The 71,180-nt window shown below is 53.7% G+C and overlaps 2 long non-coding RNA genes, 1 other non-coding gene and 1 pseudogene across 6 annotated transcripts in view; 2 read left to right on the top strand and 2 right to left on the bottom strand.

Annotated features, from left to right (window-relative positions):
* Window positions 1–1,325: 1,325 nt before the first annotated feature.
* Window positions 1,326–1,432, bottom strand: LOC138837070 (U6 spliceosomal RNA). Its single transcript, XR_011375166.1, has one exon. It is a non-coding gene; the product is annotated as a U6 spliceosomal RNA (small nuclear RNA).
* A 15,310-nt stretch (window positions 1,433–16,742) lies between these two features.
* On the top strand, window positions 16,743–21,359 carry LOC138837065 (uncharacterized). Of its 3 annotated transcripts, XR_011375160.1 has the most exons (8): window positions 16,743–17,143; window positions 18,245–18,285; window positions 18,487–18,510; window positions 19,404–19,433; window positions 19,793–19,833; window positions 19,939–20,051; window positions 21,001–21,144; window positions 21,252–21,359. It is a non-coding gene; the product is annotated as an uncharacterized lncRNA (long non-coding RNA). The 3 variants fall into 3 exon arrangements; XR_011375159.1 differs by having other exon boundaries at window positions 19,793–20,051; XR_011375161.1 differs by lacking the exon at window positions 21,001–21,144 and having other exon boundaries at window positions 19,793–20,051.
* A 1,769-nt stretch (window positions 21,360–23,128) lies between these two features.
* On the bottom strand, window positions 23,129–32,897 carry LOC138837061 (arylsulfatase L-like; annotated as a pseudogene).
* Window positions 32,898–65,280: 32,383 nt separating this feature from the next.
* LOC138837064 (uncharacterized) overlaps window positions 65,281–71,180 on the top strand; it is a 6,123-nt gene continuing 223 nt past the window's right edge. The window contains exons 1-3 of one of the 2 annotated variants that reach the window (XR_011375158.1): window positions 65,281–65,379; window positions 69,310–69,545; window positions 71,100–71,180. The exon at window positions 71,100–71,180 is cut by the window's right edge and continues 223 nt beyond it. This is a non-coding gene — a long non-coding RNA (uncharacterized lncRNA). The other variant, XR_011375157.1, reaches the window with a different exon arrangement.

Here is a 71,180-nt window from a genome sequence, read left to right as displayed (position 1 = left end):
AAATATTGCCCATGGTGATTGTTTTCTGTCACATTTTGTCTTCAACACAGACTGTGTTGGTGACAGTGGGTTATCATGCACAGAGCTGAGCTTCTAAATTGAGGTCCAAAGAGAGGCAAATTTCTTCTGTCCCACAGTTCCAGTTTTTTTAAAAAGTACCAAAACTTTTAAATATCACTTACTCTCTTTTAAGAATCCAAAAATGAAATAAATTCACATTTAATCAATGCAAAATACTTTAAAAGTAGGAGACAATAAAACAGGCCCCCATGAAGTAAATTTTCTTCTACTTTTAAAATTATTCTGAAAGCCTTGTATTGGTTAGTCACACTTATAATCCTATCTACTTGGGATATCTACTCAGGAGCCTGAGATCTGTGGATAACCATTGGAAGCCAATCAGGGCTTCCAAAACAAACAAAAAAATTCATGAAATTATTTTTCAAAATTTTTAATGAACTAGCAAAGACCCAGGAAAGAAAATGTAGTTCATATAGTACCTCACCAACCTAGAGAGGAACGACCTAGCATGGCCTTTAAGCCCTGATTTCAAACTCTGAGCACGCCAACACACATGCATGCACATGCGTTTGCACGCATGCATCTTTTCCCTTCCCCTCCCCAAATTAGAGAAGCGTAAATACAAGAGGCACATGCACCAACTTCAAATACAGTGAAAACAAGGGTTATAGCATGGGGGAGGAACATACAAAGAAACAAAAATTCACATCGCACATTATAAGTACGTTAGAAACAATAGCAAGAAACAAACAAAAAAAATACTTGTTTCCCTATCTTGGAGTTCAATTCCCTTAACATCATCATATCTGTTCATATGAACATAGTTTTTGACATTGTCTGCTTGCCCTAGACATATATTCGTTATTGAAAATAAGGGAAACCATGGGACCTGTTTCTTTGGACTTGGCTTACTTCACATAATAAATTTTTTCCCAAGTCTTTCCATTTCCTAACAAATTGGGTGATGTCATTCTTTCTGATGGAGGCATAGAATTCCCTTGTGTATATACACCACATTTTCTTGATCCATTCATGTAGTGGGGATAGCTGGGTTGGTTCCATATCTTAGCTATGGTAAATAATGCTGCAATAAACATAGTTGAGCTGGTAGTTTTAGTATGGTCTTTTTGTGATCATTTAGTAAATCCCCAAAAGTGGGGTTGCTGGGTCAAAGGGGAGCTTTATGTGGAATCGTTTGAGGAACCTCCATAATGCTTTACAAAGTGGTTGAACAAGTTTACACTCCCACCAAGAATGCTGTATGGTTCCCTTGTGGCCACATCCCCTCCAGCATCTGTTGTTGTAAAAATATGGAACGCTCCACGAATTTGCATGTCGTCCTTGCACAGGTGCCATGCTAATCTTCTCTGTATCGTTCCAATGTTAGTGTATGTGATTCTGAATTGAGCACAAAATATTTTTATATCAAAAGTGCAATTGGATTTTATTAAACTAGACGATTCAACAAAAAGGAAGTTCAAAAGAATTGTCATGAAATTTTACAACCATATATTTCTTACATAAGCACACATTTAAGAATAAAGTCAAGATTGACATGTCAAAAACAAAATAATTCCAGATATTTGTTGTTCAAGAAATGTGTAGGAGGAGGAATTCAATTATTCTATACAAGGCACCTGTCATAATGAACACTGCAGCAAGTGTTAAGGTTCGTTCAAAGTTTTAATGTTTTAAATATATTCAATTTTGGGAATTGTTTCAATTTTGGGAACACAAGCCTCAACAATATGTCAATACTATCCTCTTATTTATCTCTAAAGGTTTATGCTTCTGGTCTTTTAATATTAAAACTTCAAAAAAAATTATCTTTAGCAAGTTGTGCAAAGGGGTTTTGCTTCATCATGTCAGTGTTGAATAGAGTGTACGTGCATTTCAATGTTCAGTGCATCTGGATCATTGTCAAATTTTCCTTTTTTCTTCCTTCCCTTACCCCAACCCCACCTATCCCTTCAAGTTTCCTACTTATATTCTCACATATGTACATTGAGTGTTATGACTGTATTAGTCCACCATTTCCCTCTCCATCCTTCTGCCCTATTTCCTCTAAGCCTAGCTCCCCTTTTAAGACTTGTTTCAAATTTATGGTGTTTTGTTAAATATCTCTACCTTTGGCATTTGGCTATGGGCTTGCCACATCCTCTCTTCCATGTTTGACCACATAAATGAATATATTTCTCCACATTTCTAATCTCTGAATGGCTGAGATAGGTCTATTTTACTATTCACCTTCTGTCCTAAATTTAGAATTGCACCTTCAGGACCATCCTATAGAGCTTTTTTCTTCTCTACACACTGAAGATGGAAAGGAAATAATTTCCATGCTCTCAGCATTATGCTATCCATCATGAATTTCCATCGCTTATCACTTCAGCAGTCTATGTTTAGGGACAATCTTCAATTTCTGATGATAGGAGCACGAGTCAGTTTTACCTATGCAGATTCCACTATGTAGTGAGCCCTGTAGTCTTAAATTTTCAATAAGTTTCGAGTAACTTTTTATTAATAATTTAAAAAGTTTTATTTCAGTATTTGAAATACTGCCCCAATTATTTTAAAAGTTTCACAATAAGTTAGACTGAACTTTTCCCCCCATTTTCCCCATTAGTTCAGGTTAAGTCTCCATTGGCTTTATTGTTTGAGAGGCCAAGGGATGAGGTTAAACAGAGAGATGATCATTACTCAGATATCTCCTTCCTCTTCTGGTTTTGCTATTCTTGTTGAGAGGAAGACTGTAGCAGGGAAAAGAGTGATGCTTGACTTCACCATACAAGGGAACATTCTTAGTATGTCAATTATTGTTTCTCAGAATAACTTAAACTGCTTACTCTTGCCTTATCTGTAACAGTAACCTAACTGTGGCTTCCTTGGTGCAGGAGGAAGCACACTAACAGGTTACTACCTGTAAATTGGTATTTTATATATCAACTTACTACCAAAAATATAAAGCTTTGGCTACATAAATGCAACGGCATTGATTGTCCAACAATACCTTAGTGAGCAGTAGACAATTCTACCCAGCTACCCTCTCCTCTCATATCCTCCCTTTCACTCCCCTCCACTCATTTACCCTCCCATCCCTTCTTTCTTTGTGTCTCTCTCCTCCATATTAATCTCTATCTTCTCTCTTTTTCTTTTCCAGTAGCAAGTGATTTGGCTTATCAGTCAACACATACATAATTGAACAAATATTTATTGCACCTCTTTTTGTGATTATTTATTCTTAAGAAGTGAGTTCTAGCACAGCACCAGTGGCTTACACCTAGATACTCAGTAGGTTCAAATTTGACAATTGCAACTCCAAGCTATTTTAAGTAGATAAACCTAAGAGATTCTTTTCTGCACTTGTGGTAAAAGGAAGAAGTGAAGGTGTGGCTCAGGTGGTATAGAGCAAACATTGAGAATTAAAGCCCAGATAGAGCTCAAGGCCAGGAGTTCAAACCCCAGTACCAGCACAATATAAAAAAAAAAAACTGAGTCCTTTGTCTTAGAAGGGATATTTCTCCAAAAATTCATACCCAGGGCAATTTTCAAGGTCCAAGACTCTTTGTAAGGTTCTTTCACATCTTAAATTGATTCCTCTGCTTGATTCACATTATGGAAAATAGGAGTCACACTTCACATTAAAAAGTATGCACATTGCTGTACAGTTCTTACCATTTTTAAAGTAAAGGAAGCATGACAGAGGAATTCACCTCACTTGGGTGAGTTAGGTTTGACTCACTGACAGACTTTTGCAAGTAAATGAGGGTCTGTTTACATGTAAAGAAGTCTATGCAGATGGGTTTCTAGGAGAGAGAACAAGGTAGCTGTTGTCCAAGTTTGAATCAGAGTAAGTTTATTCCTATGATATGGTAAAGAGAAGCTCATCTCATAGAACACTATGCAGACAGTAATTTCAAGGATTAAAAACTCATGTCTATATAGTGAACAGCTAAGTTTTCACAAACAAAAAACAGTTTCCTAAGCCATGAAAATATAAGTTAGAGCAAAAGGAACTATGTTAAATATAGTTAATGGCTGAGTGACATGTATAAAAGAGTTCTATAATCACAATTAAACTATAAATTTTTCATCATGTCCCTAACAAGAATCTCTAAGATAGGCCTGGCTAAATCTGTCATAGAGGACTGGGTTCATGCAATTGTCAGTTTTGTTTAGGGTGCAATATCTTCTACAGTCGCTTGGGTTGCAAAGAGCTCACACCACATGCAGTGTCTGGAAAAACGTGCTGTCTTGTTAGGCACCTAAGGGATTTTTGTGCCACTGTGAATATTTATCGTTTTTCTTCTTATAATTATACCTGTAAGTGTGAAGTCATTTTGTGATAAGAATAATAGTTTCTGTACCCTTTATTCCACTAACAAATCTCGGATGTAAATATAGCCCGGAGGTCTTGGCTCATGCCTATAATCCTAGCTACTCAGGAGGCTGAGATCTGAGGGTCACAGTTCAATGCCAGCCCAGGCAGGAAATTCCAAAGATTCTTATCTCCAATAAACCACCAGAAAACTGTAACTGGCAAAATGTCTCAAGTGGTAGAGCTCTTGCCTTGAGCTGAAGAGCACAGGGACAGCACTCAAGCCCAGAGTTCAAGACCCACAACTGACCAAAAAAAAAAGTATGCATATATATATATATATATATATATATATATATGTATAAATGATGAGATAAATTACATTTAAATATAAGTCAATATTTATGGTACACATTTAAAATATAACTATATATGATATATTTATAATATATACATATATTTATGTATAAGATCATATTATATCAATGTTTATAAATACATTTGTAATTAATATCCAAAGAGTACATCTGAAGATTTGGGGGAAAATGTAGAGTGTCTAAAGGCTTACTATTGACCCATCATACTTTCAATCATTTTTTCCACTTATGACAATGTCTGGAATACTAAGACAATGATTATTTTATTCCTTAAGATTTGGGGTTCGAAACATCTACTTACTTGGTAAGAAATCTACCAAAATGTAATCTTGAAATCACACACCACAAACTGGACATATACATCAATTTAGCAACTTACAGGTCTCAAACTTTTATTTGAATCCTGTATCTCACATACATTGTTTCCTTTGAGTCAGCTACGTATACAAACATTCCTAGATTTTCATCTTCACATACATCCCCATACTCACATGACATAGTAAACATAACATTATAATAAAAATATTATAGGTACTGAAAAAAACATCTTTGCAAAAGTAGATAAATTTTATTCTTTTAATTCAATTCACTATTAAAATACTGATGAAAGAGTAGCTGAGAGGATGTTTCAAATATGAGAGTGCCTGCTTAAAGAGAATGTTTCTCATTCCAAGCATCATTATATGCATCCTTCCTTCTCTCACATAAAAAAATAAGTAACTACAGAATCAACCTACATTTTCCCTAATCACTCATTGAAGAAAGAAATTGTAATACATATATGCATATACACAATGATATACTATTTAGCCACACATAATTATGAAATAATATCATCTTCAAGAAAATAGATAGAACTTTGGAAAGTAGTATGGAAGTTCCTCAAAAGACTCCACATAGAGCTCCCCTATGACACAGCAATCCCACTTTTGGGTATTTACCCAAATGTTTACCAATAAGACCACATTAAAGCTACCAGCACGATTATATTTATTGCAGCATTAATTACTATAGCTAAGATATGGAACTAACCCAGGTGCCCCTCAGTAGATGAATGCATCAAGAAAATGTGGTATATATACACAATGAAATTCTATGCATCCATCAGAAAGAATGACATTGCCCCATTTGTTAGGAAATGGAAAGTCTTGGAAAAAATTATATTAAGTGAAGTAAGCCAGGCCCAAAGAAACATAGGTCCCATGCAATATCTAGTATATGTCTGAGTCAAGCAGAAAAGGTCAGATAAGGTGATGTTAGGGAAATGAACCCTAAGATATGTATTCAAATGTTTTTTTTCTTTCATGCGATTGTTTCTTACACATTTATAAGATTATTTCTTTGTTGCTTTGTATGTCCCTCCCCCACAGTATAACCCCTGCTTTCACTGTATCTGATGTCGGTATAATTTGTGGAGGGGAAGGGGAAAAACAAATCGTTTAAATAGGGATACAGGGGGACCCATTGCAACAATGAGATGTACAAGTCGTTATGTCGAAAACGAACTTTACAACTTTCGTGCGGGAAAGGGGGGCGGGGAGGATTGGGTGGGGGGGTGGGGGAAGGATGGGAAGGGATGGGAAGGGGAAACAAAGGAGGAGGGTACAATGCTTGATAAGAAATATACTCATTATCTTGTCCATGTAAATTTAACCCCTCTGTACAGTATTTTCAAAATAAAAAAATAGAACTGGAAACATTCATATTAAAGAAATTATCCATACTGTAAAAAACAAATACTAGATTTCTCATATGAAAATATGAATAACCCAGAAAATAAAATGAATAACCCAGGTGTAAAAGATAGAGCTGATTTAATTTGGAAAAAAGTAAGAGAGGAGATGAAGAGAAATACTGTGCAGTAAATATGTTCAAATATTCAATATGTTGGTATGACATAATAAAACATAAGTATAAAAATAGGCTAATGAAATTAATAAAAGGAATAAAATTTAGCAAGCTACATTATATGGACATATGTGTATAACACAATAAAATACTGTGTAAAGTTAATGTTTGCTAATAAAAAGGCAAAAATTCATTCCAGTTGTTATAGAGTCATATGTTTATTTCCATTTTTTGCTCAGATATTTCCCTGATAAAGTAAAAGGAGAAATAGGTTTTGTTTATTTAGAAAGACAAACGTCCAATTAGCATTAAATTATTCTAGTTAATTACTGTCAATGTGAAATTGCTCAACTTAATTATTATATTTAGAATATTTCCAATGCACTCTTCAAAATATTACCCTATAGGCATATACTTTTTGCTGGGGCCAGCTGCTCCATGTCCCGGTGGAAGACGTTGGGAGGGTTGCTGATAACCGGGCCCAGGGGTGCCCATGGCAGAAGGAGTATCCAGCTCCCCTCTGTCAAAGGAGACACAAAGCATGGATGGATCTACTGAGAGCTTCAGGGCATAGCCATCCAAATGTCACAAAGGTCCCTGGGAGAACTGTTTTATGGTGACAGCCCTAGGGCCTGACATCAGGGCCCCAGCGCTGTCCCCGACTTTCTTTGTCTCTAGGGGAGCACTCTTTCACCTGAGCCATGGTGCCACTTCCACCTTTTTCTGTGTATGCAGGACCTAGGAATCCAACCCATGCTTTCTTGCATGCTAGGTGAGCCCTCTACCTCTAAGACACAATCTCAGCCCTGGATAGCTGTTCTTCTATGACCCCTCAGGCTGTCTCAGGACAGTCTCCAACATCTATACCAAGTCACACATCTATACCGAGTCTCTCAACAGCAGCCCTGGCTAGAAATGAACATACTCTGCTGTGTTGCCCATCATATTCAGCACCTTTGTACTCTGTGCTTCCTGTCAGATACTCCTTGTTAAGCAAGACCCCCTTTTCAAGTGCTGCCTCCAAGAAGACCATTCCGATCACCTTGGCAGAGCAGGAGCCTCTCCACTCTGCAGGCTGCCGGCTTGTCAGGCTCTGCATTCCAGCCAGTGTGGGTTGAGAGTGCATGAAGCGAAAGGCCTGGATTCCACCACCAGATCTCTGGAGGCCCTGATACACCACCCAGGGACAGGTGTTGTATCACACCCCATGAGAGGGGGCTTGAGGCCCTGGCAATGTGTGGGCAACAAGATGGGGCCATTTCTTTGTGTGGGCTTGAACTGAGGATCTGGGAGCTGCTCTCTGAGTTTTATTGCTCAAGGCTGGTGCTCTACCACTTGAGCCACAGCTCCACTTCTAGCTTTTTGGTGGTTCCATGGAGAGTAGTCTCCTTACGGGCTGTCCAGCTTATAGCTGGCTTCAAACTGTGATCCTCAGATCTCAGCATCTGGAGTAGCCAGTATGACAGGCATGAGCCTGAGCACCAGGTGATGGGCACCAAAGGTTGTTTTTTTTTTTTTTTTTTGCTCCTGTTTATCTCCTGTCATCTAGCAAGCCCAAGTTAAAATAATCAATTACAGGGGATCAAAATTCTCTCTTAAGTCAGTTAATCCAAGGAGATAAAGTGTCTTTGGAAAAGGCTAGTCTGAGTTGGCTTAGGGGTATTTGTGTTTGTGTGTGTGTGTGTGTGTGTGTGTGTGTGTGTGTGTGTGTGTGTGTGTGAGAGAGAGAGAGAGAGAGAGAGAGAGAGAGTGTTGGGGATACCTACCCTCATCTCTGCAGTGCCTCATCCTCCCAGCAGGGAGTGTATCCAGGATCCTGACCCCAAGGAAGGTGTTTGGGGGAGGGTAGCTAAGGTCACATCCAGGGGGATGATCCGAATTCTGTCCTGCAACCTAAGCCTGGACAGATAAAGGAGAGGAGAGGTTTAGGGGAACATCAAGGGGAGCCCCTTACCTTTGGCTACAAGTACAGAAGAAAACTGTATCCATCTTTCTTGGTAGTCAGATAAAAGTTGTACACTGTTCATTTATTTTATGATTGTGTTAGTCTTAGGACTTGGATTCAGGGTCTGGGTGTTATCCCTGAGATTCTTTTTTCAAGGCTGTGGCTCTACCACTTGAGCCACAGCACATCTGGCTTGTGTGTGGGTTTGGGGAGGGAGGTAGTTTATGGGAGATAAGAATCTCCTGGACTTTCCTGCCCGGCCTGGCTCTGAGTCATGACCATCAAACCTCAGCCTCCCGAACAGCCAGGATGATGGGTGGGAGCCATGAGCTTCTGACCACCACCATGCGGCTTCCTCCTTATCCATAGCAATGACTTGGCTCTGTCACAAGAACAAATGTCCTCCGGGAGGTGTCAGGTCTGGGCACTTTCCTCTGCACCCCACCCCCCTAACCAAAACTACACTCGCCAGCAAAGGGTAGTAGACAAGGAGTGTTTTCATTGTCTTATAGCCAGGCCCTGACCAGATAGGTGGGGGTATGGGTCAGAGTCCCGGGATCATGCTGGGCAGGGGGACAAGGCAACATCTCCTCATCCACTTTCCTTCAACGGTGTAGCAGAGGGATGTGAGGAAGGAATCAAGGGATGGACAATGAATAGCCATCAAAGTCTAGCCAGGGTACAGAGGGGCTTACCTCATGAAGCTAGTTCAACAGGCTGAGCAAAACAGCTCCTGACCCTCAGCCCACCTCCAGAATGAGAGGGACACCTTGGGTTCCAGCCACATGGGGATGCTGGGCCACCTCCTCCAGCACCTATTCAACCAGTTCCTGAAAGAGAAAGAGAGAGGGATAGAGAGAGAGGGAAAGAGTGGGGAGAGAAAAAGAGAGGGAGAGAGGAGAGGGGGAGGAGGGGGTGAGAGAGAAAGAAAGAGGAAGAGAGGGCCAGAATTACACTTAAGCCAGGTGCTGGTGGCTCAGACCTATAATCGTAACTACACAGGAGGCTGAGATATGAAGATCATGGTTCACAGCTAGCCCAGACCGGAATGTCTGTGAGACTCTTATACTCAAAGAACCAACAGAAAACCGGAAGTGATGCTGTGGCTCATGTGGTAGAGCGCTAGCCTTGATCTAAGGAGCTCAGGCACAGCATCCAGGCCTCAAATTCAAGCCTCAAAAATGAAAAAGTGGAAGTCCCACCACAAGAAGTGGACTGAATAACACCCACTGTCCTAGGAAGTATGGCAGAGAAGTCAGGCTTAGCTTCCTGTCAGCTGGAAGTCAAGAGTAGGTCACTTGGCTTCTCAATGCCTCATTTTCCCCAGCTGCAAGACTGAATACAGTGAAGGATCCCCTTCCTCATGGGGATAGGTTAATGATGAAAGAAAGCCATGTTTTGTTTCATAATCCTACACTTGTTGCACGATTTCTTCATGTGCTGTGGAACCAGCACTGGAACCTTTCATCGTGTATGACCCCCTCCTCTTCCCCCACCAAGACCTGGCACACACTGTAACGGTTTGTTGGATAAACGAATGAGCATCTGTCTATGACAATACTACAGAAAAGTCCCATCCAATTCAGGTAAGCATCCTGGGTGAGGGCAAAGCCTGATGTAGCTGTCCAACAGTTCTACCTCCTCCCTCTTCGCACCCTCCTGGTGCCACCGCACTTAACTGTTTTGGTTCCAAGGATGTGAGCCATGATGTACTCACTGTATTTTGGGGCCTCTGGGATGCCTATCTTCTCAAAGATCTCTGTCCGGCCACTGACCAGCTGTGTGGCACTCAATTCCCCACTCAGCTGTGAACAAGGTTGCCCTGAGGTGAAAGCCTGGCTCAAGGGGCCTCCTCTCCACTCCCTGGGGCCAGACAGGATGGTCCACCATATCTGGCCCCCAAGTTTCATGTTCCAGAGATAGGACCCCTGAGGCATCCCAGGTCTCTGAATCTCCCAGAGTCCAGTACAGTTCCTGGGAATTGTCTCTACTCACAGCTAGTAGGCTGCAGATAACAAGGTCACAATCTCTGCTCCCCATGACATCCTCGACTGTAGTGATCACCCTAGAGAGAGGTTGAGAAGTATCGGCAGCTGTCAGAGAAAGGCAGTCAAGGCACGACGTTCATAGCAGGAGACCATCTGGCTTGGGAACTCTGCTTGTGCTGCTTTGAACGTCATTGTTTGGTGGCTGAAATGGTCCATCTAATTTGACCCAGAATCCCAAGCATTAGTAGAAATTGCCAGCTTCAAGGAAAAACCCTGGAAAACCTGGCATTTCACATGTCCCAATCAAACTTAAAGGTTTCCAAAGTCAGTGGTCCCCTTTTCCTTCCAGACAGCCTACAGCAGGTTATAGAAAATGGCATTCAGAGAGCCTCAGGTAACTGCCATGTCCTGATCCCAAGTAGGCTCCAGCAGAGGGAACACACTTGCCTACCATTGCGCAGCTGGAAACAGCCCAGGAGGGACACAGATTGGAGTCTGCAGAACTCCAGGGAGGACTGCCCACCAGTGCACTGCCCCTGGAGGGAATCCATGCCACCATTGGGGGCCTGGAGCCCCCTGCCAAGATGTACACCGCCAATACCCTGGGTAAGATTCCCCTCTCATCCTTGGTCGTGGTGAACCATCTGCCATGTCACACCGATCGTCACTTCCCAGACCCTCCTAGATTCACAGCCCCTGCCCTACTACCCCCATCTCGTTCCCTATTTATGTTTGGCAGACTCATTCCCAACCTTGAATTAGCTCCAACTATACACACCAGAGCAGACTGTCTGGCTGGATGAGTGCGGCTGTGGTCACAGTAGCCTCATGAGCCTTCTGGCTAAAGACAGAAGAGCAGGTGTCCACACTGGTCTGTGGTTCACACAGGCCTCCTAGGGGAGACCCATTCAGGCCCAGGAGTTACTGTGGGCTGCAGGAAAGGGGAAGAAAGAGGTGGAAAGGAACATCTACTGAAACCTTCCCTAAAGGAGCCATGAAACGGTGAAAGAGAAAACAAAAATTGTGGCTGGTCTCCTAATGGGCATTAATGAAAAAAGAACAACAAATAAAATGCTTTTGCTCTTTCTAGACCCAGTGACTTAAATATATTTTCATTGTTCTCATCCTCCCTGCTCTCCCAACAAACACACACACACACACACACACACACACACACACACACACACACACACACTCACACACACACACACACACAGAAACACAAACACAAATCTAAATCAGTGACAGAAGACTCATCTCTCTCTCTTACACACACACACACACACACACACACACACACACACACACACACACACACACACACAAACACATAAACACAGACTCAGAGCAGTGCCTTTCTGGAGTTTGTTACTTTCTCATCTGAGCAATGTACCAGCTTGAGCAGAGGGGTTCCCTTGTCAGAACCAGGGGCAACCACCCAAGGGGAACAATGCTCTAATTATGCAGAACCATCCTGCCTCCCCCTTTCTCCATTGCCAGACCCTTCCTCTTGGGAACATCCAGCTTTGACTCCTCATTCACCAAAACCCTAGGCCAGGACGCTGGGTGAAGGAGTCCCGAGACACATGGCTCCTCAGAGCCTGGACAGAATACAAAGCAGGGGGTCATGGTGCCTCCAGAGTGGTGTATGACCTGGGGTGGGGGCGTTGTTGGGGACTTTGATGGGGTCCTAAAGTCTATATACATGGATAGAGTCCCTACTTTCAGCCTACATACTTTGGGGCGACTTGGCAGATTCTTGGGGAGGACAAGGAGACCAGATGGACTGGGAGCACTACCAGAAGCTGGCAGAGCTGGGAAATGTGATCACCCAGTCAGAACTGTTGACAGCTGGGGTTGGGGGTACAGGCTGGTGTATGTCTCTCAGAGGGGGTGTGTGTTTCTCCCAAATATCCACTTTCTATCTGACCCCAGTGCCCTCACCTCTCTAGTGGGCTCTTCTGGGAATGTCCTCAGGTGAAAGGGTGACTGAGCACAGAAAACAAGGGCTCACACAGCAAGGGGGCCTATCTTCTGTATCCAACACCCCCCTCCCCAGCAAAAAGGAAAAGATCTAAGAAGGCAGGTGTGGAGGTGCTACTCCCCATCTCTGACTAAAGGCAGCAGGTTCCCACCAGGGAGAGGAAGGGTGCAGATGCATGGCTGTGTGGCTCCCACTGCTCCAGACCAGGGGCTCTGTGGTGCCCCTGGATGGGTGCTCCTCACCCATCCCTGCAGCTCCCATTTTCCTGGGACACTGGATGCTAGGGATGGGGTTGGGATCCCCAGGTCAACACCCAGCTCCAACCCCCACCCCTGGGGTGCATTTGTGGCAGAGCCAGGGCGGACTGTGGGGTGCTGGGGAGATGCAGGTAGGACAGGAGAGGGGAGGCGAGAGGTAAGGTTCAGGGTCCGCGGGGGTGGGGTGGAAGGGGTAGAGTGGTGGAGTCACAAGGTGCAGGGGTCACGCCAGGTGCTTGCCTGCAGGGCGGCCACTCACGTGAGCTGCTGGGAGAAGCTGTAGGCTGCGACTCTGGGTGCGCGACCTGAGTCTGAGGACCCGGGGCGGGGACCAAGTCAAGGCCACAAGCCCCACAGGGGTGCGCCATCTCCACCAGGTGACTGCAAGAGGCTCCACCAGTCCGAGCCTGCAGCACCATGTTTGAAAGGCAGCGCTGTTGGGAAGGAGCGGGGGTGTCCGCTGGTGCATGGCCGGGCAGCGCTCAGCCTCTTCTCCTTCTCCTCAGCCGCTGTCGCCCCCTCAATGGCCTCCTCCCCTGTGGCCGCCGTCTCTGCCTCAGCAGCTGCTCACTCTCCCGTGCTCCCCTAACCGGGACCTCAGACTCAAGGCCGCCATGGCTGCTATGTCTCCGAGGGGCTACACGCGGCCATAGCCTGCCATGCAGGCTCTGCACGCTCTATGCAACCAGCCAGGACCCACGCTATGATCGGAGCAGCCGCCAGCCACTGAAGCCGTTTCCACTGGTGCTTGTGCTCATGCTCGCTCTTCTCTCAGCTCTGTTTCTGCCCCACACTCCTCTCCTGGGCCAACCCGCCCCTACTGCGCACACACCCCTACCCCCTTGGGCCCCTGGCCATTGCTGCCACCAAAGTGTGCCCCTGGGCCCTGCCCCTCCTCCCCTGGGCCCAGCCCCCCAGCCCTGGCCACAAGTGCAGCCCTGACTGGGCCCTGAGGCTTCCAGACCATGGCAATTGCAGCCTTACCTCAGCTCAGCACTACACCCCACCCCCAGTACTGGTCCGGGAGATCGAATCTCCCCTCAGCCCCACCCCTGGAGGAGACTCTCCTCCATCCCCCTCCACTCCACACACCAAGCAGGTGCATAGTGAAACTTGTGTGTGTATGTGTGTTTGTGTGTGTGTGTGTGAGTGTTGGGGATAACTACCTCTCAAGGACTCAGAACATAGCACCCTTTGGGATGACTCAACACACAGCACACTTCCAAAAACAGCACAAAGCACCCTGTGTAAAGGACTCAGCACACAGCTCCCTTTGAGGACTCAGCATGTAGTATGCTGGGTAGAGTACTCGGCAAACAGCACCCTTTGAAGGGCTGAGTATAAAGCACCCTGTGTAAAACATCCAGTGCACAGCACCCTTCGAAAAAATCAGCACATAGAACAATTTTGAAGGGCTCAGCACATACCATACTGTGGAAGCAATCAGCAAACAGCACCATTTGAAGTACAGTACACAGCCCTCTGTGTAAAGGACTCGGCGCACAGCACTCAAAAAACTCACCTCATCCCTCTCTTCGCAAGGGCTCAGCACATAGCAGGACCCTTTGGGATGCAGTAGCTCACCACACCTTTTGAGGGACTCAGCATACAGTACGTTGTGTAATGGACTCAGCACACAGCACCCTTTGAAAAACCCAGGATGGCCCACTCTTCTCAGGGACTCAGCACATAGCACCCTTTGGGATGACTCACCAAACAGCACCTTTTTGAGGACTCCGCACAAAACCCCCATGTGGGAAGGACCCAGCAAATAGTGCCCTGTGAAGGACTCAGCACATAGCTGTATGTCACAAGTTCAGCTGTCATTAGAATTAGGGTGCTTTCTTCAGTATCACCATTCTTCAGAAATACTGCACAAATCATACTAATTCACATTTAGACAACCTGTGTTTTATGGGGGAAGGTCAGCTGGGGTCTTGAACTCAAAGCTTGGGGGCCCTGTCCCTGAGCTCTTTGGTTCAATGCTAGAGCTCTACCACTTGGAGGCACAGCTCCAATTTTGTTTTTTTTGGGTTGTTCTTTGGCAGGTCTTATGGTGATAAGTAAGGCCAAGTTGGGGTATCCATGGGCAAAGGCTCTTAGCTCAGCCTGGAGCTGACCTCTCCCTTTTTTGTGCCCGTGGTAAGCCAGGCTTCCAGGAGCTCTCTTGGCCTAGGGTGGAACAGACCTGCTCTGGCATCAGCAATCAGGGTGAGCAAAAGTCAGCTTGGCTCTGGTCACTTCCCCAAATTGAACTCTAGAGGATGATGGCACAGGGCCGCATGTTTCACATCTGGCCCCCAGGGTGCAGGAGTAGCCCACCATAGGGATAGTACTTGAGAGTTGTGTTTACTCTTGCTTCCTTGGGGCCCCCATCATGATTCAAAGCCACCCTGGACAGGAAAGCCCTTGAGACTCTTACCTGTAGGTAACCATCCAAAAGCAAGTGGGGCTGTGGTTCAAGTGGTAGAGCACTAGCCTTGAGCAAGAAAACTCTGGGATAGAGCCTATGCCCTGAGTTCACACACACACACACACACACACACACACACACACACAGACACCACGTGCATGCAAAATCAGAGATTTCTACACTACAATCTTTTCCCACTAAGCCTGATGGCTGCTGGCCTAGGTATTTGATGCATACACCACCACCTACTTCCTATTTATCTGAGGAATGGCCATATGGGTTTGGGAGGGGGGAGAATCATCCTAGCTGAGAATGTGGCTCAGTGGTAGAGTGGTCACCTAGCATGCCTGAAGCCCTGGGTTCTATTCCACACAGAAAAGGCTGGAAAGGGAGGTGGGGCTCAACTGGTAGAGTGCCAGTCTTGATCAAAAAGAGCTCAGGACAATGGCCAAGCCCTGAGTTCAAGCCCCAGGACTGGAAGAACAAATCTTTGTTGGAGGCTTTTTATTTTGCTTTGAAAACAATTTATTCTTTGTGATAAGCATAACATGGGCCTCTTTCCTGGCCACCAATGGGCCATTAGATAACCCTTGAGTTTGGGCCACCTCCTGGCAGCCTCTGCCCTACCCGACCCCCAGTTTAACCTTCCCATCACCCGGCTGATGGAGGCCTGAGAGAAAGCCACCTGGCCACCTACTTCTGGTGGCTGCCAAGGCTTATGAGAGTCAGTATGTCACATAGAGAGTCATCATCCACATCAGATTACAGGAGAAAGTGGGGGAGCACTCCTTCTCTGAGCCTGGGAGCTGTGGGCAGATCTGGATGTGGGGCATCTGGGGCAGGACATACTCCTTGGGGGAGTCCACTATGGGGTTGGGAACCCTGACCTCTCCTCTGGCAGTTTCCATGCTGTCTTCAAGTTGCAATTCTTCAAAACCTTTCTGCTCCTCCCTCATTTCACCTACCACAGGCCCTGAGGCATCTGAAGCAGTGCTGGTGGTGGGGAGCTCAGCCTGTGCTGGCATCTGGAGACTGCTGTCTGTGCCTTCCCCTGTGAGGAGCAACAGCAGCTCCCACAGCACTGTCCTCTTCTCCATCTTCTCCTGGGACAGCCAGTGCATGCACTGGGCTTTCTCCCAACACAGCTCACTCAAGACCAACCTCTACTCTTTACACACCATGAGGGACTCCTCGATGGTTCGGATGTGTGCCGAAAGCTGGCTGCATCAATGGTGGAGCTCACCTGTTGGACTCTGGAAGTCCACCTCATCAGGTAGGTCATGGAGGAAGCAGATTTTCTTTTCAGATGCCCATGTGTCCCTCTTCCCATCCCCATGCATGCTGTGGTGGCAGCTCATGGGGCAGAGGGCCTGTGGCTCCAGCTCAGTCTGTCACTGAGCTGCCTGGTGGCCCGGGTGCCTGCAGCGGGCCCATGCTCCTGTGGCAGGATTTTCCCCCTGTGGATCTCAGCCTCCGAGTGTTCTAATAGAGCCTAGTCCATCTACCAGGCAGCATGGAATGTGGGCATGACCACTATTCTTGTATCCCATTGGTCAAAAAGAACCATGAAATAATGGGGGTGTGGCCGGAATCCTGTGATGCATGCAGAATGGGCAGAGTCAAGATGACAGTGGCTCCCCCAGCCCCTTTCCCAGGGAACTCTGTCCAATTCAGTTGGGGACAAGAGGGTGACGTGCTTTAGCTGGATGGCTGCACAGATTGTTGTGTATGTCTGTTTGTTGGCAGTCCCAGACCTTGAACTCAGGATCTGGGCACAGTCCATGAACTGCTTTTCTCAAGGCTAGCCTCAACTAGTGAAGCCACACGGCTCTACTTCTAGCTTTGTTGGCACTGAATTTGGACAGGGGTTTCAAGGACTTTCCTGCTTAGGGTGACTTTGACCATAGCCTTGTAAGTTTCAAGGAGGACCTGTGCTGCTGCTGCTGCTGCTGCTGGCCGCCCTGCTCTGCGGCCTGGGCCCAGGAGGCCGGGGTGAGGCCTTGGTGGTTTCTAGTTCCCCCACTCTCTTTGGTGGTTTCTTGTTCTCCCCCCTTGGTGGTTTCTAGTTCTTCCCTTGGTGATTTCTAGTTCTCTCCTTTTTGGTGGTTTCTAGTTCCCCCACCTTGGTGGTTTCTAGTTCCCTCCCCAGTTTGGTGGTTTCCAGTTGTCCCTCTTTGGTGGTTTCTAGTTTCCCCCCCTCTCCTGGTGGTTTCGGGTCCCCCCCCTCAGGGCGTGGGGCTGGGCTGGGGTTGTGGGGTGGGGAGGTGGCAGTGGATTTTCAGGTCGGGCCAGGTTGTTGGAGGCCAGGGCCTGGTCCTGTTGGCCTGTCTGTCTCTGTGTCTGTTTGTCTGTCTGTCTGTCCATCTGTGTCTCAGTCTGTCTGTCTGTGTCTCTGTCCATCTGCTTCTGTCAGTCTGTCCATCTCCTCTCGGTCTGTCTGGCTGTCTGTCTCCTCGCAGTCTGTCTGTCTGCCTCTTGGTCTTTCTGTCCACCTGGCTGCCCATCTGCTTCTCCTGTCTGTCTGTCCGTCCATCTATTCGTTCTGTCTTGGTCATCCATCCCTTCTCTGTCTGTCTGTCTGTCTGTCTGTCTGTCCCTCGGTCTCTGCATCTGTCTGTCTCCGTCTGTCTGCAGGTCCATCTGTGTCTGGGCCCCTATCTGTCCATGTGTCTGTCCGTCTCCTCTCTGTCTGTCTCATTGTCTGTCTGTCTGTCCATCTGCCTCTGGCTCTGTCTGTCTGTCTGTCCATGTGTCATCCTCTTGGTCTGTCTGTCTGTCCATCTCTGTGTCTGTCTGTCTGTCTGTCTGCCTGCCTCTCAGTCTCTCTGTCTGGGTCTATCTGTCCTGTGTCTGTCTGTCTGTCTCCTCTCTGTCCATGTCTTCCTCTCTGTCTGTCTGCCTCTTGTTCTGTCCACCTGGCTGTCCATCTGCTTCTTCTGTCTGTCATCTGTCTGTCCTGTCTTGATCATCTGTCCATCCCTTGTCTGTCTGTCCGTGTGTCATCCTCTCGGTCTGTCTGTCTGTTCGTCTCTGTGTCTGTCTGTCTCCCCATCCGTCCATCCGTCCCCAGCACCCATCCTCTTCCCCCCTCAGGCCAGGCTGACTTTGACCTCGCCGACGCCCTGGATGACCCAGTGAGTCCTGACCTCTCACCTTTCCCCCCCCATGGCTTCACCCTGGCCGCTAGGCCTCATGTGGGGCCTTGATCCAGGTGTGGGCCTGAATCCCATGTGACCTTTTGCCACCCACTGAGGCCTTGGGTTCAGGGGTCAGGGGGGGTCAGGGAGGGGTCAGGGGAGGTCACGGGTCACCACCCTCTCTCTCTTTGCCCGCAGATCCCACCCCGAAGCCCAGCTCAGGTGAGTGGGGTCCTCCCCCCTTCCCCACACCAGGCCCACTCAGGGTGGGGAAGCTGAGGCATGGCCCACTCCTGGCACACAGGGCTGTACCCGCAGCTGCTCAACCCGCCCAGGTCGCGACCCCCAGGAGGAGTCAGGGGAGTCAGGGATCAGGGGAAGGAAGGGGGTAAGGGGGGGAGGCCGGCCTCCATCTTCCCTTGCTCTCTCCCCGCAGACGTCACCTCCCACCCCGATGCCGGCCTCCACCCAAGCCCCGACCCCCGCCAGGCGCAGGAGATGAGGACATGGAAGGGGGGGAGGCCCGGATGTGGAGGCTGGGGATGGAGCGGCCCGGATGTAGAGGCCCAGATTTAGGGACCCCAGTGTGGAGGCCCGGATTTAGGGACCCGGATGTAGGGACCCAGACATGGAAACCCAGATGTAGGGACCCGGATATGAAAGCCTGGATGTAGAGACCCCAGTGTGGAGACCCAGATGTAGAGGCCCGGATGTAGGGACCCCAGTGTGGAGACCCGGATGTAGAGACCCTAGTATGGAGACCCGGATGTGCAGACTCCAGTGTAGAGACGCGGATGTAGAGACCCCAGTGAGGAGGCCCAGATGTAGAGATCCGGATGTAGGGACCCGGATGTGGAAGCCTGGATGTAGAGACCCGGATGTAGGGACCCCAGTGTGGAGACCTGGATGAGGAGACCCGGATGTGGAGACCCCAGTGTGGAGACCCGGATGTAGAGACCCGGATGTGGAGACCCCAGTGTGGAGACCCGGATGTAGAGGCCCAGATGTAGGGACCCAGACATGGGATCACGGATGTAGGGACCGGGATGTGAGTACCCCGATGTAAGGACCCAGATGTAGGGAACCCGGGCTGACCCCGCCCCCTCTGTTCACAGGTGGCGGTGGAGGCTATGGAGGCTCACACGGTAAGACGGGGAAACCAAGGCAGGGGGAGGAGACCCGGATGTAGAAGATGCGAATGAGGAGGAAGGGATGTAGGGACCTGGATGTAGGGACTTGGATGTAGGGAACCTGGATGTAAGGACCCGGATGTAGGGACCCAGAAGTAGGGACCCGGATGTAAGGAACCCGGATGTAGGGACCTGGATGTAGAGACCGGATGTAAGGACCCAGATGTAAGGACCTGCATGGAGGGACCCGGATGTAGGAATTCAGATGTGGGGACCCGGATGTAGGGAACCTGGATGTAGGGAACCCGGATGTAGGGACCCAGATGTGGAGGCCGAGCTCCCAGGGCCGCGTCTCTCCTCCCCCTCTCCCCCAGGTGCTGGCAATGAACATGTGATCCACGGAGACCCCCCCAAGGTAAGTCCCGCCCCCTCGACCGCCCCACTTCCGTTCCCTCGTGATCTGGGCCCGGGTGTGACCCACAGCCTTCCGGACCGCTGCCGCCTCCACTTCCGGTCTCAGTGCGAACTTCCGGTCCGGAGAGAAAAGGAACTTCCGGTCTCTGAGTTCCTGGGGACTTCCAGTACAGATTGTCTTGGGACTTCCAGCCTGCATGAGAACTTCCACTCCTGACAGTATGTGAACTTCCGGTCCAGAGTATTGGAACCTCCAGTCCTGATTGGGAACTTCCGGTCCCTAGTATATAACAACTTCCAGTTCCGACTAGGGACTTCTAGTCCCTAGTGTATAGGAACTTGCGGTCCTGATTGGAAAGGCACTTCCGGTCCCTAGTATATACGAACTTCCGGTCTTGACTGGGCACTTCTGGTCCCTAGTATATAGGAACTTCCGGTCCTGACTATGGGCACTTCCGGCCCTGACGATGGGGAGTTCCAGTCCCTAGTGTATAAGAACTTCCAGTCTTCACTGTGGAGACTTCCGGTCCCTAGTATATAACAACTTCTGGTCTTGACTATGGGGACTTCTGGTCCAAGTGTACAGGAACTTCCAGTCCTGATTGGAAGGGCACTTCCGGTCCCTAGTGTATAGGAACTTCTGGTCCTGATTGGAAGGGCACTTCCAGTCCCTAGTGTAGAGGAACTTCCGGTCCCTAGTGTATAAGAACTTCTGGTATTGACTATGGGAACTTCTGGTCCCTAGTGTATAGGAACTTCCGGCTTAGACTGTGGAGATTTCCAGTCCCTAGTACATAGGAACTTCCCATCCTGACTGGTGATTTCCGGTCCCTAGTGTATAGAAACTTCCGGTCCTGATGGGAAAGGCACTTCCGGTCCTGATTGGAAGGGCACTTCCAGTCCCTAGTGTGTAGGAACTTCCGGTCTTGACTGTGGAGAATTCCGGTCCCTAGTATATAACAACTTATGGTCTTGACTATGGGCACTTCCGGTCCCTGTTCATGGACACTTCCAGTCAAGGCTGTGATAGCACTTCCGGTCAGGCACCCTTGTCCCCCCCCTTCACCTTGGCTCGCTTCCTGTTTCTGGGCACTTCCCGACCGGAAGTTGCAGGGAGACGCCCCACCGCCCTTCCCGGGTGTGTTCACCCCCGCACTTCCGGATCCAGTCCCGCCCCCTCCAGGCAGCGCACTGGCCCATGTCGTGTCCCCCATCGTGTCCGTGGTGGTCGTGGCCCTGGTGGGTGCTGCCATCACCTACTTCTAGTCTGGAGGTCGCAGATGCTGCTTCCGGGGCGCGGGCCAGGATGCAGGTGGGAACCGCCCCCTCCCAGGGTGCTCGGATGAGGAGAGGCGCGGGGCGGGGCCTCACATGATCCCCCGCGGGTGGCTGCAGCTTGTGCCTCCCCTTCCCCACCAGGCCCCTCCCCGGTGTGAGGCTGGATTCGAACCTGGGGCCTCAAGCAGCAGGTGGAATCAGAAGTGGACGAAGGAGCCTGGAGGGGGAAGGACGAATAAAATCAACATAAAGTGTGCATGCGCGCTGTCAGGCCTGTCTGCCCAACCCATCTTTCCATTGTGCATGCGTAGGCTCCGCCCCTTTGGAGCCACTCCCTGCACATGCGCGGTGCGCACGCCCAGGCAGCGTTTCCTTCCCCTCTGGCGTCTGTGCAGTGTGGAGACAGGCGCTGGGTGGGACAGGATTGTGATGGACAGCTAGAGCGTCCCGTCAGTCACTTGTGGGCGGGGCCTCGGCTTGACATGACGTAAGATGGCGTAGGAGGCGTGGCCTGGAGGTGAATGACAGCCCGTGTGGCCATCTAATTGCAAGGGGGCGTGGCCTGAAGGTTACAGACAGGACAAATGTCCACACAACAACCAGAGGGTGGGACCTGGAGGAGACAAACAGCCCCTGTGGTCTTTCAACAGCCAGGGGGCGGGGCCTGGAGGTGACAGACAGCCCCTATGGCCTTCCAACAGCCAGAGGCAGGACCTGGAAGAGACAGACAGCCCCTGTGGCCTTCCAACAGCCAGGAGGCGGGACCTGGAAGTGAAGGACAGCCCCTACGCCCATACATTCACTAGTGGGCGGGACCTCTGGGTGATGGGCATAAACAGAGTCCACAGAACTAGCCACGAAGGGGCGTGGCTTCACACAGATCGAGTCTCCAGCTATTGGCTTGGCAGGGGATGGGGCCCAGAGATGATGGACAGCACCCCCTGCCTTTTAACCTCACCCAAGGAAGAGGCCGAACTGGACCCGCAGCTTCCCTGGGTGGGAGACAGGCGTGTCAGCCAATCAGAGCAGGGGGTGCGGCTGGAGGAGTCCCCGGGGAAGCCAATGGGGCCCTCCCTCCAGAGAAGACCTGGATATCATGCAGGTGCAATGCATCCTAGGCCTAGGGAGACACAGACCTCCGACCTCGACTTATCCTACTGCAATAAGGAGCTATAGGCCCACCTGGGTCAATCCCTGGAGAGGTCATTGGGGTCCCCTGGGACAGGCACAGAAGGGGAAGAGTTTGCAGGCCTGGTCATCCACCCATCCATCCACCCAACCACCCCCCCCAGAGTGGTCCAACATCCAGGTACCCCACATCTCCAATCCCGCTGGGCCAATCTGAATCCGAGTTCACGTAGTTAGGAGCAGGACTGTGGTGTGAGGTCCAATCAGCAGCGAGTTGGATTTGTGGGGGGGCTAAGGGGTGTGTCTTACAGCTGGATCAATGACAAGGGAATTAGGAAAGTGAGGGAGGGCCTTTCATGGAATAAGCCAATCAGGTGTGAATCTAGGTGGTGGGACGTCCTGGAGGAGGGCGGGACCAAGCTTGTATCCTAGCAACCCACCGGAAATGGCCTGAAATGGAAGGCAGGACTAGTTCTATACCCTAGCAACCACCAGAAATGATCTGAAATGGAAGGTGGGACTAGTCCTATACCCTAGCAACGACTGGAAGTGACCTGAAATGGAAGGTGGGTCTAGTCCTATACCCTAGCAATGACCGGAAGTGGCCTGAAATGGAAGGTGGGAGCAGTCCTATACCCTAGCAACGACCGGAAATGACCTGAAATGGAAGGTGGGACTAGTCCTATACCCTAGCAACGACTGGAAGTGGCCTGAAATGGAAGGCGGGACCAGTCCTATACCATAGCAATGACCGGAAATGGCCTCAAATGGAAGGCAGGACCAGCCCTGTATGCTAGCAACAACTGGAAATGACCTGAAATGGAAGGTAGGACCAGTGCCCGGCCTCTGACCCCCGTGACCGCTGACCCTGCCGTGCGGTACGGTGCTCATGAGGTTTTATTGTGTGGGAAGCTAGAGGAGAGAGGCCCGGATGTGACAGGGCTCCGGATGGGAGGTTGGGGAAAGGCCCTGGATGGGAGGCCCGAGGTGGAGTTCAAGGATGAGAGGCTCAGGATGTGAGAGTCCCAGGATATGTGAAGCCCTGGGTCTGAGAATCCCATGATGTGAGACTCTCTGAATGTGAAAATCCCCGGATGTGGGAATCCCCAGATGTAGGAGTTCCCAGATGTGAGAGTCCCCACATGTGAGAGTCTCTGGATGTAAAAGTCCCCGGATGTGACAATCCCGGGATGTAGGAATCTCTAGTTGTGGGAATCCCTGGATGTGAGAATCCCTGGCTGTGGGAATCCCCGGATGTGAGAATCCCTGGATCTGAGAATTCCCGGATGTGAAAATCCAAAAATGTGAGAATCCCCGGATGTGAGAGTCCCTGGATGTGAGATTTCCCCAGATGTGGGAATTCCCTGGTCTGAGCATCCCTGGAAGTGGGAATCCCCGGATATGAGAATCCCCGGATGTGGAAATCTCTGGATGTGAGAATCTCTGGATGTGAGAATCTCCGGATGTGAGAATCACCGTATGTGAGAGTCTGTATGTGGGAATCCCCGGATGTGAGAGTCTCTGGATGTGAGACTCTCCGGGTGTAAAAGTCCCCGGATGTAGGATTCTCCGGATGTGTGAATACATCCCCGGGAATCCCCGGATGTGAGTCCCCAGAAGTGAGAATCCCCGGATGTGAGAATCCCCAGATGTAGGAATCCCCGGATGTGGAGAGTCTGTATGTGGGAATCCCCGGATGTGGGAATCTCTGTATTTGAGTATACCCGGATGTTTAATACTCGGATGTGAGTCCCTGGATGTGAGAGGCGCAGGCCAGGATCTGCCATAGCCCCGGGCAGTTGGGGGTTGGGGGTCGGGTCGGGGTCAGAGGTCGGGGATCAGGTGGTGGCAGGCGCAGAGCGGTCCGGGCACGCAGCAGGGCTGCAGGCGCAGGCTCCAGGTGTTGTGTGCAGGGGCGAGGGGCGGGGCCGCGCGGGGGTGGCGCGTGCGCAGCATCCAGGCCACTGCGGCCTCCACGCGCCTGCGCGTCGCCATCGGGCCCCGCAGCGGGCGGGTCTCCCCCGGGTCCGCCGTCAGGTCAAAGAGCAGTGGCCGCCGGTGGCGGGTCATGCGCCGCCCGGAGCAGGCGCAGGCAGGGAAACCGAGGCAGGCGCCCGAGCCCGGCGGGTCGAAGCACGGAGTGGCGAAGTGCAGCTTCCACACCGTGCAGCCTGCGGGGGGTGGGGAGAAAGGAGTAACATCCGGGGCCTCACATCCGGGATTCCCATCCGGGAATTCACATCCAGGACATCACATCCGGGGATTCACATCAGGGCATTCACACGCAAGACCTTACATCCGGGATTCCCATCCAGGACCTCACATCTGGGTATTCACATCCGGGGATTCCCATCTAGGACCTCACATCCAGGGATTCACATCCAGGCCCTCACATCCGGGGATTCACATGTGGTACTTCACATCCGGGGATTCACATGCGGGGCCTCACATCCGGGACCTCACAGCCAGGGATTCCCATCTGGGACCTCACATCCGGGGCCTCACATCTGGGGATTCCCATCCGAGGCCTCACATCCGGGATCTCACATCCGGGGCCTCACATCCAGGGCTTCTCATCCACTACCTCACATCTGGAGCCTCACATCTGGGAATTCCCATCGGGGACTTCACATCCGGGACCTTACATCCGGGGATTCCCATCTCATGCCTTCCATCCAGGTCCTCACATCCCGGGATTCCCACATCCGAGGATTCCCACATCCAGGTCTCCCACCCCAGGCCTTGCATCCGGGTCCCTGCGCGCTCGCATGCAGCCCCCTCCCCCGCCCTGGGGCCCGGCGGAGGTTGAGGCACTCACTTGGGCGGTTGAACCAGCGCACGGCGTGCAGCCGGGCCTCGCAGTAGTGCAGCAGGAAGTTGTGGCCTGCGGCCTGCGCTGTTCTCAGCAGCGCGGGCATCAGGTCCTGGCCGTCCACCTCCCTGCGGGACCCGGATGTGCAGGCTTCTGAGCGCTCAGAGACTCGGATGTGCAGGCCAGAGCCCCCAGAGACCCGGATGTCAAGGCTTGAGCCTGTAGAGACCCAGATGTGCAGGTCTAAGACCCAGGCCTCTGGTCTTAGAGACCTGGATGTGTAGGCCTGAGGCCTCAGAGAGCCGAATATCCAACCTTCTGAGCGCTCAGAGACCCGGATGTCCATGCTTCTGAGCCCCCAGAGACCCGGATGTGCAGGCCTGAGATCCCAGAGACCCGGATGTGCAGGCTTCTGAGCCCTCAGAGACCCAGATGTGCAGTCCTGAGCCCTCAGAGACCCGGATGTCCAGGACTGAGACCTGGGCCTAGGTACTCAGAAACCTGGATGTGCAGCCCTGATGCCTTAGAGACCCCGATATGAAGGCCTGAGTCCTCAGAGACCCAGATGTCCAGGCTTCTGAGTGCTCAGAGGCCCGGATTTGCAGGCCTGAGCCCTTAGTTACCCGGATGTAAAGGCTTCTGAGCCCCCAGAGACCCGGATGTCCATGCCTGAGCCCCGGGTCTTGGGTCTTAGAGACCCGGATGTGCAGGCTCCTGAGCCCCCAGAGACCCGGATGTGCAGGTCTGAGCCCTCAGAGACCCGGATGTGTAGGCTTCTGAGCCCCCAGAGACCCGGATGTGCAGGCCTCAGCCTCCCCCCCTCAGGATCCCTGAGGCCCCGGATAACCCCCCTTCCCCCCCACCCCGTGGGGACCCAGGCCGGCGAACGACTACCTGTCCGATGGAACCCAGCCCCCGGCCAGGCGCACCACGGTGGGGAACAGGTCCATGAGGCTGGTGGGCTCAGGCACCAGGCGCCCTGCAGGCAGCGTCCCAGGCCAGCACGCCAGCCCGGGAACCCGGATGCCACCCTCCCAGCCACCCATGCCTTTGCCACCTGCAAGGGGGGAGCGAAGGGCAAAGGTCAATGGCGGGGTCGGGCCGCGTGGGAGGCCCCGCCCATCCTGCCTCAGTTTCCCCCTCGCCTTGGTGCACGCCGTTGGAACCCCCGAGGCGGGCGCCCCAGGCCCGGGCCTCCAGCGAGGCACCGTGATCCGACGTGAAGTAGACAAGGGTGCGGCGCCCCAGCCCTGCACCGTCCAGCGCCGCCAGCAGTCGCCCTGTGGGGGGGGCAATGGATCCGTGCCTCAGTTTACCCCCAGCGTCCACCGTGCCTCGGTTTACCCCCAACATGCACCATGCCTCAGTTTACCCAACATGCATCGTGACTCAGTTTACAAATTTCCATCGTGCTTCAGTTTATCCCCAATGCCCAGTGACTCAGTTTACCCAACAGGCACCGTGCCTCAGTTTACACCCAATGCTCACCGGGCCTCAGTTTACCCCCATCCCAGTGCCTCAGTTTACTCAACCCACTCACCTCGTCCCCGTGCCTCAGTTTACCCAACATGCACCATGCCTCAGTTTACACAATATGCCCAGTGCCTCAGTTTACCCAACATGCACCATGCCTCAGTTTACCCAACATGCCCAGTGACTCAGTTTACCCAAATACACCGTGCCTCAGTTTACCCCAATACCCAGTGACTCAGTTTACCCAAATGCACCGTGCATCAGTTCACCCTGAACATGCACCGTGCTTCAGTTTACCCAACATCCACCGTGCCTCAGTTTACCCAAGTGCACCATGCCTCAGTTTACGCCCAACATGCCCAGTGACTCAGTTTATCCAAGTGCACCGTGCCTCAGTTTCCCCCATCCCACTCACCCCATCTCCATGCCTCAGTTTCCCCCAACCCACTCACCCCACCCCCGCGCCTCAGTTTCCCCATCCCGCTCACCCCGAACCTGTGCCTCAGTTTCCCCATCCCGCTCACCCCACACCCGTGCTCAGTTTCCCCCATCCCACGCACCGTGCCTCAGTTCCCCCCCTGCACTCACCCACCATCCAGTCAAGCTCCTCCACGTTGTCGCCGTAGGCGCTGTGCGAGCTGCAGCCCCAGAAGGCGGGTGAGGTGACCAGCGGGACATGGACGTGGAGGAAGGAGACAAGGAGGAGGAAGGGGCGGGCCTGGTGCCTGCGGACCCACGTCAGACCCCGCCCCCATCATCAATAACCTCACCAATAACCGACCTGATCAGGTATTGCCAATAATCGATCAGATGATTGATAATCGATCCTGATCTGATCGAAAATACCAATAATCGATCCTGATCTGATCGAAAATACCAATAATCGATCGTGATGTGATCGATAATACCAATAATCGATCATGATCTGATCAATAATACCAATAATCAATAGTGATCTGATTGAAAATACCAATAATCGATCGTGATCTGATCAGTTATTACCAATAATCGAACAGATCTGATCAGTTATTACCAATAATCAAACATCATCTGATCGATATGACCAATAATAGAACATGAGCTGATCAGATATTACTAATAATCGAACAGGATCTGATCAATAATACCAATATTCGATTGTGATGTGATCGATAATACCAATAATCGAACATCATCTGATCGATAATACCAATAATTGAACATGAGCTGATCAGTTATTACCAATAATCGAACATCATCTGAACAGTTATTACCAATAATCGATCATGATCTGATCAATACTACCAATGATTGATCGTGGTCTGATCTGAGGTCTACCAGATGTCTCTACAGATCTACTAGATGGAACATCCAAGGACCTGAGGTCTACCAGATGTCTATAGAGATCTACTGGATGTAACATCCTGGGATTTGACGTCTACCAGATGTCTCTGCAGATCTACTGATGGAACATCCGGGAACCTGAGGTCTACCAGATGTCTATAGAGATGTACTAGATGTAACATTCAGGGATTTGAGGACTACCAGATGTCTATAGAGATCCATTGATGGAACATCCGGGGATTTGAGGTTGACAGTTGACTATAGAGATCTACTGGATATACATCTGGGCACCTGAGGTCTACCAGTTGACTATAGAGATCTAGTAGATGTACATCAGGGGATCTGAGGTCTACCAGATGTCTATAGAGATCTATTGATGGAACATCCAGGGATTTGAGATTGACCAGTTGACTACAGAGATCTACTGGTTGTACATCCGGGGATCTGAGGTCTACCAGATGCCTATAGAGATCTCCTAGTGGAACATTCGGGGATTTGAGGTTGACAGTTGACTATAGAGATCTACTGGATGTACATCCGGGGATCTAAGGTCTACCAGTTGACTATAGAGAACTAGTAGATGGCATCTGTCCCCCTCCCCGGCCCCAGGCTGACCTGTGGATGAAGGCCTCAGCCTCCCGCAAGAACAGCCCCACGCTGGCCTCGAACCTCAGAGGCTGCTGGACGACCTGGTGATCCCTCATCAGGAAGCATTCGGCGTGGACGATGAAGACACCTAGGAGGCAGGAGGTGCAGGCCAGGAGCAAGGCCCCACATCCGGGGCCCAGCACCCTGGGCACCCAGCGCAGGCCCAGCAGGCCCGTGAGCTTCCCAGCGGCCAGGCAGAGCAGGGAAAGCAGCAGCAGCTGCGCCCCCAGGTCCAGGGGCCCTTGCAGACGCACTCGCTTCTGCGAGGGCTCCGCTTGCAGGCAGTCCCCCATCAGGGTGAAGGGGACCCCGAAGAAGGAGTCGAACCTATGGTTCAAGGGTGGTGGCAGTGGTGAGTGGGGGACTCACAGTTGAGGCCCAGGTGCCATTTGCCTGGAGGGGAAGAGATGGATGGATGAGTGAATGGATGGGTGGATGGGTGGATGGATGGGTGGATGGGTGGATGGGTGGATGGATGGGTGGATGGATGGGTGGGTGGATGGATGGGTGGATGGATGGATGGATGGATGGATGGATGGATGGGTGGGTGGATGGATGGATGGATGAATAGGTGGATGGGTGGATGGGTGGATGGATGGATGGATGAGTGGATGGATGGATGGATGGGTGGATGGGTGGATGGATGGATGGATGGAGGGGTGGATGGATGGATGGATGGGTGGATGGATGGATGGATGGATGGATGGATGGATGGATGGATGGATGGATGGGGGATGGGTGGATAGATGGATGGGTGGATGGATGACTTCTCTCTTTCCTATGAGGCCGGTGGCATATCCCTGCTGCTGCAGGATCTTGGCGAAGGTGATCTCGGAAGTGGGCAGCCCGCCAGACACGGCTGCCCACTGCAGCACGCGCGCCCCGTTGGTGGTCACCATGCCTTCCAAGAGAGAGAAGGACCCTAGGTCAGTGATGATGGCGTCCTGGGTAAGGAGGGGGCATCTAGCACCTTCAGGGGGAAGGCCTGCTGTGTCTGGGATAGCCTGGGACCTGCCCACCCGGGGTGGAAAGGACCCCAGCCCTGGGAGCCCTCGGGGGAAACCAATATGGCATCACTTCCGGTTTCCTGGTGGTTCAGGGGGGAAGTCCCAGAGTCTCAGGGATTTGAACCTGAGATCCTCAGAGAAGTCCTCCCCTCCCTCTGGTTGACCTCCGTGCCCTAGATGTTGGGCCTCAGTTCCCCGGATGTTGGATGTTAGTATCCCGGATGTTGGCCCTCATCCCCGGATGATGGAGTTCAGTGCCCTGTATGGTGGATATCAGGACCCCAGATGTTGGACTTCAGTTACCCGAATGTTGTAGCTCAGTTCCCTGGATGTTGGATCTTACTACCCCGTATATTGGAGCTCAGATTCGGGTATGTTGGCCCTCAGATCCCCAGATGTTGGAGCTCAGTTCCCCGGATGTTGGGGCTCAGGTTCCCGGTTGTTGGATCTTAGTATCCCGGATGGTGGATGTCAGATCCTCGGATGTTGGAGTTCAATTCCCAGAATGTTAGGCCTCAGATCCCCGGATGTTGGATCTTAGTACAATGGATGTTAGAGATAAGGTCCCCGGATGTTAGAGTTCAGTGCCCTGGATGTTGGTGCTCAGATCCCCGGATGTTGGATCTTAGTAACCCGGATGTTAGAGATGAAGTCCCTGGATGTTAAAGCTCAGTACCCCGATGTTGGTGCTCAGTTCCCCGGATGTTGGGCTTTAGATCCCCGGATGTTGGGTCTCAGATCCCCAGATGTTGGATATCAGGTCCACGGATGTTGGATCTTAGTACCCTGGATGTTGGCTCTCAGATCCCCGGATGTCCCGCCCCTGCCTCCCCCCCTACCGCTCCTTCCGTTCCCCGGATGTCCCACCCCCCCATACTGACCCAGGCGCACAGGGTAGCGTCCCGTCAGGAAGGTTGCGTGGCTTGGGCTGCAGACGGACGCTGCTGCCAGGTGCTGGGTCAGCCGCACGCCATCGCGGGCCAGGCCGTCCAGGTGCGGTATGCTGTGTGGGGAGAGGGAAACTGAGTCACAGCCAAGAACATAGGGGACCTGGGGTCTAACATCCGGGGATCTAATGCCCAAAATCCCAGGAGCTAAACTCCAACATCTAGGGCCCTGAGATCCCACATCCGGGGATCTAAGATCCAACATCCGGGGACCTGAGATCCCACATCCGGGGTACTAAGATCCAACATCTGGGGACCTGAGGTCCAACATCTGGGGACCTGGCATCCAACATCTGGGAACCTGAGGGCCAACATCTGGAGATCTAAGATCCAACATCTGGGGCCCTGAGATCCCACATCCAGGGTACTAAGATCTATATCTGTGGACTGGGCTCCTACATCCGGGGTCTAAGGCCCAACATCCGGGGACCTGAGGGCCAAACATCTGGGTATCTGATCTCAAACATCCAGGGACCTGACATCCAACATCCGAGGTACTAAGATCCAAGATCCGGGGAATTGAATTCCAACATCCGGGGACCTAACATCCAACATCCAGGGATCTGAGGTTCAACATCCGGGGGCCTGATCTCCAACATCTGGGGTACTAACATGTAACATCCGGGAACCTGATTTCCCACATCTGGGGTATACTAAGATTTAACATCCGAGGACCTGATCTCCAACATCCGGGGCACTAACATCCCACATCCAGGGATCTGATATCCAACATCCGGGGACCTGATCTTCAACATCCAGGGAACTGAGATCCAACATCCTGGGAATTGAACTCCAACATCCGGAGACCTACCATCCAACATCCGGGGACGTGAGGTCCACTAGATGTCTATACAGATCTCCTGGTGGAACATCCGGGGAACTGAGCTCGAACATCCGGGATACTAACATGTAACATCCGGGGACCTGATATCCAACATCGGGGCAGTAAGATTCAACATCCGGGGACCTGATCTCCAACATCCGGGGACCTGATCTTCAACATCCGAGCACCTGACATCTAACATCCGGGGTACTAACATCTAACATCTAGGGACCTGATCTCCAACATCCGGAGCACTAAATTCTAACATCCGAGAACCTGATTTCCCACATCTGGGGCATTAAGATCTAACATCCTTGGACCTGTCCTCCAACATCCGGGGCACTAACATCCAACATCTGGGGAACTGAGTTACTAGATGTCTATACAGTTCTCCTGGTGGAACATCCAGGGATCTGAGCTCCCACATCCGGGTAACTAAGGCCCCACATCCGGGCCTCCCCCTCTGCTCACCACAGGCTGCGGTTCCCAAAGCTGTCCAGGTCGCCCAGGCCCAGGTCATCGGCCAAGAGCAGCAGGAAGTTGGGGCGCAAGGGGGTGGGGCCTGCGCAAGGGCCAGGGGGGAGGAGGAGGAGGAGGAGGAAGGCGAGGGGTGGGGCTGCGCAGCCGCTGTGCAACCTGAGGAGGAGAGAGAGGAGGAGGAGGGATGGATGGGTGGATGGATGGGTGGATGGATGGATGGATAGGTGGATGGGTGGATGGATGGATGGATGGGTGAATGGATGGGTGGATGGATGGATGGTTGGAGGGATGAATGGATGGGGAATGGGTGGATGAATGGATGGGTGGATGGATGGATGGATGGGTGGATGGATGGGTGGATGGGTGGATGTATGTATGTATGTATGTATGTATGGATGGATGGATGGATGGATGGATAGGTGGATGGGTGGATGGATGGATGGGTGGATGGATGGATGGATGGGTGAATGGATGGGTGGATGGATGGATGGTTGGAGGGATGAATGGATGGGGAATGGGTGGATGAATGGATGGGTGGATGGATGGATGGATGGGTGGATGGATGGGTGGATGGGTGGATGTATGTATGTATGTATGGATGGATGGATGGATGGATGGATGGATGGATAGGTGGATGGGTGGATGGATGGATGGGTGGATGGATGGATGCACAGTGGATGGATGGATGGGTGGATGGATGGATGGGTGGGTGGATGGGTGGATGGATGGGTGGTTGGGTGTATGGATGGGTGGGTGGATGGATGGGTGGGTGGATGGATGAATGTTTGGATGGATGGATGGATGGATGGATGGGTGGGTGGATGGATGGGTGGGTGGATGGATGGATGAATAGGTGGATGGATGAATAGGTGGATGGGTGGATGGATAGATGGGTGGATGAATAGGTGGATGGGTGGATGAATAGGTGGGTGGGTGGATGGATGGGGATATGGATTGATGGATGGATGGGTGGATGGATGGATGGATGGATGGATGAATGGATGGGTGGGTGAGTGGATGGATGGTTGGGTGGATGGATGGATGGATGGGTGGATGGATGGATGGGTGGATGGATGGATGGGTGAATGGGAAGAGGGATGGAAGGACTCCCCCTCCTTCCAGGCCCTCTCCTGACCAACTTGGCATCCAGGATCCCGTCCTTCCCATGATGCTCCCCGTTTCATGGAAGAGAATGCTGGAAGCAGGAAGTGGGGAAGAGCTGAGTAACATCCGGCCACCCCAGGGCCAGGCTGCTGTTGCCCCCACCAGTACATCAGCCCCTCACCTCGTCTTTCCAGGCCTGTGGCGGGGCCCTGCAACCCCCACCCCGGTGGGACATCCGGGGGGGGGCTTCATAGAACAATCGAAGCCCTCCCACCCCGGGTCCCCACACCTCTCCCCGTGTTCCCCAGAGGACGAACTCACATCCATAGTTCTCTGCCATCAGCGCCTGGGCCTGCTGCTCTCCCTGCCAGCCAGGAAGCTCGCAGGGCTCAAATGTCCATGTCACTCCAGCAGCCAGAACTCCACAACATCCCTCCAAAATAAAAGTCCCCTTGTTCCTTGGAAAGCACAACATTCCCCCCCCTCCAAAATAAAAGTCCCCTTTGTTCCTTAGAAAGGAACAGGATGTGGTGCTTAAGGGGAAGGCGGGGAAGGAAGGGAAAAGCCCGGAGTTGCTGGGCTGGGCGCCAAGAAATTGCCAGGCCTGGCAGAGGCAGGAGGAAGGGGAGGCGGGAAACCTCGAGAACTACATGGAAGGCTGCAATAATAGTCAGGACCGTCAGGGAGGGTGGCCTGTGCCCAGGGGGCGTGGCCTGCGCTCAGTAGGCCGTGGCCAGAGCTGAGGAGGGCGTGGCCTGGGCTGGGGAGGAAGTGAGGGACTCAGGAGGGCTTGGCCTGTGCTGGGAATGTAGTGAGGGTCTCAGGGGGCGTGGCCTGTGGTCAGGAGGGCGTGGCCTATGCTGAGGAGAAAATGAGGGTCTCAGGAGGGCGTGGCCTGTGCTCAGGAGGGCGTGGCCTGTGCTGGGGAGGAAGTGAGGGACTCAGGAGGGCGTGGCCTGTGCTGGAGCTAAACTGAGGGTCTCAGGAGGGCGTGGCCTGCAATGAGGCAGAAGTGAGGGTCTCAGGAGGGTGTGGCCTGCAATGAGGCGGAAGTGAGGGACCTATGTGGGCGTGGCCTGCGCTGGGGCGGAAGTGAGGGTCTCAGGAGGGCGTGGCCTGTGCTGGGAAGGAAGTGAGGGTCTCTGGAGGGCGTGGCCTGTGCTGGGAATGTATGAGGGCCCCAGGAGGGCGTGGCCTGTGCTAGGAGCGGAAATGAGAGTGTGGCCTGTGCTGGGCAGAAATGAGGGGTCTCAGGAGGGTGTGGCCTGTGCTGGGGCAGAAGTGAGGGTTTCAGGAGGGCGTGGCCTGCGCTGGGGCGGAAGTGAGGAAGAATTCCATCCAGAAGCAGCACGGCTGCTTTATTGCCTCCGATTCTGGGAAAGGACCCCAACGGCCCAAAGCGCAGCTGGAGCCCAGAGCCAAGGTGTGGAGCGCCTGCTCCGCCCACATCTGGGTTCCACCTCTCACATCTGGGTCTCAACCCCTCACATGTGGGTCCCAACCCTCACATCCGGGTCCAAACCCCTCACATCCAGGTCCTGGCACCTCCCAGTGGGCCTGGAGATAAGTGACATCCTGGTACTCGCCTCCACGTCTGGGTTCCCGGACCTGGAGATCCCTAACATCCGGGTACCCACCCCATATCTGGGTTCACGGACCTGGAGGTCCCTAACATCTGGGTACCCAGCCCACATCCGGGTTCATGGACCTGGAGGTCCCTAACATCCGGGTAGTTCCCATTCCACATCTCGTTCCTGGACCATCAGTGGATGTGGTGGGACCTGACATCCGGGATCCCCACACCACATCCGGGTCCTAGACCCTGTCAGTAGAAGGAGAGGAGCGTGACATCTGGGACTCCACACGCCACAGCTAGGCCCATGGATGTGATATCCGGGTCCCATCCAGCATATATCCGGGTCCGTGCCACAGTCCACATCCGGGTTAATGGACGTGGACTTACATAACATCCGGGTTCCCCACGCAACATCCGGGTCCTGGCCCCTGAGTGGACCTGCAGATAGGTTATATCCGGTCCCCCAGTCCACATCCGGGTCCTGGCTCCTCAGTGGAACTGGAGATAGGTGACATCCGGGTCTTCCCCTCCACATCCGGGTCCTGGCCCCTCAGTGGACCTGGACATAAGTGACATCTGGGTCCCTGACGCCACCTTCAGGTGAGTGGACATGGAGGAGGGTGACATCCGGGTCCCCCAGTCCACATCCGGGTCCTGGCCCTTCAGTGGACCTGGAGATAAGTGACATCTGGGTTCCCCAGGCCACATCTGGGTCAGTGGACGCAAATGAGGGTGACATCCGGGCCCCTCCCAGTCCACATCCGTGTACTGGCCCCTCAGTGGACATGAAGGAAGGTGAGATCCGGGTCCCTCCTAGTCCACATCCGGGTCCTGACCCATCAGTGCATCTGGAGGAAAGTGACATCCGGTTCCTCCATGCCACATCCGGGTCAGTGGACATGGAAGAAAGTGACATCCGGGTCCCTTCTAGTCCACATCTGGGTCCTGGCCCCTCAGTGGACCCAGAGATAGGTGACATCCGGGTCTTTCCCAGTCCACATCTGGGTCCCTCCCAGTCCACATCCGGGTCCTAGCCTCTCCATGGCCTCTGGTCGGACCGCAGCTTCTGTACAGCGCGCGCAGGTTCGGAACCCCACATCCAGGCATCTTCCGGCTGGGGCCCAGGAGTCTTGCTGGAGCTGGACATCTGGTTCTCACGCGCTTTCCTGGCAACCGAACCCAGCGGCCTAAAGGCAGGAATGAAGCCCCACATCCGGGTCTTCTCGGTCTGTTGCCCGGCAACCGAACGCAGATGCGGTGGAGCCCAACGTCCTGGTATCTTCACTTGGTTGCCCGGCAACCGAACGCCGTGGCCTAGCGGCGGGAATGAAGCCCCACATCCGGGTCTCCTCAGTCCGTTGCCCTGCCATGGCACCCAGCGGCCTAGTGGCGGGAATGAAGCTGAACATCCGGGTCTCCAGCACGCGGGGGGCGTGTCCGGGTGGCGCCCCGGGGTGGGAGTGGCAGACGTAGGCGCCGCGGTCGCGCTCGGAGGCGGCGCACACCTCCAGGCTGCCGTCGGCGCCCAGCATGAAGCGGCCTCGCCTCTGCAGCCCATGCAGCACCAGACCGCCAGGCAGGCGCCAGGACACCGGAAGCATGGAGGTGGGGCAGCGCAGCCGGAAGCTGCCGCCCAGCGCCACACGCAGCGCCGCTCCCGACACTTCCCCAAGTTGGCGGGGCAGGCGGGCCAGGGGGCGGAGCTGCCTCAGAGGGCGGAGCCAGCACACCAGGGGGCGGAGCCAGCGCCTAAGATGGCAGGGCAGGCGTGTGATGGGGCGGAGCTGGCGTGCCAGGGGTCGGAGTAAATGCCTCAGAGGGTGGAGCCGACGCCACAGTGGGCAGAGTCCGCGCCCACCATGGCGGCAGCCGCACCCACATCCGGGCTTCGCCCGCCGGGTTGCGCGCCACACACGCCACGGCGTCGCTGCCACCGCTGCGCAGCACATGCACATCCGGGATTTCCAATGTCCCGCGCGCATCCACGCTGATCCCTCCCCCCCATGCGACTGCGATAGGGGACTGGAAGTACCAGCCCGCCCGGAAGTTCCCACAGCAGGTGGGGCTCGGGGACGCCATCCGCCTGGCAGTGCATGCGCAGACGCACCACGGGGGAGACCCGGATGTCGTCGTTCACGTCGTCATGGACGTCAGGCGTGACCCGGATGTGCGGCGCCCGCAGCTGCACGTGTAGGCGCACGGTGGCGCGCCGGCCCCGCCCCGCCACGCACGTGTACGTGCCTGCGTCGGCCCGCCGTGCTCCCCGCAGGCGCAAACGCCCATCTGGCAGCACCCGGAAGTGGGCGTCCTCCAGGCCGGAAGTGAAGGCCACGGGCTGCGAGGCCGGCGTCAGCCAGGTCACTGCGCGCGACCCTTGGGTCACGGGGCACGTGAGGGTCACGGGGGCGCCGTAGGGGACAGAGAGTTCGGGGGGTAGCGGGGCGGAAGTGGGAGACGAAGAGGAAGCAGGAAGTGAAGGGGAAGCCTGAAGTGAAGCAGGAAGCGAAGGGGAAGCAGGAAGTGAAGAGGAACCAGGAAGTGAAGAGGAAGAGGAAACAGGAAATGAAGAGGAAGAAGGAAGAGTCTGAGAGGAAGAGGAAGAAGAAGAAGGAGGAAAGGAAGAGGAAGAAGAGGAAGCAGGAAGAGATGGAGAAGAGGAAGAAGAAGGAAAAGAAGAGGAAGCAGGAAAAGAATGTGAAGAAGAAGGAAGAGACTGAGAAGAGGAAGAGGAAGGAAAGGAAGAAGAGGAAGAAGGAAGAGACTGAGAAGAGGAAGAGGAAGGAAAGGAAGAAGAGGGAGAAGGAAGAGACAGAAGAGGAAGAGGAAGGAAAGGAAGAAGAGGAAGAAGGAAGAGATTGAGAGGAAGAGAACAGGAAGGGATGAGAGGAAGAGGAAGAAGGAAAGGAAGAGGAAGAAGGAAAAGAAGCAGAGGAGGAAGCAGAGGAAGAGGAAGAAGATGAAGGATGGTGAGAGGAAGAGGAAGGAAGAGATGGAAAGGAAGAGGAAACAGGAAAGGAAGAGGAAGAGGGAAAGGAAGAGGAAGAAGTTGAATGATGTTGAGAGGAAGAGGAAGAAGAAGGAAGTGATTGAGAGGAAGAGGAAGGAAAGGAAGAGGAAACAGGAAATGAAGAGGAAGAGGAAGAAGGAAGTGACTGAGAGGAAGAGGAAGAACCCGCCCCAGGCTCCGCCCCCCCATCCGTGGTCACACATCCAAGGTCTAACCCAGGCCCCAGGTCCCAGATCCCCACACTCCCATCAGGCCTCGCGACCCGAACATCCGGGTCTCCCAGGACACCGGATGGGACATGGAGGCAGTGGTGGGCAGTGCAGTCCTCCCTGGGGTCGGCGTCCTGGGTCACGGGGGTCACGGGGGTCACGGGAAGCTGGGGTTGCAGATAGGAGGCGCCTGACCCAGCCGCCAACTCCACGCGCAGCCGTGCAGGCGCGTCGCCTGCCGCGTTGCGCGCCACGCACACATACTCCCCCACGTCGCGTGACGTCACCGGACGCACGGAGAGCGTGCCGTTGGGAAAGGCGCGGACCCGGATGTCAGAGCTGGGGAGGGGAGAGGGAGGGAGGGCAGGAAGGAAGGAAGGAGGGAAGGGTGAAGGAAGGATTGGAGGGAAGGAAGGAGAGAATTTAGGGAAGGAAGGAGGGAAGGAAGGATTGGAGGGAAGGATTGGAAGGAAGGATTGGAGGGTAGGAAGGATGGAAGGATGGAAGGATCGGAGGGAAGGAAGGAAGGATTGGACGGAAGGAAGGAAGGATTGGACGGAAGGAAAGATGGAAGGATTGGAGGGAAGTAAGGAAGGATTGGAGGGAAGGAAGGAAGGAAGGATTGGAGGGAAGGAAGGAAGGATTGGAGGGAAGGAAGAAAGGAAGGAAGGAAGGATTGGAGGGAAGGAAGGATTGGAGAGAAGGAAGGATGGAAGGATTGGAGGGAAGGAAGGAAGGATTGGAGGGAAGGAAGTATAGAAGGATTGGAGGGAAGGAAGGAAGGAATGTAGGGAAGGAAGGATGGAAGGAAGGAAGGGTTGGAGGGAAGGAAGGAAGGATTGGAGAGAAGGAAGGAAGGATTGGAGGGAAGGACGGAAGGATCGGAGGGAAGGAAGGAAGAAGGGAAGGAGGGAAGGAAGGAAGGAAGAAGGGAAGGAAGAAAGGAGGGAGGGAAGGAGGGAAGGAAGGAGGGAAGGAGGGAAGGAAGGAGGGAAGGAGGGAAGGAAGGAGGGAAGAAAGTAATAGGAGGAAAGACCATAAGGAAGGGAAGACAAATTTGAAGCCAATTTTAGTTATTCGCACATGTGACATATGCATCCAATACTCATCTTGTATCGATCCCTGATCGATCATCTATGATCGATCACTAGGGTTCTACCTTGCGATCTAGCAAGCCAGGACCTATCAATTACCTATTCACTGCTAATGGATCTACCATCCCCACCTCATCTCTATCAATATTTAATCGATAATCGATTTGTTATCTATGGTCTACTGTGTCTATGTCATCTGTCTAATCCATCCTCTATCAATTAACTATCTATCAAGGGGTATCATCTTTATCCCAACTATGGGTGGATAGATGGATGGGTGGATGGATGAGTGGATGGATAGGTGGGTGGATGGATGGGTGGATGGATGGGTGGATGGATGGGTAGATGGATGGGTGGATGGATGGGTGGATGGATGGGTGGATGGATGGGTAGATGGATGGATGGATGGGTGGATGGATGGGTGGGTGGATGGGTGGGTGGATGGATGAGTGGATGGATGGGTGGATGGATGGATGGGTGGATAGATGGGTAGATGGATGGGTGGATGGATGGGTAGATGGATGGATGGATGGGTGGGTGGATGGATGGATAGAAGGGTGGATGGGTGGATGGATGAATGGGTAGATGGATGAATGGATGGATGGGTGGATGGATGGATGGGTGGGTGGATGGATGGATCGATGGGTGGATGGATGGGTGGATGGATGAGTGGATGGATGGATGTGTGGATGGGTAGATGCACGGGTGGATGGATGGATGCCCCCCACTTCCCACACTCACCTGCTCCCAGCATCCACCAGTCGCCCATCTGGCTGCCTCCAGAACACGCGTGGGGCGGGGTCCCCGCACGCATGGCAGTGCAGCGTGAGGTCAGCGCCGTGGGGCATGAGCGTGGCGAGCGGGCCTCGGGGTCGGACGCTGGGAGGGAGACGTGCGTGCGCGGGCGTGACTTCGACGTGCACAGTGCATTTCGCGATGCTCAGCGTGTTGACGGCCACGCACTCGTACTCACCAGCATGGCGCGGGGCCTGCAGGCAGCGCAGCACCAGCGTGCCATTGGGGAGGACGTAGATGTCGCTGAGTCGAGGGTTCGTGTGCACATGCACGGGTCTCGCGTGGGTCCCGTCAGGCAGACGCCAGTGTAGGGCCGCAGGGGGCCAGGCCTGGGCTGTGCAGGGCAGGTGCAGGGTGAGGCCCGCGTGGGCCGACACCAACTCCGTGGGCGCCTCACGCAGCACGGGGGGAGCGGGGGAGGCGTGCATGACATTTCCACGTGTGTCAGAGCCACGCATGCGCGCTTCATGTGTATCAGGTGAGTGTGGAAGGGATGTGATCGTGTCCCTTTCACGAGTGATATTTCCACGTGTGACCATTGTGTGAGTGTCAGATTCATGCGTGACATTTACACGCGTGTCAGATCCATGCATGTGCGGTCCAAGAGTATCAGGGCTATGCAGAAGAGACCTGATCGCATCCATTCCATGCGTCCCTCTATCTGTCTGCTCTATGTCTGTCTGCCTGTCTGTCCGTGCGTGTGTGTTTGTCTCCCCAGTCATCCTGTGCCGCACACGGCCAGGAACACAGACAACAGACAGACAGTGAAGGACTTCGCCCCATGCCCTCTGACCTGTCCATGCCCTCTGCCCTCCCAGTGACCCCTGACCTCCCTGTGACCTCTCCATGACCACTGAGTACTCTGTGACCTCTGACCTCCTGTGACTCCTGGCTTGCCCATGACCTCTGACCTCCCAGTGACCATCCCGAGACCTCCCCGTGACCTCTCCATGACCCCTGAGTTCCCCATGACCTTTGACCTCCCATCCACTTCTCACCTGCCCATGGCCTCTCACCTCCCTGTGACCTCTTCATGACCTCTGACCTCTCTGCAACCACTGACCCGACTGTGACCCCTGACTTCCCTGTGACCTCTGACCCCCCATGACCCCTAACCTCCCCGTGACCTCTGACTGTCTTGTATCCTCCCTGTGACCGCTAACCTCCACCTCCTATCTGGCTCCCCTCAGTCCCCTGCCCCCACGCCAAGAGCCTGCAGGAAACAGATGGGTAAACTGAGGCTCACCCGTGTCCAGCTCGTTCCAGGTGCCACGAGGCGGGGTCACAGCGGGCGGGGCCGGGGGTCGCAGGTCAAAGGTCCCAGGGTCACTGTCAGGGGAAGTCGCAGGACAGGAAGGGAGGGCATCCGGGCCACGGCCGTGCAGGGTTGTAACCACGGGGTCACGGGGGTTCGCCGTGGGGCCCAGCCAGGCGCGGTGGGCTTTGTGCTGTCGTCCCCGCCTGCGGCCGCCGCCAGGCCTCCTGGGGGCCGGAAGTAAGGAGGCCGGAAGTGAGGAGGACAGAAGTGAGGAGGACGGGAGTGCAGAGGTCAGAGCAGCGGATGCTCTAGGGGTGGAGGCCGGAAGTGGGGATGTCAGTGTCAAAACCAGAAGTGGAGAGGTCCGTGGGGAGACCGGAAGTGTGGAAGTCGGAAGTGGGGATCTCCGAGTGGTAACCGGAAGACGGGTGGTCCGACTGGAGACCGGAAGTGGGGAGGTCCGTGGGGAAACCGGAGGTGTGGAAGCCGGAAGTGGGGATCTCTCAGTCGAAAACAGAAGTGGGTAGGCCGAAGTAGTGGAGGCCGGAAGTGGGGATTTCCGAGTGGAAACCGGAAGTGGGGAAATAGGAAGTGGGGTGGTCCGAATGGAGATCGGAAGTGGGGATCTCCGCGTGGAGAACGGAAGTGTAGATTTGCGAGTGGAGCCCAAAAGTGGGGATGTTCGAGACAAAACCGGAAGTGTGGAAGCCGGAAGTGGGGTGGTCCGAGAGGAGACCGGAAGTAGGAATTTTCAAGTGGAAACTGGAAGTGTGGAAGCAGGAAGTGCAGGGGTCCGAGTGGAGACTGGAAGTGGGGAGGTCCATGGGGAGAGCGGAAGTGGGTAGGCGGAAGTAGTGAAGACAGGAAGTGGTGATGTTCGAGTGGAAACCGGCAGTGTGGAGACTGGAAGTGGGGTGGTCTGAGTGGAGACCGGAAGTGGTGAGGTCCGAGTAGAGACTGGAAGTGGGTCGACAGAAGACACAGAGACCGGAAGTGGGGATATTTGCGTCGAAACCGGAAGTGTGGAAACCGGAAGTGTGGACGCCGGAAGCGGGGAGGTCTCCATGGAGACCGGAAGCAGGGTGGGCGGGGCCCGGATGTGCTCGGCAGCCACTGGTGGGCGTGGGCGGCGCGGTAAGGCGGGCTGGAACCTGCGGCTGGCGGGGGCGGCGCGTGGGGCGGGAGGGGGAGGCGGAGGCGTCGGACGCCGCTGCCGCCCACGCCCAGGGGCGCCCGCAAGACGCCGACGCCACAGCCGTGCTTCCCCGGTGCCCGGGCCCGAGCTTGGTGCATCAACAATGACGTCAGCGCCGCGCGACGCCCCCGCGGCCGCTTCCGCAGCGGCGCCCACCATCATGGAATCCACCATTTTTGAATCCGCCATCTTGGCTTCCACCATCTTGGAATCCGCCATCTTAATTCCCTCCATCTTGGATTCCTCCATCTGGGATTCCGCCATGTTGGTTCCCTCCATCTTTGATTCCACCACCTTGTTTTCGGCCATCTTTATTCCTTCCATCTTGTTTTCTGCCATCTTGATTCCTTCCATCTTGGATTCCGCCATGTTGCTTTCCACGATCTTGTTTCCATCCATTTTGGATTTAGCCATCTTGGCGTCCACCATCTTGGAATCCGCCATCTTCGTGTCGGCCATGTTGGATTCGGCCATCTTGGTTCCCTCCATCTTGGATTCCTCCATCTTGTTTCTCTCCATGTTTGATTCTGCCATCTTGGTGTCCACCATCTTGTTTTTGGCCATCTTGGAATCCGCCATGTTGGCGTCGGGCATGTTAGATTCTGTCATGTTTTCGGTCATCTTGCTCCCCTCCATTTTCGATTCCGCCATCTTGGTTTCCACCATCTTGGAATCCGCCATCTTAATTCCCTCCATCTTGTTTTCCGCCATCTTGTTGCCTTTCATCTTTGTTTCCGCCATCTTGTTTTTGGCCATCTTGCTTTCCGTCATCTTGGATTCTTCCATCTTTGATTCCGCCATCTTGGCTTCCGCCATCTTGTCCCCCGCTGCCCCGCCCACACTGACGTCCGCATCCCAGCGCGCCATCCCCAGCGCGTTGGCGGCCACGCACACATAGCGTCCACTGTGCTGCGGACCCAGCGCGGGCAGCGTCAGTGTCCCGTCCGCCCCATCCCCGACGCCGTCCGTCCCCAGCTCTGTCCCCGCCCAGGCCCAGCGCCCGCCTGGCAGCAGCCAGCCAACGCGCGCCGCCGGCTCCGCCTCTGCCCGGCAGCCCAGCTGCAGCGCGGCGCCCACAGGCAGCGCCAGAGCAGTGGCCGCTGGCGCCCGCGACGCCACCACGAACACATGCTGCGCCCGGCCTGCCATGGCGGCCTCAAAGCCACTGTAGGCCACAGGGCCCGGGGCTGCAGATGGGGCATAGGCCGCGGGGGCTGTGGCTTCAGAGGCATCAAAGGCTGCGGGGCCTGGGGCTGCAGACAGAGCGTAGGCCGAGGGGGCTGTGGCTTCAGAGGCATCAAAGGCGGCGGGGCCTGGGGCTGCAGACGGGGCTGCGGGGCCTGTGGCTTCAGAGGTGTCAAAGGCTGCATGGCCTGTGGCTTCAGACACGGTGTAGGCTGCGGGGCCTATGGCTTTCTCCTCTGTGTAGGCCTCAGATCCTATGGCTTTTTCCTCAGTGAAAGCCTCGAATTCTATGGCTTCATTTGCACCATAGGCCTCGGATTCTATGGCTTCATTCACAGCGTAAGCCTCGGACTCTATGGCTTTTTCTTCACCATAAGTCTGAGATTTTGTGGCTTTTTCCTCAGTGTAGGCCTCGGATCTCATGGCTTCATCTGAGCCATAGGCACTGGATCCTTTGGCTTTCTCCTCAGTGTAGGCCTCAGATCCTATGGCTTCATTCATGTCATAGGCCTCAGATTTGATGGCTATCTCCTCAGCATAGGCCTAGGATCCTATGGCTTTCTCCTCAGGGTAGGCCTCGGATCTTGTGGCTTTTTCCTCAGCATAGGCCTCAGATCTCGTGGCTTTCTCCTCAGCGTAGGCCTTGGATCCTATGGCTTCATTCACACCATAGGCCTCAGATTCCATGGCTTCCTCCTCCACGTAGGCCCCGGACCCCGTGGCTCCGTCCCCGCCGTAGGCCACGTGCCATGCCTCGGTTTCCCCGCGGCGCCCCACTCGGGCCTCGCAGCGGTACCATCCAGCATCAGCCTGGTGCACCCCGCGGATCTCCAGCGTTGTCCCCCCGTCATGGCCGCCGTCCTCATCGCCCAGCAGGACGGAGCCGTCGGGCCGCGTCCAGGCCACGCATGGTGTTTCCGAGCCCTGCGCCGCACAGTGCAGCCGCAGAGTCTGCCCCGGGGTCACCACGTGCACGTCATCGGGGTCATCACGGGGGTCGAGGGTCACCCAGGGTGCGTCCTCCGGGTCCTCGGGGCCACGCACGCACACCGTCCACGTCAGATGTATGTGTGGCCCGCGCAGCCCGGCCCAGCACAGCGTCAGCTCGGGCTGCAGAAGTCAGGCAGGCCGCGCCCACAGCCGGGCCACCACGCCCGGAAGTGACATCGGCGACGATGACGACGCACCAGGGCCGCGAACCAGGCGGTAGGCCTTGCCCACATCCGGGTCATGGACATCCAGGAAACTGGCCTCAGGGTGGGCGTGGCCTCCATCCTGGTCATACCCGGGGCCTACATCCGGGTCTCTGTCCTCAGAGTGGGCGGGGCCCTCATCCGGGTCATTGACATCAGGGTCTCTGTCCTGAGGGTGGGCGGGGCCTATGTCCTGATCATATTCATGGCCTACATCCGGGTGTCTGTCCTGCTGGCGGGAGGGCCCTACATCCGGGTCTCGGGCTTGATACATATAGCCTACATCCGGGTATTTGTCCTGCAGATGGGTGTGGCCTACAACCGGGTCTCTGTCCTGAGCGTGGGCAGGGCCTACATCAGGGTCTCTGGCTCCCTGGTGGACGTGGCCTATATCAGGGTTCCTGGTTCGATGGTGGGCTTGGCCTACATCTGAGTCTGTGGCCTGATACATATGGTCCACATCCGGGTTTCTGCCCTGACGGTGGGCGTGGCCTACATCCGGGTGCCTGTCCTGATACAGCTCATCCCCATCAGGGTCTCTGCCCGAGGGTTGGGAGTGGCCTTCCCCGGATCCATCTCCCAGGTCCCCATCCAGGTGGGCATGGCGCGGCGCCTCCGGGTCCAAGCGCAGCATCAGCGCGACGTCATCAGTGTCATCGCCTCCCACCAGGCGGCGGGCATGTGCGAGGTGGGCAGGGTCGGCATAGCAGACGAGGGCGGCACTGAGCATCAGGTGCACTTGCGCAGGGGTGTCGGGGACGAGGCCGGGCCGCACGTCGAGGTCGCGCACGACGGGCGCGCGCCGCAGGCGGCAGGCAAGGTGGGCAGTGCGGCCACGGGCGTCTGTCAGCCTCAGCCGCACCTCGCCCACATCCTCCCCGTCCTCCACTTCCTCTTCCTCTGCCTCCACTTCCGCTTCTGGCGGCTCCTCGCCATCCGCCGGGTCAGTGAGGATGCGCGGCGACCGACAGCGCATGCGTGGCGGCAGGCGACGCAGGTCCAGGCCGCGGCGGTCAGTGGGGCTGGCGTAGGCCGCGTACGCCTGTTCCTTCCCACAGCGCAGCAGGCCTGCAGGGGGGGACGGGAGAGGGGCGGGCTGACATGGGACACGCCTCCCTGGGGAGCCTCGGCCACGCTCCCGCCGCGCCTGACTGGCTGGAGCTCAGCCACGCCCTTCCTGGGGGTTCTCAGCCACGCCCCCGCCATGCCTGACTGGCTGGAGATTGGCCACACCCCCTGCCGAGCCTCAGCCACACCCCTGCCCTGCCTGACTGGCTGGAGCTCAGCCATGCCCCAGTGTCACCTCAGCCACGTCCTCATCTCACCTGACTGGCTGGAGCTCAGCCACGCCCCCGTGGAGTCTTAGCCACACCCTCGCCCTGCCTGAGTGGCTGAAGCTGGGCCACACCCTCCCTGTGGAGCCTCAGCATCGTCCCCGCCCCGCCTTAGTGGCTAGACCTTGGCCACGCCCCCTGCAGCTCCTCACTAATGCCCAGCCATGCCCAGCCACACTGCTGCCGTTTTTTACTGGCTGGAGCTCGGCCACGCCCCCCTGGGCACCTCAGCCACGCCTCTGCCCCACGTGACTCGGGGAGCTCGGCTACTCACTTACGCCCAGCCACGACTGTATCTTGGTCACGCTCCCTCTCTGCATCGCCTCAGCCCCGCCCCGCCCTCTCATTGGCCTGCGCATGACCACGCCCCCTCTGCTCACCTCGGCCCCGCCCCTGCAGGCCCTCCATCCAGCGCGCGCGGCAGCCGCAGGCCCAGGGGTTATCCTGCAGATGCAGCGCGCGCAGCGCGGGTGCGCGGGCCAGGGTGCCGGCAGGCAGCGCTGCCAGGCGGTTCCCAGCCAGGTGCAGCATGCCCAGCGTGCAGGCCGGGACCCCGCGCACATGCAGCGTGGCCAGCCCCTCAGGCGCCAGCGCCGCCAGCCGGTTCCCATCCAGACGCAGCAGCCGCAACGATGCCAGCCCCAGCAGTGCCCATGGGTGCACCGACTCCAGCCGGTTGTGGTCCAGGTACAGCCGGGCAGGCGCCGCAGGCCCCGCAGGGAGCCCGTGTGCAGTGCTCGAAGCTGGTTGTAGCTCAGCTTCAGCACCTGCGTGGGTCAAAGAGGGCATTTCTGGGATCCGAAGGGCCACTTCGGGGTCACTTCCGCCCCACTTCCGGTCTCTTTCACCCCCTTCCGGTCTCACTTCTGCCCTATTTCCGTACCACTTCCTGTCACACTTCTGCTCCACATCCGGCTTCTGCCGAATTCTGCCTCTACTTCCTCCCACTTCCGAGTACATTTCCTCACTTCTTCCATTCCCACTTCTGCCCCAGTCTCACTTCCTCCCTACTTCCGACTTACTTCCGCCCCAGTTCCGGGTCACTTCCTCCCCACTGCCGGCTGACTTCCGCCTCTACTTCCTCCAAGTTATGGCCCTACTTCCTGTCACTTCTGGATCCATATCCTCACCACTTCTGCCCCACTTCTGGCTCACTTCCGCCTCACTTCAGCCCCGACTTCCTCCCACTTCCTATCCATTTCCTTCCTTATTTCTGCCCCACTTCCGATCCTACCCATGGTCCTATTTCCACTTTCTTCCACTCTTCCGGCTATATATCATTCCCCACTTCTGGGTCACTTCCGCCCCCACTTCCTCCCCACTTCCTTCCCTATTTTCACTCCACTTCCGGATCCATATCCTCACCACTTCCGTCCCACTTCCGCCTTACTTCCGCCCCTACTTCGTCCTGCTTCCTCCCCACTTCCTTCCCTATTTCCAACCCACTTCTCACTTCCGGAACCCTATCCTAACCACTTCCGACCCACTTCCACCCCTAGTTCCTCCCACTTCCTCCCCACTTCCGGCTTATTTTCGTCCCTACTTCCTCACACTTCCTCCCTACTTCCCGATTTCCACCCTACTTCTGGCCCTACTTCCACTTCCAGATCCATATCCTCACTACTTCCGACCCACTTCTGCTCCACTTCCTTCCCTATTTCCACTCAACATCCGGCTACACTTCCGGCCCTACTTCTTCCCAGGTCCTTATCCATTTCCGTCTCACTTCTGCCCCACTTCCGCCTCCCTTCTGCCTCGACTTCCTTCCATGTCCGTCTCTACTTCCTCCATTGATTCCCTACTTCCTCCCCACTTCCTTTGCTATTTGATCCCCATTTCTCCCTGTCTTCCTCCGCATTTCCCCCCTCCTTCCTCCCTATTCTTTTCCCACTTCCTTCTTCCTCCAACTTCCTTCCCACTTCCAGCCCTACTTCCTCCCACTTCCGTATCTATTTCCCCAAACTTCCACCCCACTTCCTTCCCTACTTTGTCCCACTTCACTGCGTATTTCTGCCCCACTTCCTGCCAAACTTCCTTCCACTTCCTTCCAATTCCGCCCGCTCCCTGCGCACCTGCAGTGCACCCAGGTCGCTCAGGGCGCCCTCGGTGATGTCCGCGATCTCGTTTCCGTGCAGCAGCAGCAGCTGAAGTCTCGCGAGACCGGAGAAGGAAGCGTGCGTCAGGACCCAGATGTGGTTGAACCTAATTCAACAGATGAGAGGACAGGAAGAGGAAATCAGGGAACCAGCCTGAAAACCAGCGCTGGGAGGGCAGGACTTTTGTTTCCGGGTCAGGGTCAAGAATAATGAATCATTACTCATCATCATCTTCCTTCCTTCCTTCTTTCCTTCCTTTCCTCCCTCGCTTCCTTCCTTCCTTCCCTCCCTCCTTCCTTCCTTCCCTCCCTCCTTCCCTCCTTCCTTCCTTCCTTCCTTCTTTCCTTCCCTCCTTCCCTCCTTCCTTCCTTCCTTCCTTCCTTCCTTCCTTCCTTCCTTCTCTCCCTCCTTCCTTCCTTCCATCCTTCCCTCCTTCCTTCCTTCCTTCCCTCCCTCCCTCCTTCCTTCCCTCCCTCCTTCCTTCCCTCCTTCCTTCTTTCCTTCCCTCCTTCCTTCCTTCCTTCTATCCTCCCTTCCTTCCCTCCATCTTCCTTCCTTCCCTCCTTCTCTCCTTCCTTCTTTCCCTCCTTCCCTCCTTCTTTCCTTCCTTCCTTCCTTCCTTCCTTCCTTCCTTCCTTCCTTCCTTCCTTCCTTCCTCTTCCTTCCCTTCCTTCCCCCCTTCCCCCCCCAGGCCTCACCCCAGGTTCACGCGCTCTATCTTGGGGTCCAGCACATGGGGCACGGCCCTGAGGCTGCGGAAGGTGCAGTAGAGCTCGGTGGGGACGTAGCAGGCGCAGGTCCTGGGGCAGCGGGTGGCAGGGGCTGGGTGGGGGCCACACAGGAGCAGCAGCAGCAGCGAGGCCCAGGGGCGGGGGCCCCCCATCCTGGGGCTGGGATGGAGGGGGGGAGGCTGGGGATGGAGGCCCAGGGGTGGAGGCCCAGGGAAATGGAGGCTGGAAGTTGGAGGCCCAGGGAAGGAGGCCTAGGGATTAGAGGCCAGGGTGGAGACTGGGGATGGAGGTCCAACAGGGTGGAGGATAGGGGTGGAGGCTGAGGAAGGAGACTGGCCCAGGGATGGAGGCCTAAGGAAAGTGGAGGTCCAGGGATGGGGGCCTCAGGGTTAGAGGCCAGGTATGGAGACTGGAGATGGAGGTCCAGGAAGGTGGAGGCCAGAGGTAGATGCTGAGGATGGAGACTGGAAGTTGGAGGCCAGAGAAGAAGGCCCAGAGGTATTGGAGGCTGGGGATGGAGGCCCAGGGATGGAGGCCTAATGGGGTGGAGGCTGGGGATGGAGACTGGAAGTTGGAGGCCCAGGGAAGGAGGCCCAGGAGGGTGGAGGCTAGGGATGGAGGCCCTGTGGATAGAGGAAAGTAGGCCAAATGGGGTGGAGGCTGGGGATGGAGGCCAGGAGTGGAGGCTGGAGATGGAGGTCCAAGGGGATGGAGGCCCAAGGATGGAGGCCAGGGATGGAGGCTGGAAGTTGGAGGCCCGGGGATGGAGGTTCAAGGATGTGAGGCGACCTGTGGGGGTCAGGGAGACAATGGGGAGGAAGAGGAAGGAGAATGGGAAGAGGAAGGAGATGTATCAGAAGAACAGGAAGAGGAAGAAGGACATGGACACGAGGAAGAGGAAGGGGAAGAGGAAGAGGAGATGGGAGAGGAAGAGGAGATGAAAGAGGAGATGGAAGAGGAAGAGGAGATGGAAAAGGAGACAGAAGAGGGATGGAAGAGGAAAAGGAGATGGAAGAGGAGACGGAAGAGGAGATGGAAAAGGAAGAGGAGACGGAAGAGGAAGAGGAGATGGAAGAGGAGATGGGAGAGGAAGAGGAGACGGAAGAGGAGACGGAAGAGGAGATGGAAGAGGAGATGGAAGAGGAGACGGAAGAGGAGACGGAAGAAGAGACGGAAGAGGAGATGGAAGAGGAGACAGGAGAGGAAGAGGAGATGGAAGAGGAGACGGAAGAGATGGAAGAGGAGATGGAAGAGGAGATGGGAGAGGAAGAGGAGATGGAAGAGGAGAAGGAAGAGGAGATGGAAGAGGAAAAGGAGATGGAAGAGGAAGAGGAGATGGAAGAAGAAGAGGAGATGGAAGAGGAAAAGGAGATGGAAGAGGAGACCGGAGAGGAGATAGAAGAGGAGATGGAAGAGGAAGAGGACATGGAAGAGGACACAGAAGAGGAGATGGAAGAGGAAAAGGAGATGGAAGAGGAGATGGAAGAGGAGACGGAAGAGGAGATGGAAGAGAAGATGGAAGAGGAGATGGAAGAGGAGACAGAAGAGGAAGAGGAGACAGAAGAGGAGATGGAAGAGGAAGAGGAGACGGAAGGGCAGATGGAAGAGGAAACGGAAGAGGAGATGGAAGAGGAAGAGGAGACAGAAGGGGAGACGGAAGAGGAAGAGGAGACGGAAGAGGAAGAGGAGATGGAAGAGGAGATGGAAGAGGAAGAGGAGAGGAAGAGGAGATGGAAGAGGAAGAGGAGATCGAAGAGGAGATGGAAGAGGAAGAGGAGAGGAAGAGGAGATGGAAGAGGAAGAGGAGAGGAAGAGGAGATGGAAGAGGAGAGGAAGAGGAGATGGAAGAGGAAGAGGAGATGGAAGAGGAGATGGAAGAGGAGACGGAAGAGGAGACGGAAGAGGAGATGGAAGAGGAGACAGAAGAGGAGACAGAAGAGGAGACGGAAGAGGAAGAGGAGATGGAAGAGAAAGAGGAGACAGAAGAGAAGATGGAAGAGGAGACGGAAGAGGAAGAGAAGAGGGAAGAGGAGACGGAAGAGGAGATGGAAGAGGAGATGGAAGAGGAGACGGAAGAGGAGATGGAAGAGGAAGAGGAAATGGAAGAAGAAGAGGAGATGGAAGAGAAGATGGAATAGGAAGAGGAGACAGAAGAGGAAGAAGGAAAACACCAACCAACAGGAATATGATCAGGAAGTCGAGAGACACAAGGAAAAAGAGACCGGGAAGACCTGCTCTGTCTGTCTGTCTCTGTCCATCTGTCTCTCCATGTCTATCTCTCTGTCTTTGTCTGTGTCTGTCTGTCTCTGTGTTGACATCTGTCTGTCTGTCTCTTATCTGTCTGTCTGTCTGCCTTTCTGTCTCTGTCTGTTATCTGTCCATTGGTCTCATGTCTGTCTGTCTGGTCTGTCACTCCCTGTCTGCCTCTGTGTCTGTCTGTCTGTGTCTGTCTCTTATGTCTGTCTCCCTCTGTCTGTCTCTTATCTCTGTCTGTCTGTATCTGTCTGTCTGTGTCCCTGTCTGTCTGTCTGTCTGTGTCTGTCTGTCTGTGTCTCTGTCTGTCTCTGTGTCTGTCTCTGTCTCTTATCTCTGTCTGTCTGTTCTGTCTGTGTTGACATCTGCCTGTCTCTGTCCATCTACCTCTGTCAGTCTCTCCCTGTCTCTGTGTTTCTGTCTGTCTGTCTGTCTCTGTCTGTGTCTCTCTGTCTCTGTCTGTTATCTGTCCATTGGTCTCATGTCACTCTGTCTGTCTGTTCTGTCTTTCCCTGTCTATCTCTGTGTCTCCATCTGTCTGTACATCTCCGTCTGTCTGTCTGGGTTTCTCTATCTCTGTCTCTTGTCTGTCCATCGATCTTGTCTGTCTGTCTGTTCCATCACTGTCTGTGTTGACATCTGTCTGTCTCCACATCTCTGTTTGTCTCTGTCTCTTGTCTCTGTCTGTCTGTGTTGACGTCTGTCTGTCTGTTATCTCTGTCTCTCCCTGTGTCTGTCTACCAGTCTCATGTCTGTCTGTCTCTGTCCATCTGTCTCTTGTCTCTGTCTCTGTCCGACTCTCTTCCTGTCTGTCTGTGTTTGTACATCTGTCTGTCTGGATCTCTTCTGTCTCAGTCTGTCTCTGTGTGTCTTTTGTTTCTGTCTGTCCGTCTGTCTCTGTCTATCTGTCTTGGTGTCTCTTCTGTCTCAGTCTGTCTGTCCCAGTCTGTCTCTTGTCTCTGTCTGTCTGTCTCTCTGTGCCTGTGTCTATCTCTGTTGGTCTGTTCTGTCTGTCTGTCTGTCTTCCTGTCTCTGTCTATCTGTCTGTGTCTCTTCCTGTCTGTCTCTGTCTCTGTCTGTCTGTCTCTCCGTGTCTGTCCATCTCCCTTCCTGCCTGTCTCTGTGTCTGTCTGTCTGTCCATCTGTCTCCTCTGTCTGCCCATCTGTCTGTCTGTGCCTGCGTCTGTCTGTCTGAGTCTGTTTCTTCTCTGTCTCTGTGTCTACATGTCTGTCTCTTCTATCTGTCTGTCTGTACCTGTCTCTGTCTGTCTGTCCCTGTGTCCGTCTGTCTCTTCCTGTCACTGTCTCTACATCTGTCTGTGTCCTCTGTCTGTCTGTCTTTGTCTTCCTGGCTCCATCTGTCTGTCTCGTCTGTCTCTCTCCATCTGTCACTTGTCTTTGTCTGTGTCTGTCTGTCTGTCTCTTGTCTTTGTCTATCTGTCTCTGTGCATCTGTCTCTCCCTGTCTGTCTCTGTGTGTACATCTGTCTGTCTGTCCCTGTCTGTCTCTTCTGTCTCTTCTCTTTGTCTGTCTGTCTCTCTGTGTCTGTCTGTGCCAGTTTCTCTCACATCCATCTCTGTCTGTCTGTCTGTCTGTTTGTTCTGTCTCTGTCTGTCTGTGCCTGTGTCCGTCCGTCTCTTCCTGTCTCTGTGTCTATGTCTGTCTATCTGTCCTGGCTGAGTTTGTCTGTCTGTGACTGTGCCTGTCTGTCTCTTTGTCTCTTCTGTCTCTGTCCATCTGTCTCTTGTCTCTATGTCTGTCTGTCTATGCCTGTGTCTGTCTCTATCCGTTTCTCTTCCTGTGTGTCTCTGTGTGTACATCTGTCTGTCTGTCTGTCTGGGTCTCTTCTGTCTCAATCTGTGTCTGTCTGTCTGTCTCTGTGTCTACATCTGTGTCCTCTGTCTGTCTGTCTGTCTGTCTGTCTGTCTGTCTGTCTGTTTCTGTCTTCCTGGCTCGTCTGTCTGTCTCTTCTGCCTCTCTCCATCTGTCACTTGTGTCTGTCTGTCTCTGTCTCATGTCTGTTTCTGTGTTGACGTCTGTCTGTCTGTCTGTCTGTATCTGACTCTTCTCTCTGTCGGTCTGTCTGCCCCTGCGTCTATCTGTTCTGTGTCTGTCCATCTGTCTCTCTGTCTCTGTGTCTGCCTGTGTCTGTCTGTCTCCCTGTCTGTCTCTTATCTCTGTTTGTTTCTGTTCTGTCTCTGTCTGTCTCTTGTGTCTGTCTGTCTATTCTATCTCTGTCTCTTCCTGTCTGTCTCAGTCTGTCTGTCTGTCCGTCTACCTCTGTTGGTCTCTCCCTGTCTCCATCTGTCTGTCTGTCTGTTCTGTCTGTCCATCTATCTCTCCCTGTCTGTGTCTGTGTCTCCGTCTGGCTCTGTCTCTCATCTCTGTGTCTGTCTCTTGTCTGTCCATCAGTCTCATGTCTGTCAGTCTGTGTCTGTTCCCTCTGTCCGTCTGTCTCTGTGTCTCCATCTGTCTGCCTGTCTCATGTCTTTGTCTCTGTGTATATGTCTGTCTGTCTGTGTCTCTTCTGTCTCTTGTCTGTCCATTGGCTCTCATGCCTCTGTCTCTCTGTGTCTGTCTGTCTCTTCTCAGTCTGTCTTTCTGTACCTGTGTCGGTTTCTTCTGTCTCAGTCTGTCTGTCTGTCCCCTTCTGTCTTCCTGTCTGTGTCTGTTTGTCTCTTTTCTCTTCTGTCTGTACTTGTCTGTCTTTTGTCTCTGTCTGTCTGTGTGACTCTTGTCTCTGTCCATCTGTCACTTGTCTCTATCTGTGTCTGTTTGTCCATCTGTCTCCTCTGTGTCTGCCCATCTGTCTGTCTGTGCCTGCGTCTGTCTGTTTCTTCTCTATCTCTGTGTCTACATGTCTGTCTCTGACTGTCTGTCTCTTCTTGTCTGTCTCTGTGTCTACATCTGTGTCCTCTGTCTGTCTGTCTGTCTGTCTGAGTCTGTTTCTTCTCTCTGTGTCTACATGTCTGTCTCTGTCTCTCTGTCTCTTCCTGTCTGTCTCTGTGTCTACATCTGTCTGTGTTCTCTGTCTGTCTGTCTGTCTCATCTGTCTCTCTCCATCTGTCACTTGTCTCTCTCTGTCTGTCCGTCTCTCTGTGCCTGTGTCTGTCTGTTCTCTTTGTCTGTCTGTCTCGGTGCATCTGTCTCTCCCTGTATGTCTCTTTGTGTACATCTGTTTGTCTGTCTGTCTGTCTTTTGTCTCTTCTCTTTGTCTCTCTGTCTGTCTGTACCTGTGTCTGTCTGTCTCTTCCTGTCTCTGTGTCTATGTCTGTCTATCTGTCCTGGCTCAGTTTGTCTGTCTGTGCCTGTCTGTCTCTTCTGATTCTGTCTAACTGTCTCCGTCTGTCTGTCAGTCATGTCTGTGTCTCTGGCTCATGTCTGTCTGTGTCTCTCTGTCTGTGTCTCTTCTGTCTCTGTCCATCTGTCTGTCTCTGTGTCTCTGTGTGTGTGTGTTCTGTGTGTCTCTGTCTGTCTGTACATCTTCGTTTGTCTGTGTGTCTCTCTCTGTCTCATGTCTGTGTCTGTCTTTCCGTCTCTGTAACTACATCAGTCTGCTCTTCTGTTGTCTGTCTGTCTGTTCTATCTCTATCTCTTCCTGTATGTCTCTGTATTCATATGTCTGTCTCTTGTGTCTTTCAATCCGTCTGTGCCTGTTTCTGTCACATCCGCCTCTGTCTGTCTGTCTGTTCTGTCTGTGTCTGTCTTCCTGTCTCTGTCCATCTGTCTTTTCTCTGTCTCTGTCTCTCTGTCTCTGTCTGTGTCTGTCTGTCTCTATCCATCTGTCTCTCCCTATCTGTCTGTCTGTCTGTCCGTCTATCTCTGTTGGTCTCCCCCTGTCTCCATGTCTCTCTCTGTCTGTCTCTGTCTGTCTGCCTCTCTGTCTCTGTCTGTTATCTGTCCATTGGTCTCTCTGTCTGTCTGTCTCTGTCTTCTTGGTTCTGTCTCTTCTGTCTCTCTCCATCTGTCACTTGTCTCTGTCTCTGTCTGTCTGTCTGTCTCTGTCTCATGTCTGTCTGTATGTTGATGTCTGTCTGTCTCAGTCTGTGTCTGACTCTTCTGTCAGTCAGTCTGCCCCTGTGTCTATCTGTTCTGTGTCTGTCCATCTGTCTCTCTCTGTCTGTCTCTGAGTCTGTCTGTCTCTTATCTCTGTCTGTCTGTCTGTCTGTCTGTGTCTGTTCTGTCTCTTGTGTCTGTCCTGTCTCTGTCTCTTCCTGTCAGTCTCTGTGTTCACATCTGTGTCTCAGTCTGTCTGTCTGTCTACCTCTGTCGGTCTCTCCCTGTTTCCATCTGTCTGTCTGTCAGTCTGTTCTGTCTCTGTCTGTTTGTCTCTGTCTGTGTCCGTCTCTGTGTCTGTCTCTTGTCTCTGTCTGTCTCTCTGTGCTTGTGTCTATCTCTGTCTATTGCTGTCTCTCCATGTCTGTTCATCTCCCTTCCTGTCTCTGTGTCTACAGCTGTCTGTCTGTTTCTTGTCTCTGTCTGTCTGTCTCTTCTACCTCTCTCCATCTGTCACTTCTCTCTGTCTTTTCTGTCTGTCTGTCTCTCTGTGTCTGTCTGTGCCGGTTTCTCTCATGTCCATCTCTGTCTGTCTGTTCTGTCTCTGTCTGTGCCTGTGTCTGTCTGTCTCTTCCTGTCTCTGTGTCTCTGTCTATCTGTCCTGGCTCAGTTTGTCTGTCTGTGCCTGTCTGTCTCTTCTGTTTCTGCCATCTGTCTTTCCCTGTCTGTCTGTCTGTGTCTCTGTCTGTCTGTGTCTCTGTCTGTGTGTCTCTGTCTGTCTGTCCTGTCTCTGTCTGTCTCTCCCTGTCTGTCTGCACATCTTCGTCTGTCTGTGTGTGTCTCTCTCTGTCTGTCCGTCTCTGTGTCTACATCTGTCTGTGTGTCTCTTCTGTCTGTCTGTTCTGTCTCTGTGTCTTCCTGTCTGTCTCTGTTAACATCTGTCTGTCTCTTGTGTCTGTCCATTTACCTCTGTCGGTCTCTCCCTGTCTCCATGTCTACATCTGTCTGTCTCATATTAGTCTGTCTGTGTCTGTCTGTCTGTCTGTCTCTATCTTCCTGTCTCTGTCTGTCTCTTTTGCCTCTCTCCATCTGTCATTTGTCTGTCTGTCTGTGTCTGTCTGCCCGTCTCTCTGTGCCTCTGTATGTCTGTCTCTATGTCTATCTGTCTCGGTGCATCTGTCTCTCCCTGTCTGTCTCTTTTCTGTCTCTTTGTCTGTCTGTCTGTCTGTCTCTCTGTGTCTGTCTGTGCCAGTTTCTCTCACGTCCATCTCTGTCTCTCTGTCTCTGTCTCTGTCTGTGCCTGTGTCCATCTGTCTCTTCCTGTCTCTGTGTCTCTGTCTATCTGTCCTGGCTCAGTTTGACTGTCTGTGCCTGTCTGTCTCTTCTGTCTCTGTCTCTCTCTCAGTCTCTGTGTCTCTGTATGTCTGTATGGTTGTCTGTGTGTCTGTCTGTCCTGTCTCTGTCTCTCCCTGTCTGTCTGCACATCTTGGTCTGTCTGTTTGTCTGTGTCTCTCTCTCTCTCTGTGTCATGTCTGTGTCTGTCTGTCTGTCTGTGTGTCTACATCTGTCTGTGTGTCTCTTCTGTCTGTCTGTCTGTTTCTGTCATTGTCCATCCCCCCCTCCCCCCTCCCCAGGACTAAGTACTAAGTACTCAGCACCCCATTTCCCCCTGGCTTCCTATCACCCATCACCCTCCTCCTCCTCCTCCTCCTCTTCCTCCCACCTCCATCAGCCCCCCCTCCCCGGGACGCGAACGCGGGGCCGGAGCTCCTCACCTACCTTTCCAGGTTGGGGGGTTCACTGGAGATCCGGGTCTCTCGGTTGGTCCTGGGGGGGGTGGGGAGAGGGGGTGGAGGTGGCTTTGAACCACGATCCTCCAGATCTCAGCCTCCTGAGCAACAAGGAAGGCTTGGCGAAGAATATGCCAATGACCGTCACCACCACAGTAACAAGAACAACAATAACAATAACCATTGTGACAATAATAATAACTATAATAACAATAGCAATGACAATAATAACCATGACAACAATAACAACTATAATATCAATAACAATGACAATAATAACAACGATAACAATAATAACCATAATACCCATAATAGTAATAACCATGGCAACAATAATAACTATAATAATAACAATGACAACAACAATAACAATAATAACCATCATGACAACAATAGCAGTAACCATAATAATAACCATCACCATAGTAACAATAACAACAATAACAATCATAACAATAACCCAAACATCATGACAACAATAACAATAATAACCACAATACCCATAATAGTAATAACCATGACAATAATGATGATCATAACCATCATATTAACAATAACAGTAACAACCATGATAGTAAAAACAACAATGTCAATAACAGTAATAATAATAACTATGATGAGAATAATAGTAATAACAATGAGGAGGAAGAAAAGGAGGAGGAGGAGGAAGAAGAGGAGGAAAAGGAGGAGGAAGAGAATGGGTTGGACCAGCCACAGGGGGCGTGGCTTCATGGATGGATGAATGGGTGGATGGATGGATGGGTGGGTGGGTGGATGGATGGATGGGTGGATGGATGGGTGGATGGATGGATGGGTGGATGGATGGGTGGAGGGGCAGATGGATGGATGGATGGATGGGTGGTGGATGGATGGATGGGTGGATGGATGGGTGGATGGGTGGATGGGTGAATGGGTGGGTGGATGGGTGGATGGGTGGGTGGATGGATGGATGGATGGGTGGATGGGTGGGTGGATGGATGGATGGGTGGATGGATGGATGGATGGATGGGAGGATGGGTGGATGGATGGATGGGTGGATGGATGGGTAGATGGATGGATGGGTGGATGGATGGATGGATGGGGAGGAAGAGGAGGAGGAGGAAGAGGAGGAGGAAGAGAGGAAGAGGAGAAGGAAGAAGAGAAAGAGGAGGAGGACAGGAGAAAGAGGAGGAGGAGGAAGAGGAGGACCATGACACCCTGCACCCCTAAGGTGGGTTTTCCATTACCTCTGGGACCTGGGACCCTGGTACCCCAGATTCCTGTGACCTGTGACCCCTGCACCCCCTGAACTCTGCACCCCAGGACCTTTGCTCCCTGGGCTTTTCCCCTCTGAACTTGGGGGAACCTAGGACCCAGGACCCCCGTGACAGATGCCCTCCCTCACCCCCCAGATTGGTGACCTCTGATCCCTGCACCCCTGAACTTCCCATTCCCCCTCTTCCTGACTCCCTCACCCCTGAACTTTGCACCCCAGGACCTTGGCTCCCTGATCTTGCCCATGTCCCAGGTGTCCGCCCTCTCCTGACCTGTCTCCCCCCTCCTTGACCTTTGAACTCCTTTGCTGGCTGCACCCCAGGACCTTTGCTCTCTGGGCCTTTGACCCCCTCTTCCCAGGAATCCTTGTGCTTTCCCCCCAATGAACTTTGGGGTCCTGGGAACCCCAGGATTGACCATGTTTCCCCCTGCATCTCCCTGACCCCTAACCTCTCCTCCTTGACCCCCAGAACCCCCAAATCCCTACACCTCCCCCTTTCCCCCCTCCCAGGATCCCCTGTACCCCAAGATCCCCTCACCCCCCTCCACCCCTCGTCCAGGCCCCCTCACCTGGTCTGTCTGTCTGTCTCTCTGTCCTGTATCTCCAGACAGCACAGCACAGCTTGCGGGCTCCTCTTTTATCCGCCCAGGCCCAGATGTCCCCACCCCGCCACGCTGTGGCCTGAGCCTCAGCTCCGCCCCACACAGCCTGGGCTGAGGGGGGGTGTCAGTGGGAAAAGGAGGGAGGGGAATCAGGGAAGAAAAAGAGGGGGTGGGGGTCGATGAGAGGGGGATGGGGAGACCATGAATCCCCCCACCAGGCCAGGCGGGGAAGGGGGGGATGCTGGGGAGGGGGAGGGAGAAATGGCCGAAGAGAAAGTTCTGGAAGGAAAGAGAGAGGAGGAGGAGGAGGAGGAGGAAGAGGAGGAGGAGGAGGAGGAGGAGGAGGAGGAGGAGGAGGAGGAGGGGAGAGGAAGGGGAAAAGGCCAGACCTGTGGGCTGGGGGGCACAGAGCTGAGAAAGAGGGGGTGTGGGGGGGCGGGGGAGGAGGGGGGATAGACAGACAGACAGACAGAGAGGAAACGCAGCCAGAAAGACAGAGGAATGGAGTCAGAGACAGACACACAGACAGACACACAGATAGACAGAGAGAGACAGAGAGACAGAGACAGACAGACACACAGACAGGCAGATAAACAGGGACAGACACACAGACAGACAGAGAGGGAAAAATAGACAGACACAGAGAGACAGACAGAGAGATACAGACATACAAATATAGACAGACAGACAGAGACAGAGAGACAGACAGACAGACAGAGAGAGAGATGAACAGACAGACAGACTCAGAGAGACAGAGACAGACAGAGAGAATGACAGATGGACAGACAGAGACAGAGAGACAAAACACAGACAGAAACAGATAAACAGAGAGAGACAGAGACATAGAGAGACACACAGACAGAGATGGAGAGACAGACACAAATACAGAGAAACACAAGAGACAGACAGACACACAGGGAGGCAGATGAACAGGGACAGACACAGACAGAGAGAGAAAAATAGACAGACAGACACAGACAGACAGACAGAGAGATACAGACAAATATAGAGACAGACAGACAGAGACACACAGAGATACAGACAGATAAATATAGAGACAGACAGACAGAGACAGAGAGAGAGACAGACAGACACAGAGACAGAGAGAGAGAGATGAACAGAGACAGACATGGACAGAGAGACAGACACAGAGACAGACAGACACAGAGACAAACAGATACAGAGACAGACGGACACAGAGAATGACAGATGGACAGACAGAGACAGAGACAAACAGACAGAGAGAGACAGATGAACACAGACAGACAGTCTCACAGACATAGACAGACAGATGGACACAGAGAGACAGAGACAAATACAGAGAAACACAAGAGACAGACAGACACACAGAGAGGTAGATGAACACGGACAGACACACAGACAGAAACAGAAAAATAGACACAGAGCGATAGGCAGAGAGATACAGACAGACAGACACAGAGAGACAGATGAACAGAGACAGACATACAGAGACAGACATGGACATAGAGATAGACAAAGAGACAAATAGAGACCGAGAGACACACAGACAGGGACAGACAGATAGACAAAGAGACAGAGACAAATATATAGAGAGAAACACAGAGAGACAGATGAACAGAGACAGTCAGACACAGAGAGAGAATGACACACAGATAGAGAAAGACAGAGACAGACAGACAAACACACAGATACAGGGACAAACAGACAGAGACACAGACACAAACACAGAAAAATGGAGTCAGAGACAGACAGACAGACCCAGAAAGAGACAGAGAGAGAGACAGACAGACACAGACAGAGACAGACAAATGGACAGAGAGACAGACAGACACAGACAGATAACCAGAGACAGACAGACACAGACAAAGACACAAATGGACATAGAGACAGACAGACAGACACAGAGATAAACAGACCGACGGAGAAACAGACAGACAGAAAGTCACAAAGAGAAATAGAGACAGACAGAAATAGAGATAGACAGACAGACAGACAGACAGACACAGAGAGACAGATGAACAGAGACAGACAGACAGACAGACAGACAGACAGACAGAGAAATAGACAGAGAAACAGACAGAGACAGATGGACAGACAAATGGACAGACAGAGGCAGACAGAGAGACAGACAAATGGACAGACACAGAGAGACACAGAGTCAGACAGGGACAGACAGACGTACAGACAGAACCATAGAGACAGAGAAACGGTAAAAGAGAAAAAAGGAGTCAGAGACAGACAGACGGATGGACAGACAGACAGAGACAAATACAGAGTGAGACATAGACAGAGAGACAAACGGACAGAGACAGATAGAGATTGAGACACACAGAGACAGACAGATGAAGACAGACAGACACACAGAGAGACCGACAGACGAACAGACAGAGACAGACACAGAAAAATACAGAGAAACACAGAGACAGACAGACAGACACACAGAGACAGATGAACAGACACAAACAGAAACAGACAGAAAAATGGAGTCAGAGACAGACAGACAGACAGACAGACAGAGACAGAAAGAGACAGAGACAGACATAGCTAGCCAGACAGACAGATGAACAGAGGCAGAGACAGACAGACAGAGACAGACAGACAGATACAGAGACAGACACACAGAGACATAGAGACAAATGGACAGAGACAGAGTGACAGACAAACAGACTGCAAAACAGAAAGAGACACAGAGACAGACAGAGACAGAAATACAGAGACTCACAGAGACAGACAGAAAGACATAAGAAGGAAGGAGAGAAGGAGGGAAGGAAGGAAGGAGGGAAGAAGTGGAGGGAATAAAGGAAGGAGGGAAGGAAGGAAGGAAGGAGTGGAGGGAACGAAGGAAGGAAGGAAGGAAGGAGGGAAGGAATGAAGAAAGGAAGGAGGGAAGGAAGGAAGGAAGGAAGGAGGGAAGGAAGGAAGGAAGAAGGGAAGGAAGGAGGAAGGAAGGAGGAAGGAAGGAAGGAAGGAAGGAAGGAAGGAAGGAAGGAAGGAGGGAAGGAAGGAAGGAAGGAAGGAAGGAAGGAAGGAGGGAAGGAAGGAAGAAAGGATGGAGGGAAGGAAGGATTGGAAGGAGGGAAGGAAGGAGGGAATTCATTCATTCATTATTCATTTCCTCCATTCCCCCTCCCCCTCCCCCCTTCCAGGAAGTGTTGGGCAGATTTCCAGGCGTTGAGAAGAGGAAGCCATTGGCTGGTTTCTGGTTGAGTCTGACACACACACAGGAAATCCATCAGCAATTTGTTCCAGAAGCTTCTAGAAGCTTGGTTGGGGAGGGGGGAAGGGAAAGACAAGACCATGCACATGAGCTAATCATCATAATAAATCAACAACAACAACAACAACAACGAGAATAGTCAAGGGACCCTGGACCAGTCACCGCAAAGGATCATGGGAAGGGGTGATGTCATCATCCATCCTCAACTTCTCCCATGGAGGAGAATCCCAAGGGATGAACGCAACTGGGTCCCAGATGTTGGGGAGAATGGGGGGGTGGGGAGGAAATAGAAACCAGCCCCAGCCCTGGCTTCTTTCTAGAACCTTCCATGGGTTGTCCTGGAAGCGTCTCAAGTCCTTAGATCAAACAGATCCCCTGGGAAAACCTATCATCAATAGACCATGAGAGGATCAGTATCAATACCAACACCAATACCAATATCATCAATACCCTCCTTCCCTCACCCCTCCCCTCCAAAATCATTCCTGGGCCAAGGAAGGGGGGTGGGAGGGTTGGGGTGTGTCTGGGTGGAGGGATCACCTGCCTGGGGAATGTGCTGAGTTATTTTGAAACCTGGAGCTTTCTGGGACCTTCTGGAACCTTGGGAGAACTTTCTGGAACTTTCTGGATGGATGGATGGTGGATGGATGGGTGGATGGATGGGTGGGTGGATGGATGGATGGATGGATGGGTGGATGGGTGGATGAGTGGATGGATGGGTGGATGGATGGATAGGTGGATGGGTGGCTGGATGAGTGGATGGGTGGATGGGTGGATGGATGGATGAGTGGATGGATGGATGGGTGGGTGGATGGATGGAGGATCGATGGGTGGATGGATGGGTGGATGGATGGATGGATGGATGGATGGGCGGCCCCCATCATTGCTGGTCCGCTCACCTGCAGGTAGGCCAGTGCGCACAGGATCTTGGCGGGCGCACAGGTAGCTGAGGAGTTGGCCACCAGGCACATAGTCCATCATCCTGTACAACCAGCGGTCATCGCGCCACGTGGAGAACCTGGGATGGGGTCAGGGGGAGGGAAAGGACACACACGTGAGGTGCTAGGTGCTTGCTGATTATCCAGAGTCCCTGTGGGGAAGTGCTGGGTGCTTGGTACCTGTCCTGAGTTAGTAATAGGCAGGTGCTGGGTGCTTGGTACCTGACTCATGTAAACAGTAGGGAGGTGCTGGGTGTGAAGTCCCGTTCCTGGGTCACCATGGGGAGGTGCTGGGTGCTTAGTTCCTATCCTCGGTCTCCATGGAGAGGTGCTGAATGCTTAGGCTCAGTCCTTGTTCCCCAGGTGGTGGTGCTGGGTGCTTAGTTCCAGTTCTGGGTTACTCTGAGGAGGTGCTGGTTGCTTAGTCCCTGTCCTGGGTCATCATGGGATGGTGCTAGGTTCTCAGTACCTCCCCTGGGTCACCATGGGGAGGTGCTGGGTGCTTAGTCCCAGCCCTGGGTCATCATAGGATGGTGCTGGGTGCTTAGTCCTGGTCCTGGGTTACTCTGAGGAGGTGCTGGTTGCTTAGTCCCAGCCCTGGGTTGTCATGGGATGGTGCTGGGTGCTTGGGAATCATCCTAGGTCACTATGATGAGGTGTTGGGTGCTTAGTCCCAGCCCTGGGTTACTATGGGGTGGTGCTGGGTGCTTGGGGATCATCCTGGGGAGGTGCTGGGTGCTTAGTTCCTGTCTTGGGTCATTATGGGATGGTGCTGGGTGCTTGGGGGATATTGTGAGTCACTATGGGAAGGTGCTGGATGCTTAGTCCCCACTCTGGGTCACCATGGGGAGGTGCTGGGTGCTTAGTCCTGGCCCCGGGTCACCCTGGGATAGTGCTAGGTGCTTAGTCCCAGCCCTGAGTCATCATGGGATAATGCTGGGTGCTTAGTCCTGGCCCTGGGTCACCATGGGGAGGTGATGGGTGCTTAGTCCTGGTCCTGGGTCACCATGGGGAGGTGCTGGGTGCTTAGTCCCTGCCCTTGGTCACCATGGGGAAGTGCTGGGTACTTACTCCTGGATCTGGGGCACCATAGGGAGGTGCTAGGTGCTCAGTCCCCATCCTGAATCACTATGGGGAGGTGCTGGGTGCTCAGTCCCCATCCTGAGTCACTATGGGAAGGTGCTGGGTGCTTAGTCCCCACATTGGGTCACCATGGGGAGGTGCTGGGTGCTCAGTCCCTGGGTAATCATGGGGAGGTGCTGGGTGCTCAGTCCCTCCCCTGAGTCATCATGGGGAGGTGCTGGGTACTTAGTCCTGGCCCTGGGTCACCATGGGGAGGTGCTGGGTGCTTAGACCTGGCCCTGGGTCACCATGGGGAGTTGCTGGGTGCTTAGCCCCCATCCTGGGTTACCATGGGGAGGTGCTGGGTGCTTAGTCCTGGCCCTAGGTCACCATGGGGAGGTGCTGGGTGCTTAGTCTTGGTCCTGGGTCACCATGGGCAGGTACTGGGGGCTTATTGCCCATCCTGGGTCACCATGGGGAGGTGCTGGGTGCTCAGTCCCCATCCTGAGTCACTATGGTGAGGTGCTGGGTGCTGAGTCCCCACTTTGGGTCACCATGGGGAGGTGCTGGGTGCTCAGTCCCTGCCCTGGGTCACCATGGAGAGGTGCTGGGTGCTCAGTCCCTGAGTCACCATGGGGAGGTGGTGGGTGCTAAGTCCCCAAAGCCAGGGCACCCAACGGCCTGGTTCCTGCCAGGCCACGCCCCCCAGGCCAGCCATCCAATGGCAGCATGCCCAGGCCACGCCCTCAAAGCCAGACTACACAATAGCATCACTGTTGCCAGGCCACGCCCCTCCAGGACCAGCCGCCCAATGGCCTTACTTCCAAGCCATACCCCCAAAGCCAGGACCCTCAATAGCCTAGTTCCTGCCAGGCCATGCCCCCTAGGCCCAGCGGCCCAATGGCCTTACTTCCAAGCCACGCCCCCCAGCCCAGCCGACCAATGGCATTACATCCAGCTGCCCAATGGCGTCTTTCCAGGCCACGCCCCCAAACCCCAGCGGCCCAATGGCCTCTGTTCCAGGCCACGCCCCCCACTGACTCTCCTGTCAGCTCCACGCCCTGCAGGCCACGCCCACCGCGACGCCACGCCCATCAGAAAGCCACGCCCTCCAGCGTCCCCGCCTCTTAAAGGCGCCTCGTCCTGGAGGCCTCCACGCACCGAAGGTGACCCGGGGGCCGCCCGGGTCGGCGTCCTCGGGGTTCCTGCGCGCTTCCGCTTCCGCTTCCGGATCCGGACGGCATAGTGGTGGCCATGGCGGCGGCGGCGGCGACGCTCCGCGGCCCCGCCACGGCTGTATTTCCGGGCGCGGCCGCCGGCGCCGTCGCATCGATGTCATCAGCCGGCGCCAAGACGCGGGCGCGCATGCTCGCGCTCTCGGCGGAGCGCCACTGCGCATGCACATAGGGTTAGCGGGGAAGGGGCCGAACGCTCCCAGCGGAGAGCCATTGCGCATGCGCAGAGTGTTCTTCAGCGGGGACAGGCTGAGCCGGCCTGGCGGAGCGTCATTGCGCTTACGCACAGGGTTAGGCAGCTGGGAGGGGCTGAGCCAGCCTGCGCCAATGCGCATGCGCACAGGGTTCGTCAGCAGGGAGGGGCCTAGCTCTCCCGGCGGAGCGCCGCTGCGCATGCGTGTCCCTTGGCTGCTTGTTCCCACTGCCCTCCCGCGTGTGGACCCACGGCGCATGCGCACAGGTTGAATCGGCAGGGAGGCGCAGAGCGGACCCTGGAGGGTCGAGTTGCGCATGCGCACAGCGTGAGTCCGCCGGGAGGTGCCTAGGGGACTCCGGAGGATCGAGGTTCCGTCCGCATTGCGCATGCGCACTGGTTGAGTCGTCCGGCACCGTCTGGGCCGAGCGTGTGGTGCGTGCATGCGTGGGATTCCCTCGGTTGGTCTGGTTGGTACTGCGCATGCGTGCCACCTGGGGGGGGAGGTCCTCCGCGCTGTACCGCGCATGCATGAGCCAGCACGCCCCGTCCCTCCCCCCCCGCCCCCCCCCCCCGCCGAGCAGGAACACGCATGCGTGTGCTCCCCGGGCTCTGTGAGGTACGGATCTGCGCATGCGCGGGATTGGGCTGCGCTGCCCTGTAACAAGCATGCGCGGTTCCCAGAGACAGACTGACAGACACAGGGACAGTGAAACAGAGTCAGACAGACACTGGGACAGAGACAGACACACAGATGGACACAGAGAGACACAGACAGATAGATGGACACAGACAGACACAGAGAAGACAGAGACATGGGCAGGCATAGACAGACAGACACAGAATGACAGACAGAGAGACAGACAGACAGAGGCAGAGCCAGACAGACAGGGAATGACAGAGAGAGACAGACACAGGCCGACAGACAGAGACGGACAGACATAGAGCAAGACAGACAGACACTGGGACAAAGACAGACAGAGACAGACACACAGATGGACACAGAGAGAGACACAGACAGATGGACAGACAGACATAGGCAGAGACAGACACAGACACAGAGAAAGACAGACAGACACAGAGAATGACAGACAGACACGAAAGACAGACAGAGAATGACAGAGAGACACAGACAGACAGACACACAGACAGACAGATACTGACACAGGCAGACAAAGAAAGACAGAACGAGACCCAGACAAACACAGGAGACAGAAACAGAGAGACAAAGAGACAGACAGACACAGAAGTCAGAAGTACACTGATGACAGACAGACAGACCGAGACAGACAAAGACAGAATGAGACAGAGACAGACAGACAGTGAGACAGACATGGACAGGCAGACCAACAGGCAGACACAGACGAGACAGACAGACAGAAAGACAGAGACAGAAGTAGACTGACAGACACAGACAGACAGACAAAGAAAGAGAGAACGAGACACAGACAGACTGACAGAGGAGACAGACAGAGACAGAGAGACAAAGACAGACAGACACAGACATGGACAGGTAGAGACACGCAGACCAACAGACAGACTGACAGAGGAGACAGACAAAGACAGAGACAGACAGAAGAAGACACAGACAGACAGACAGACAGAGACAGAGACAGAGCTTGACCTACTCCATTGAGGTCAGGACTTGGTTCCAAGTCACTCAAGTGTGAAAATGTTAATCCCACCCATATTTAATCAACATCCATCCACCCATCCATCCACCCACCCATCCACCTATCCATCCACCCATCTATTCACCCATCCATCCATCCATCCATCCATCCACCCATCCACCCTCTGATCCACCCATCCATCCATCCACCCATCCGTCCACCTATCCATCCATCCACCCATCCATCTATCCACCCATCCATCCATCCACCCATCCACCCATCTATCCATCCATCCATCCATCCACCCATCCACCCATCTATCCACCCATCCATCCATCCACCCATCCATCCATCCATCCACCCTCCCATCCATCCACTCATCCATCCACCCACCCATCCATCCATCCATCCACCCATCCATCCATCCTCCATTGAGATGAACACTTGTGTCCAAGTCACTCAACTGTGCAAATGTTAATCCCTTCCATATTCCATCAACAGCAGGACTTGGGTCCAACTCATTCAAATGTGCAAATGTTAATCCCTTCCCTCCTTCCTCCATGGAGATGAGTTGGGTCCGTCACTCAATTGTGCAAATGTTAATCCCTTCCATCTCTCCTCCATCCAGATGAGGACTTGGGTCCAACTCACTGAAGTGTGCAAACGTTAATCCCACCCATATTGTATCAGGACTTGGGTCCAAGTCACTCAAGTGTGTAAATGTTAATCCCATCCATATTCAATCAACATCCATCCACCCACCCATCCATCCACCCATCCACCCACCCATCCCCCATCCATCCATCCACCCTTCTATCCACCCATCCACCCATCCATCTATCTGTCTGTCTGTCCATTCATGGATCCATCCATCCATCTGTCTATCCACATGTCTATCTGTCTATCTATCTACTATATCTATCCACCTATCTGTCTGTCTGTGTGTCTATCTATACATCTCTCTGTCTGTCCAACCATCCATCCATCTATCCATCTATTCATGTATCTTATCTGTGTATCTATCTATCATCTATACATCCGTCTGTCTGTCTATCCACCTACCAGCCTGTCTGTCCATCCTTCTGTCCATCTGTCTATCCATCCATCTGTCCATCTGTCAGTCTGTCTGTCTGTCCATCCATCCATCTATCCATCTATTATCCATCTATCCATCTGTCTGTCTGTCCATCCATCCACCCATTTGTCTATCCATCTATCCATCTGTCAGTCTGCCTGTCTATCCATCTATCTGTCTGTCCATCCATCTGCCCATCTGTCTATCCATCTATCCATCTGTCAGTCTGTCCATCCATCCATCTACCCATCTATCAGTCTGTCTGTCTGTCCATCCATCCACCCATCTGTCTATCCGTCTTATCTATCCATCTTTCAGTCTGTCTGTCCATCCATCCATCCATCTATCTAGGTATCAGTCTGTCTGTCTGTCCATCGATCCATCCATCTAGCTAGCTATCAGTCTGTCTGTCTGTCCATCCATCCACCCATCTGTCTATCTGTCTATCCATGTATCAGTCTGTCTGTCTGTCCATCCTTCCGCCCATCTGTCCATCCATCTCTCTGTCTGTCTGTCCATCCATCCACCCATCTGTCTATCCATCCATCTATCCATCTGTCAGTCTGTCTGTCTGGGTGAAGAACTCTGAAAAGGGACAAACTTTCTAGAACCATCTCCTTTCCCCGGGCCGTTGTGTGTGTGTGTGTGTGTGTGTGTGTGTGTGTGTGTGTGTGTGTGTGTGTGTGTGTGTCTGTCTGTCTGTCTGTCTGTGTGTACATCCTAGACTTCACCGGTCCATCTGCCATGACCGTTGGATTCAGAACCTTCTAGAACGCGGTGCCGTCTCCACCACCCTATCTAGGACTCGCTGCCCAGTGCTCGGGACAAGATGTCATCTGCTCATACACGTGTGTGCGTGCGTGTGCGTGCATGTGGCCCGGCCGGTCGCCCTGGGAAACGCCCTGGGTCACCATGATGATGATGATGATGATGCCCGGAGTTCACATCCTTCCAGGGTCACCATGATGATGATGATGATGATGATGATGATGATGATGATGATGAATGATGATGATGATGATGGATGGATGGATGGATGGGTGGATGAATGGATGGATGGATGGATGGGTGGGTGGATGGATGGATGGGTGGATGGATGGATGGATGGATGGTGGATGGATGGGTGGATGGATGAATTGATGGATGGATGGGTGGGTGGATGGGTGGATGGATGGGTTGATGGATGGGTCAATGGATGGATGGATGGATGGATGGATGGATGGATGGATAGATGAGTGGATGGGTGGGTGGATGGATGAATGGATGAATGGATGGATGGGTGGATGGATGAATGGATGGATGGGTGGCTGGCTGGGTAGATGGATTGATTGATGGATTGATGGATTGATGGATGGGTGGATGGATCGGTGGATGGGTGGATGGATGGATGGATGGATGGATGGATGAATGGATGGATAGATAGATGGATGGGTGGATGGATGGGTGGGTGGATGGATGGATGGATAGATAGATGGATGGGTGGATGGATGGGTGGATGGATGGATTTGTGGATTTCCCCCCTAGGCCACCAAAGACCTAAGTTCTTCTCCTCCTGTCTCTCTGTCTCCAGGTGCAGAGAAGTTGATCCTCCACATACAGAAGCACAGCATCCTCTTCGCCCTGGCCACCAGCTCAGGGACTGAGTCCTACCAGGCCAAGACCAGCGCACACCGGGAGCTGTTCAGTGCCTTTCACCACGTGGTGCTGGGTGATGACCCCGAGGTCAAGGCCAGCAAGCCCGCCCCGGACATCTTCCTGGCCTGCGCCCACAGGTTCTCCGGACATCTTCCTGGCCTGCACCCGCAGGTTCTCTCCTCATCCACCCCCCCCCCCCGTCAACCAGGTAAACCGAGGCCTCGGGCCTCGGGTCCACTGCATGGACCACACACAGAGAGACACACACCACACACAGAGAGACACACATACAGACAGACATGGACGGATACACAGATACACAGACCAGACAGACAGACAGCCAGACACAGAAACACACAGATAGATGCAGAGACGGACACAGAGACACAGATAGACACATGGACAAACCAGACAGACATGCAGACAGACAGACAGGCAGATAGACACACAGACCGACAGGCAGACAAACCAGATAGAGACACAGACACAGAGACAGACTCATAGACAGACAGACAGACAGACCACAGAGACACGGACAGACAGTCACACTCCAATAGACAGACAGACACACTGACAGAGAGATAGACACACAGACACACAGACACAGAGACCAGACAGATAGACAGACAGACAGACACAAGAGACGGGACAGACACACAGATTCACAGACCTACCAGACAGACCACAGAGACACAGACAGACACACTGATAGACACACAGACAGACAGATAGACACAGACAGACGCACAGATACACAGACCAGGCAGACAGACAGACAGACAGAGCACAGAGACACGGACAGACAGACACACACCGATAGACAGACAGAGAGATAGACATACATACACAGACAGACACACAGACAGACAGACTACAGAGACACACAAATAGGCATATAGACAGACAGACGGATACAGAGACAGACACACACAGATAGACAGACACAGAGACACTTGGCCAGACACAGACAGACACACATACAGAGACAGACAGACAGACATAAGAGTCCAGACAGACAGATACACAGAACAGACCAGACAGACCGACCACAGAGACACAGACAGACAGATATAGGGACAGACAGACACACAGAGACAGACAGAGAGACACGGACAGACACACAATCACACAGACGGATGGATGGATGGAGAGACGGATGGACAGACAGCCCCAGGGGAACAGGGAGGGAGACTCCTTGGCACAGTGCTCACCTGGCCCACACCAGGCCCTGGGTGGGGGAGGCCTCGAAATCACACACAGAACATGCCAGTAGGCACGCCGTGGCTCGACGGTCACCTTCCCTCCTTCCTTCCCTCCTTCCTTCCCTCCTTCCTTCCTTCCTTCACTCCTTCCTTCACTCCTTCCTTCCTTCCCTCCCTCCTTCTTTCCCTCCCTCCTTCCTTCCCTCCTTCCTTCCCTCCCTCCTTCCCTCCTTCTTTCCCTCCTTCCCTCCTTCTTTCCCTCCTTCCCTCCCTCCTTCCTTCTTTCCCTCCATCCTTCTTTCCTTCCCTCCTTCCTTCCTTCCTTCCCTCCTTCCTTCTTGTTCCTTCCCTCCATCCTTCCTTTTCATCCTTCCTTCCTTCCCTCCTTCCTTCCTTCCCTCCTTCCCTCCTTCCTTCTTTCCTTCCTTCCTTCCCCCCTTCCTTCCCTCCAACACTGGGCACCCGGCCCACCCCCCGGCCGACCTCTCACTCCGCGTGTCTCTCTCACCCTCTGACCCCGCAGTGCCTGGTGCTGGAGGACACGCCCCACGGCATGGCGGTCGCCCAGGCAGCGGGGATGCAGGTGGTCATGGTGCCCAGCGTC

This window comes from Dipodomys merriami, unplaced genomic scaffold, assembly GCF_024711535.1.
Source record: "Dipodomys merriami isolate MVZ:Mamm:240054 unplaced genomic scaffold, mDipMer1.0.p SCAF_260, whole genome shotgun sequence".
NCBI classification, from domain to species: Eukaryota; Metazoa; Chordata; class Mammalia; order Rodentia; family Heteromyidae; genus Dipodomys; species Dipodomys merriami.
The sequence above is the reverse complement of the archived record's forward strand: the minus strand, read 5'-3'. Positions and strand labels throughout refer to the sequence as shown.